The 71731-nt window shown below is 36.3% G+C and overlaps 4 protein-coding genes across 5 annotated transcripts; 3 read left to right on the top strand and 1 right to left on the bottom strand.

Annotated features, from left to right (window-relative positions):
• Positions 1-13076: 13076 nt before the first annotated feature.
• sgms1a (sphingomyelin synthase 1a) lies at positions 13077-30300 on the bottom strand. The gene is made up of 6 exons (XM_042742239.1): positions 30061-30300; positions 17996-18862; positions 17308-17425; positions 16765-16918; positions 16353-16519; positions 13077-15610 (listed from the first exon to the last, which is right to left on the bottom strand). Exons 2-6 carry the CDS (start codon positions 18634-18636, stop codon positions 15431-15433), a joined length of 1260 nt encoding a protein of 419 aa, XP_042598173.1. The 5' UTR covers positions 18637-18862; positions 30061-30300; the 3' UTR covers positions 13077-15430.
• Positions 30301-31319: 1019 nt separating this feature from the next.
• LOC109108028 (multiple inositol polyphosphate phosphatase 1-like) lies at positions 31320-40203 on the top strand. The gene is made up of 5 exons (XM_019121202.2): positions 31320-32029; positions 33319-33510; positions 35832-35929; positions 36590-36720; positions 39767-40203. The coding sequence occupies exons 1-5, from the start codon at positions 31438-31440 to the stop codon at positions 40125-40127; spliced, it is 1374 nt and encodes a 457-aa protein (XP_018976747.2). The 5' UTR covers positions 31320-31437; the 3' UTR covers positions 40128-40203.
• Positions 40204-41375: 1172 nt separating this feature from the next.
• On the top strand, positions 41376-54292 carry papss2a (3'-phosphoadenosine 5'-phosphosulfate synthase 2a). The gene is made up of 12 exons (XM_042742238.1): positions 41376-41632; positions 44807-44921; positions 45996-46231; positions 46585-46723; positions 48153-48271; positions 49346-49459; positions 49724-49835; positions 50411-50616; positions 50724-50859; positions 52341-52609; positions 53117-53346; positions 53598-54292. Exons 1-12 carry the CDS (start codon positions 41606-41608, stop codon positions 53737-53739), a joined length of 1845 nt encoding a protein of 614 aa, XP_042598172.1. The 5' UTR covers positions 41376-41605; the 3' UTR covers positions 53740-54292.
• A 2850-nt stretch (positions 54293-57142) lies between these two features.
• ptena (phosphatase and tensin homolog A) lies at positions 57143-69043 on the top strand. 2 transcript variants are annotated; one of them, XM_042742236.1, is made up of 10 exons: positions 57145-58074; positions 61450-61534; positions 61688-61732; positions 61821-61864; positions 62900-63138; positions 63263-63404; positions 64127-64195; positions 65592-65758; positions 66114-66437; positions 67984-69043. In XM_042742236.1, exons 1-10 carry the CDS (start codon positions 57990-57992, stop codon positions 68167-68169), a joined length of 1386 nt encoding a protein of 461 aa, XP_042598170.1. In that variant the 5' UTR covers positions 57145-57989; the 3' UTR covers positions 68170-69043. The 2 variants fall into 2 exon arrangements, with proteins under 2 accessions (XP_042598171.1, XP_042598170.1); XM_042742237.1 differs by lacking the exon at positions 64127-64195 and having other exon boundaries at positions 57143-58074.
• Positions 69044-71731: the final 2688 nt, after the last annotated feature.

Genomic DNA, 71731 nt, shown 5'->3' with positions numbered 1-71731 from the left:
ACTTGAGGAAGTGACGTCGGTCGCGTCTGCGCAGTGAGACACAGGAAACAGAAATACTGCAAAATAAAAATAATAACGACTAGAGACTAAATAACGTTAAAACATTTCGTTTCGTCTCGTTTTGGTCAACGAAAATGAAGAGACATTTTAGCATATTTTTTATTTTGTAAACCACATTTAGTCTCGTTTTTATTCGTCAACGATATTGCATTATACATTTAATTATAGTCATCGTCACATGCCCAGCATTTACGTTGTGTCTCGTCTGTTTTCGTCACATGATAAAGGTTCGTTGACGACGATATTTAGTCATAATTTTCGTTGCAACACTATTGTCAGGTCAGAAGAATCAGCGACCAGGGAGTAATCAGGAAGAAGGGCAGGAACCAACATTACAGACACACACAAAGACAAGAAAACAGGAGAGACAAGAGAGAGACACAGATCAAAATGAACAACTTTTGAAACTATTACTAGGGAGACAAAACAAGTAATACAACTGAAAAGGAAAAAACAAAAGTAATTAAATAAATACTAGAAATAATTAACTGGAACTTATGAAAACAAAAGGATAACAATAGGAAAAACCTAACAATAAATGACTAGAACTACAAACAAAAATAAAAGACAAGACAGCAACCTTGCTGAAAACTAGAAAGAAAATAAAAGGACAAAATCAAAAGGTTCAAAAACTTAAATAAAGAACAAAACCACAAAGACTGGAACTAGAATTAACAAGAGGGAAATCAGAATGCATGCAATAAACTGAATAGCAAGCTCTAACAAGACTAAAGACTAGTGATGTTAAGTTCAACACCGAAGCTTTGAAGCTTGTATATAAAAAACAACACATTTCATATTAAAGCACTGTATCGGAGCTTGATACGTTTTCAGAAAAGCATGTGATCTTTGCTTGAAAACCACGTGACTGCTTCAGTATTTGGGGCAAGTTCAAGCTCAAACTGGTGTGCAATGTTTTGCTACAGTTTCCGGTTTGAACGACATGTTTCCTTGAAATGGTGTGATATACGTTTTTCTCTAGTTTGGTGGGTGTGTCAAAAATGTCCGCCCAGTCAGCAGAAACATGTATATAAACCATGCTGTATTAAAGAGACAGCTTGCACAATGTAATTAACATCAAAATAAATTAACAAGAGCAGGTATATTTTTTGCACGTTTATTTACATTAAAGGCAAAAGAACTGAAATAATTAAAGCACATGTATAAATCTGGAACGTCTTTAAGTCTGTCTAAATATCATTTAGTAATTGCAATGTCTTCTGGTCCATATCCTTTCCTTAGGTTAATTCCTTACACTGATTAATAATGTAACAAAAATACTATACATATTTATATATTTTGCTATTGTACAGGTCCTTCTCAAAAAATGAGCATATTGTGAAAAAAGTTCATTATTTTCCATAATGTAATGATAAAAATTAAACTTTCATATATTTTAGATTCATTGCACACCAACTGAAATATTTCAGGTCTTTTATTGTTTTAATACTGATGATTTTGGTATACAGGTCATGAAAACCCAAAATTCCTATCTCAAAAAATTAGCATATTTCATCCGACCAATAAAAGAAAAGTGTTTTTAATACAAAAAAAGCCAACCTTCAAATAATTATGATCAGTTATGCACTTGGTCGGGAATCCTTTTGCAGAAATGACTGCTTCAGTGCGGCGTGGCATGGAGGCAATCAGCCTGTGGCACTGCTGAGGTGTTATGGGGCCCAGGATGCTTCGATAGCAGCCTTAAGCTCATCCAGAGTGTTGGGTCTTGCGTCTCTCAACTTTCTCTTCACAATATCCCCACAGATTCTCTATGGGGTTTAGGTCAGGAGAGTTGGCAGGCCAATTGAGCACAGTAATACCATGGTCAGTAAACCATTTACCAGTGGTTTTGGCACTGTGAGCAGGTGCCAGGTCGTGCTGAAAAACGAAATCTTCATCTCCATAAAGCTTTTCAGCAGATGGAAGCATGAAGTGCTCCAAAATCTCCTGATAGCTAGCTGCATTGACCCTGCCCTTGATAAAACACAGTGGACCAACACCAGCAGCTGACATGGCACCCAAGACCATCACTGACTGTGGGTACTTGACACTGGACTTCAGGCATTTTTGGCATTTCCTTCTCCCCAGTCTTCCTCCAGACTCTGGCACCTTGATTTCCGAATGACATGCAAAATTTGCTTTCATCCGAAAAAAGTACTTTGGACCACTGAGCAACAGTCCAGTGCTGCTTCTCTGTAGCCCAGGTCAGGCACTTCTGCCGCTGTTTCTGGTTCAAAAGCACACGCCTGTGCATGGTGGCTCTGGATGCTTCTACTCCAGACTCAGTCCACTGCTTCCGCAGGTCCCCCAAGGTCTGGAATCGGTCCTTCTCCACAATCTTCCTCAGGGTCCGGTCACCTCTTCTCGTTGTGCAGCGTTTTTTGCCACACTTTTTCCTTCCCACAGACTTCCCACTGAGGTGCCTTGATACAGCACTCTGGGAACAGCCTATTCGTTAGGAAATTTCTTTCTGTGTCTTACCCTCTCGCTTGAGGGTGTCAATGATGGCCTTCTGGACAGCAGTCAGGTCAGCAGTCTTACCCATGATTGCGGTTTTGAGTAATGAACCAGGCTGGGAGTTTTTTAAAAGCCTCAGGAATCTTTTGCAGGTGTTTAGAGTTAATAAGTTGATTCAGATGATTAGGTTAATAGCTTGTTTAGAGAACCTTTTCATGATATGCTAATTTTTTGAGATAGGAATTTTGGGTTTTCATGAGCTGTATGCCAAAATCATCAGTATTAAAACAATAAAAGACCTGAAATATTTCAGTTGGTGTGCAATGAATCTAAAATATATGAAAGTTTAATTTTTATCATTACATTATGGAAAATAATGAACTTTTATCACAATATGCTAATTTTTTGAGAAGGACCTGTATTGTGGGACAACACTTTCATAAACTTTTCTATACTCCTCTGATTATATAATGGTAAATATTACAATATTATAGCACAACAACAGTGATCAGGAATAATGATAAGCCTAATACAATAAAAATAATAAGGTCACATCATAACAGTCTTGGAGGTAAGAAGTGGATTATCCTTCACCTGAAATGTTTATCTTTTCATCCTGAAATACGAGGCAAATGTTGGCTCACAATAATTAGGAACCACAGTTTCCACAAATCCCTTCCCTCGATTGGGATGTTCTCTTTTATTCTGGACAGCAAGAGAAGTGACTTTAACATTGAGCGTATTTTGCAGTATTAAACACATAGGCTATTTATACCGATTTCATCAGGCTCCGAAATAGTGTTAATTTTGTCAGCTATTTTCATTTTAGTCTTAGTCTTAATCCTGGGATAAATGTCCTTGTTAGTTTATCATATTTAGTCAACCTTATCCTATTTAGTTTTAGTTGAGTTATAGTCGACTAAAACTCTCAACATTTTAGTCTAGTTTTAGTCCAAGAAAATCTAAAGTATTTTAGTCTAGTTTTAGTCAATGAAAACTTGACATTTTAGCAAAAAAGATATTTTAGCAAAAAGATTATTATTAATTAACCGTACAGCAGTATTCATTTTAGCAGCCCTTTTTAATTTAGTCTTAGTCTTACATTTAGTCTTAGTCGTACATTTTAGTTATCTTATTTCACTGTAAAAAATTATTCACTTTATTTACTCAATAAAATTGTGTCAACAGATTACAAGCAATATTATTAATTAAATTTAACGCATTAGAATTCATTAGAATTAATCAAAAGATATGCTTACAAGCAACCATTCAAAATTAGTAAAATAACATGAAAAAAATTAAGTAAAATTGACACAAAAATATTGGTTTTGTTGGACAAAAAACAAGAAGCACCCAGCTGCAGCCTGCAGATAGAGGTGGGGTTGCACGTGTCAGCCCACCACATACCTATAGTTGGCGATCAAAAAACACAGCGCAAAAACTAATACGCATGCACATGCCTTTTTCACAAATTCATGTTTTTGTTGATTACATGGAGATGATACAGGCATCGTGTTCAAAAGCTTATGTTTTCAAGCCCCAAAACAGAGTTATTGAAGACACCTGATGTTAACAAACAGAATCACTGAAGGAAAAAATCAATATTTTTGGTTACCATTATGGTGGTCAGTGTTTGCTTTAGTTGGGCTCTTGACCCTTAAACTTTTAAACAGATTTTTTTTTGGTTGCTGTAGTTGTGATACAGCAGCTAGACAAGCCAAGAAAGAATGAGATCATCATCATCATCATCATCATTTGACCTGGATTTCTGAGTTGGGTGTGTCTTACCGATAACAGGCGTCCTGTGGTTGTACAATATAAGGTCTGTTTTATTCCACATAATCAGAAAGATTCTTAGAAGTGCTTCTGAACAAAGCATTTTTTAAAAAGAAGAAACTCTTTCATTTAGGCACACAGACATCAAGAATCAGCCTGAGGACCTCAACAATGGTGACCATCAAAAAGCATGTTGCACTGCATTCTGGGTGCCACCAATCAAAACTCATTTATGGTTCCCATCATGCTTTGCGGCATGAATAAATTATGAGCTGAATTGTCTTATATTCATTCTTACTATTTTCTTTTATTTTTACTTTTTTAATGCAATTTTTTAGTTTTTAGTAAATGAGTTCAGATATTCAGGTCAAATGATGATTATGTAAAATCATAACCAACACCACCTGATCATCTTTACTCTTAGCTTGTCTAAAGCAAAACAGACCTGTTATAAACTGTTACAACAGCGATACAAAATGTAATATTAAAAAATCAAGGATCAAGAGCGGCTTTAACTAAAGCAAACACTGACCACTATAATGGTCAACCAATAATTTACCCTTTTCTCCTTCAGTGATTCTGTGTCATGGAACTTTAGGAGTAACTGTCTTCAATAACTCTGTTTTTGGGGGCCATAAGACACAAGCTTTTTGAACATGATGCCTGTATAATATCTATAAAAAAGTAAGCAACAAAAAATGTGAATTTGTAAAAAGGTTGACGTCATGCATGCATATAAAAGTTTTACTGTATGCAGGGTGATTTTCATGTCATCTGCCAACTACTGGAGCTGGCATTTTGTGTGTCTGCACAACATAAGTTTTTTGTTATTTGAAATATTTTTTTTTTCAATGAAATCAATATTTTTGTGTAAATTTTACTTGCATTTTTCATTTGTGTACATTCTGACTACAAAAATGTCGTTTTTAAAGAAAACAACAGAATAGCTTTGCATTGCATCTCTATTTTTTGATTAATTCTAATTTAATTCTAAATGTATTACACTTTAGTTAATATGGTATATTCCCCTGCTTGTAATCTGTTGACAATTTTATTGAGTAAATAAAGTGAATCATTTTTTACAGTAGACAAGCTTGTCCTGTTTTTGTTTATTCAATGAAATGCATGACATTTTAGTCAATGAAATATTAGTCAATGAAATATTAGTCACATTTTCGTCATTCTGTTTAATGGGTAAACGGATTTTTTTTTAAAAAATCTCAAAATTATAATCATAATGATTGTTTTGTCATTTTTGAGAATTTTATCTGTACAATTTTTTGCATTTTTTCAGGTACTGCAAACTTGTCCTTTCTCCATGAAAGCACATTTTAGTCAATCAATAGAATGTGGACACATACATGGTGTATTTTACCTCATCTAGTATACTGATTTATTATAGGCTTTTTATTATATAAATCAACACCAAAGACTTATGCAAGCTCTCTGTCTACATTATAAAAACAGCTAAAACAAACAAAAAATATTATAACAGTGAAATTCCTAGTAATTCCAATAATACCATAATTGCAATAGTCTATTTCTCTATTAAAACAATAGCGATTGAGTAAGTGTATTCAGCGATCACAGTCGCAAATAATATAGTGAGATCTCATGACAGAAAACAGAACGGCCGAATGACGCTTTCATTTAGATCGCTAAACTCCAGCTTGTTTGTTTTTCAGACCATCTGCGGCGGCGCATCCGCAATAATGAGGAGTGAGTGCGTGCGCATGGTTGCCAACTTGCTTAAAATAAGAAAAACACACCGGGCAGAAAGAAGAAGCTCTGATTCGGGGATTACAACTATTTCTATCTGGCAACCGCACTCATGAAAGCTCGCGTAGTTAGAGTCAGAGCAGTCTGCAATTACATTTTAGGCTTGTTTGAGATGCGCATCGACTCACCTAAAATGTAGGCGAGAGCAGGCGGCTGCAGTGAGGGGAGGAGTGAAATAAGCGCAGGCAAGACGGACAGTTCTGAGCTCTCGAAGTGGAACAGATACCAACGAGATCAAAGGCAGATATCGTGTTGCTAATAAACATTATAGGATTTCAGTTCTGTTGCTTTTATATGAAAATGAATATGATCAACAAGACACTACTTGCTATTTAATTCCATACGAAAGGTATATTTGTCATCCATTTTTACTTTAATAAAAACATGTATTTTAGATTTTTATAGAAATATGACAACAATCACATATCTCACACAGAGATCGCACTGTCATAGTGTTTGGGAACATCCATGCATATTTTAAATACATAATAAAATAAAATCAGAATGAAGAAAAATAAAAAAAAAAATAATATATATATATATATATATATATATATATATATATATATATATATATATATATATATATATATTTTTTTTTTTTAGAAGAGAACGCAACGTCACAGTTGTCTGAACCAATGAGCATTAAGCTATGTCGTCAGTCAGTCATTTCCCATCATGCTTTTGATCAGCGCAGTCGGTGGAGAGGAACTGCGCTCGACTGCACAATCCGACACAGCCGCCTCGCCATCGCGAGAATTTTTTGGCACACGTCAGCATGACATCAGAGCAAGTCGTCCATAACTTTTTTAACCGGCATGCATCTCACGGTGATAACTGGTGATCTGTTTCGACCTCACTCTGACCTTCACTTAAGGTCTAAATAGAATGATAACCTTCATTCCACCTTCTCTCGAGACCTTATGTAAACAAAGTCACGCCCATGACCCCGGGGGCGGAACTCCCGCACGTATAAAAGCGGGTTTTATTTCCAGCTTGTTCTCTTTACCTTTCTCACCTTGAGAGACCTAGTACTGGTAAGAACGATCTAATTTATATTTCACGATGTGGTGTTTTTTCTCTGCTGAATTGCTGTTGGTAGAATTTACTATCACTGCATTATTATTCATTAGGCTAGTTATATATACACTGCCAGTTCAATTAGGATTTTTCTGATTTGTTTTTCAGAGTATTCATCAGTGGATATTGAATATACTTCATTACAAAATTGGTGAGTATTGTATATTTTCTCATCCTATATCAGTGTTCGCAGTTGTTGAAATTGATAAAGGCCTGTTAAGTACGTTCGCGTACTGGTCCGGGTCTTTGGATTCGTGTCAGCTTGATATATTTCACTGCTGTTTGCAGCCAATGTGTTGTGTGTGGCTTACCTACTGCGCCAGGAGTATTATGGCTTCTCAGTGCTGCAGGTTTTGTCACACAGCAATGGACCCTCATGATGGGCATAGGGAATGTCCTTCGTGCTTGGGGGTTGCTCATTTGAAAGAGGATGTGGATAATCCCTGCACTGCAGTTTGTGATCTACCTAGAGATGAACAAATTCGTCATGCTAATAGGGTATGCAGCTCTGCACCTGAGTGTGGTAGGGTGAGGGAACATTCATGGGACAGGTATGGTCATAAGCGCCCACGCAAACACTCATGTGACCATCATGACTCCACACACAAATCAAGCCGGGAGTTTGTGGCTGAGGCAACTAAACGTCCAATACAAGCTCAGACAACAGAAGGTGGTAACACTGATACTCATCTGCAGATCCTAGCAGCTATTCAGAGTTTATCAAGGAGAACGGATCAGTTTGAAGCTAATCGGTCCTCCTCCTTATCCTAATCTCCCGGTAAGGAGGAGGTTCCATCAGATGGGAGGAACTTCCCTGGAGGAAGAGGAGTTTCCTTTGCAGGGGAGCCCCATTGGGCAATATTCCCCACAGGAGATCATTGATCACAACCGATGCATCACTGACAGGTTGGGGAGCCGTTTGGGAGTGCAGGTCAGTGAGCGGCAAGTGGGAACCCCCTTGGTCATCAGAGCACATAAATGTGCTAGAACTGAGGGCTGTTCATCTTGCTTTGGAAGCCCTATTACCGATTATTTGCTACAAACATGTGCTGATAAGAACAGACAGTACCTCTGTAGTTTACCACATAAATCACCAAGGAGGGACGAGATCGCTAAGATGCCTTCAGGTGGCAACAGATCTATTAACATGGGCATGTCCAAGGTTGTCCTCGCTAAGAGCAATCCACATTCCAGGTACAGCGAACAGTGCAGCCGACATTCTGTCCAGGATGGGGCCTCTCCCAGGGGAGTGGCTGCTACACACAGAGGAGATAGCCCAAATTTGGGCTTGATATGGGACAGCCCAGGTAGATCTTTTTGCATCTGCGAAAACGACCAATTGCCTGAGATGGTACTCTCTCAGTACAGGACGGCAGTTTGGGCCTGGATGCTCTGTCACAAGAAGGGCTGACAGACTTATTGTACGCTTTTCCCCCCTTTCTCCTAATACCTCAAGTTCTTCGGAGGATCAGGGAAGGTTGCTACATGATTTTGCTAGTTGCTCCACGTTGGCCAGGAAGACCATGGTTTTCAGAGATGATTCAGCAGATTTGGGGTTACCCATGGCAGCTACCATCACGGGCAGATCTCCTGTCACAAATGGGTGGCCAAATTTGGCATCAGAACCCAATGGGTCTGGGCTTGTTGGTGTGGCCCCTGCATAGCCCGTCCCTCAGCAGCTAGATGATGCTGTGTGGGAGACTCTAAACAATGCTAGAGCCCCATCTACTCGTCCTAACTATGCCATTAAATGGAGAATCTTTTCAGAATGGTGTTTGGGCACAAATGTTGATCCAATAACCTGTTCCGTGCCTCTTGTTCTTGGTCTTCGTTTTTTGCAAATTCAACTAGACCAAGGCAAAGCGGCTAGCATGACCAAGGTCTATGCCTCATCTATCTCTGCATTTCATGGAAGGGTTGATGGCCAGCCAGTATGCCGACATCCCTTGGTATGGCAGTTTTTGAAAGGGGTTCGTCGTCTCTGTCCAAATCGCACACTAAGGGCACCAAGTTGAGACTTGCCTCTCATATTAGACTCTCTCACTAAACCCCTGTATGAACCATTGGCTAAAACATATCTTGAAGCTTTTTCTCTTAATGCAGCTTTCCTCTTGGCCATTTGCTCTGAAAAAAGGGTAGAATTATGTGTTCTATCTGTTAGCGATGACTGTCTACATTGGAAACCAGAGGGCACAGGGGTGTCACTTTGGCCAAACCCTGCCTTTTTACCAAAAGTAATTAATCCACAGTTTAAGAAACAAATACTGGAGATGGCTCAGTTTCAACCTCCTTCACAGACAAAACAGGAAGGATTGCTTTCCCTATGTCCAGTAAGGGCATTATGTACTTGTGTGAATGTTACTCAGCCTTTGAGAAATTCTCATTCTCAGCTTTTTGTTTGTCATGGAAAGACCAGGCTAGGGTTGCCACTTTCGAAGCAATGTTTGTCACACTGGTTGGTTGATGTTATCTCCCATGATTATACAGTGAGAGGGTTGCCAGTTCCTGTAGGAGTCCGAGACAACTCAACCAGAGGTGTAGCTACTTCATGGGCTGCACTAAAGGGAGTTCAAGTAGAGGATATTTGTGCTGCAGCATCATGGTCTACGCCATGTACATTCACAAAATTTTACATAGTTGATGTGACTAATGCAACACCAGTGCAACACCAATTCAGCAGAGCACTGCTGTTTTAATGTCAACCCTTATTTTTAGAAAACATGCAGTTGTATATGTGAACTGCTGGATCCAAAAAGAAGATAATAAATTATAAAACTCTAAAGATATAGCCTACACTAAGATATATTTATGTTACTAAATGAATATAATTATTTGATAATAATTGTTTAAATTAATATAAAAATAATATAATATAAAAATTGTTACTTTGTCTCCGCCCCCAACCCCCCTTTCCCGTATTTTGGTGCCCAAATGTTGAGAGGTATGTTCTTTTACCTATTAATGAATAGTCAATTAGCATAGCACTGCCTGTATTACCTGCTCGATTCAGTGCATTCGCGAGTATTTCTGTGTTATTCCTTATTGTGAGATGCTTATGTTGTACATTGTGTTATTATTGAATATTAACCTTATTATTGTCTATGCACGGTTGTTGTTTGCACGTAAAGATCATCCACTTACTACATGTCCAGGCATGTTACCCTGGCCTCCTGCTACATTCACGTGTGGATAGCGCCCTCTTGTGGACATTTAGAGCATAAGCGCCCATGTTATATAGTGTAATATAGCGTTGTTATATTTATATTGTGTGCTGTTCATTGTTTTAATGTTTATTGTGGAACATCTGTAAATGCATATCATTAAGTTTATTTCTTTCATTTAATCCATTTCAGAAACCACACACATGTATACCCACAAAGTCTTCAATAAATCAGACATCAGCCAACTCCATTGAGTCCTTCTCTTCAATTAAAGGGGTCATATGATGCTGCTAAAAAGAACATTATGTTGTGTTTTTGGTGTAATGAAATGTGTTTATGCAGTTTAACCCCAAACCTTGCTTACTCGAGATATGTGGTTCCAAAAACACATCCGGGAGTAATTTCATTCAACTCAGACACTACCGTATAGACATTCAACCGTATAGACACTATGTCAGGGATAGGCAACTTCGGTCCTGGAGGGCCACTGTTCTGCAGAGTTTAGCTCCAACCCTAATTAAGCACACCTGAACAAGGCAATCAGTGTTTTCAGGTTTACTAGGTAGATACAGGCAGGTGAGTTTTTATGAGGGCTGAAGCTAAACTCTGCAGGATAGTGGGCCTCCAGGACCGGAGTTGCCTATCCCTGCACTATGTGTTTCACTGTGAAAGCGAAACTACTTTGTTTGGCCTTCCAAAAGAAGACGATTTCCGCTTCATCGTGCCTGGAGCTGATCCGTGCTGGTCGCTGCAGGAAATACATCAACTTTGCACCGTGGACGAAGCAGCGTCCAGCCTGGGGTCGTCACATGTGCTGCAAGACCAAGGTACGCTCCTTCGTAGAATCCGCCGGCCGCACCGTTCTCAAGCCACCCGCCTCTGCTCACTCAAGCTGGTCGCAGCTCACTCTAGGCCTCCGGCCTCTGCTCATTCAAGGCCGCGGTGTGTGACGCTGTTTTGTTAAGAAAGCAAAACTACTTTTTTTGCCTTCCAAAAGAAAACACGACTAAAAATCATGTTTTTATCACGTTTATAATGGGTTATATGTTTTTGTCTGGTGGATCTTGTAGTGGGTTGTATGTTTTTATGTTAAGAGACGTAAAATTTCCATCACACACTTGGGACATTCAGCCAATCACAACGCGCTGGATAGCTGGCCAATCACAGCACACCTCGCTTTTCAGCACAATGAGCTTTGAGAAAATCAACAAGTTTCAGAAGGCGGGGCATAGAGGAGAAACAATAATGTACAGTATGTGAAAAATATATATATATTTTTTAACCTTAATCAACGGCAAGTTCAGGGTATAGCGGTTGGTAAGTTAACCATGCTTTCTGGAATACACCCAGGTGAACAGAATCTTCTAACAACACAGGTACAAAATTGGGTTAAGACATGCTTCTTTGGGGCATTAAATAATGGCACAAATACCAATAAATTTACTACCGCAAACTAGAGGTGGGAGAAAAAAAAATTGATTTTCCGATGCATCACGATTCTCTCTTCAACGATTCTGAACATTTTAGAATCGATTCTGAGCTTGTTTATTTTTCCCCCATATGGCACGTACACACAGCCAGTTATGTTTTCAGAGCAGGGATAAAACCTCTGATATTGAAATAGATCTGTGCAGTAGCGTGAATGCAGCCTGTTAAAGCTGCCACCGTCTATGATCTCATCAGTAATAATCAAACGGCAATAATGCTGAGGAAAAAAATTAATTTACTATTGTCTGTAAACTTTCGGACACTTAAAGAACACTTATTTTAAATAAGTGATTGTTTTTAAAAAATTGCCTGCTGTGCTTATATAATAAAAAAAAATGTAGCCATGTGCAGTAATATTGAAAACTGAGAATGTGACGCATCATGATATTGAGTTGATAATGATAATTGAAATTAATTGCGAAACCAGTGAAGATTCACACCCCTGTTTTTAAGATGGAAGTACAGACAGACGTAGATTCCAACTATAAAAAAAAGCATATAACTGCAATTTTGTTTACGTTGTTAAGTTTTAAAGATGTATTTGTACAGCAGAAGAATTAATTGGGGAAAAAAATGTAGATCAAGAATCATTTTGGAATCGGATCGTGACTCCCAGAATCGGAATTGGATCGGATTGTAAAGTGCCTGAAGAGTCCCACCCCTAATAGATGTACAGGATGTATGACAACATTGTGATGCATCGATGCATCGTTAATCGTAATCGAATCAAATCGTGGGCCTCTGAATTGTAATCGAATCGAATCGTGAGATACCCATAGATTCCCACCCCTACCGCAAACCTTGGTAAATCACCATGCATGAACCATTTAAATCTCTCCCATCAATTTTGAACCTGAAATGGAAACCCCAACATATGCGATAAGGTCAGTCGCAAAAATAACTGTTTATGCTTTTTCATTGCGCGTCTTTAGTAAATCCTGATGGTAGTTTTAAATTCCCAAAAGAGCTTTGTGCTGGTGCAAGCTGTTAGTAAATCTGGCAGCAAAACAAGGCGACAAATATGATAAAAAAAAAAAAAGAAATAGAAAGAATCATTAAATGTATTTGACTATGGCTTACTTCATGAATATTTCAAAAACACTATATTTGCTATTGTGGAATATTCAACATCCATTCAATATACTCTCAGGATGAGTGATGCTATGACTAGATCTGAACCATGTTTGGCAGTAAGAGCTGATGAAGAACAACAGTCAACTAATTGACTCTTGGAATACAGTAATGGAAAAAATTAATGGAAATTTAGACAGTACAGAATATTAAATTTTTTATTCAATATCTGCCCCACTCCTTGTCATATATTAAGAGATTGTTTAGCACAGGTTTACACTTGACAAAGTAATTTGACACAGCTGGATTTATGATTGACAATGAAAAGGGAACAAAACAACAACAAAAACAACAACATACATTTAAAGTCATAAACCAACTCTTTGTTCACTTCTCAAGTCAATCAGTTGGCAGTGTAACACAAAGCTAAATGAACAGCTTAATCTGGATTTCCCAATTAAATAAACCAACACTTTATTATTTAGAACTTAAAATCTTCTATAACCCAACACTGGTTTTTATGACTTTTCCATGGTCTCCAAAAAAAATAAAAAATAATAATAATATTAGAATTATAATTCTGTGGCATATCGCAGCCATCCACATCCACACTAAATGTAACATTTCTGCTGCATATTGGTACATGTCACACATTCACAGGTCTGATTCCACTGTCGGTTTCATTTGAAAGAAAGCATTAAACCATCATCAATCAGGCTGTTACGTGGGGGAAAAATAAAACATTGTTTTTGCTCTCCGGGTTTATTAGCATGCAGGTCACTGAAGTGCAGTGTGTGGCTGGGCATCATTTTAAAGTGCTTATGATTATCCTTCCAGTACTAAACTTTGTACAGTCACTGATTGTACATTCACACTTCAGTCAGTCACTTTACAGGCCTGTCATTCAGTCTACCTGTCACAAATAAAACCAGTTTCTGTTTGGTTCTTGCTCCAGAACATTTACAACACTTCTGGCTATTTAGCAAGAGACTTGATGATTCCTTTGGCTGGCAGAAGCACATTTTGAGCAGACACACTTCACATTAAAGAAGAAGCCCTCGAATACCTTCTTGTACCAAACTTTTATAATTAAAAACTACACATATTAGTGTAATTGACTTTGTCAGATGAACATGTTATGTTGCACAGTATACAACAATATTACATGTTATTTAGTGTACAGATTACCCCATCTACACCCACTTACATCATTAGTGTAATATTGTAAACATTCAGTCTGTATAAATAAATCTTTTCTGAATTTTCTTAATATTAGAATGGTTTCCAAAGCCTGGCTTTGATTCTTTATGAAAACTATTTTGCAGTAAGAAACGGATTTAAACTTGTGATTAAAACTTTGGTGCATTAAATGAGTTAATGAAACACATGCTGAGGCCAGTTACACAAGATGCATTCTGGCACACATCTGCACCACTTTTAGTTGTTTTGCTATGTAAACATACCCTACACAGACATCTCTGACCACAATCGTTGTGTTTTGCATGCTAAAAACGGTTAAACTAATAAAATGTTCTGTTTCATTCCATTACATATATCTTTTTTGAAAGCAAAAACATATCCTGTATGAACAGCCCTTCAGTCGTGACAAAGTTTGAGTGGTGTTTTGTCAAATGAACACTATATCCTGATCGAAAAACGTCAAAACTAGTCCCTCCTATATTTCTTCTGTATTCTGTTTGCTAGACCGATGGATGATACCGAAAAGAAAAAGTAAATCTTCAGTAATGAATAATTGAACACAATCATCCAATTTTAAACACTAGGAAGTGTGTGTGCTCAGGGTTAGATTCGAAGGATTGTTGTAATGTGAAAGGCAGAACTGACCTCCCACATTCAAAGCTTCTATAAAAACATACTGCTTCTCTTAATGATCACAGGCCAAACAAAACATTTAGACATTCAGACAGACAACATTGCGGGTTAACATTATATAAATGTTTAAAGCATCTACAAGGTATTGATGTATGTGTGTATATATTATACGTGTATGTACTCTGTTGAAATATATACATTATCTGTGTATGGAAGAAAGGCACTAGAAAACACTGAAGCTGTACAGGTACAAATCTAAAAAAGATATTCTATTTGGACGACACTTTTTTGGAAAATAAACATGTGAAATATTTAGAAAAAGTTTTACTCCAGAATGAATAAAATTATTACAAAAAGATGCTTTTTAAAAAGAAAATCTGGTTCTATAAGGGTTCCAGTTTATTCAATACAGTTTTGGCAGGTAAATGAACTTTAATGACATATTCCACCAGACCAAGTCCATCTAGAAGACAGCAAAAAGGCTTAGTTCTCTATCAGATCAAGGCCTGGCCATTTTTAACTATTATAAAGAGCAGCAAATCAAATCCAGTTGTTAGACACTCTGCTCTACATATACATACCTGCTAGGGACATTGAAATGCTTCAAATGCTACAAAATGATCTGTGTATGTGTCACAGTGCTCAACCAGTTTTGCAGGGCCTGATGGGAAGAGTAGTTTCTCTTTTAGAGTCTCACAGAGCTCCAGCCAATCAGAAGCAATGGGTCATGACTCACGCGAGTCCAGCTTACTGTACTTAACCCGGGTGCACGTCATCGTTCGCAACAAGAATGGCAGCTGGTAGTTTCGAGGCACAATGCCACGTACGTTACTCTCAAAGTATTGGAATGGAACAAACCACCACACACGAGAGAACAGGTTGCCAGTGGAAATTTCCTTTAGAGCCTATAGAACAGCAGAAGAGATTAAGTTAGGAGAATTAATAGATGTAAAAAATGTAATGCCACAGTTTCCCAGAAATAGCTCAAATGCAGATGTTGCTGGGTAAAGACTGTTATCCATCAACTGTAGCAACATTTTGTTTTGGCTGCACATCCTCAGAAACCAACTACTGGCTTGATGAATACAATACAATCAAAGATCACCAATGTATACTATAGTAAGTATAAGTTTTTTCATAATATCTTCTTGATAATGGTCCATTTTATATACTTTATATATTACACTGTTCTTGATTTTTAAATCTTAATTACTTAGCACAAAAAATTGTTAGTTATATTGTTTTTCTTGTCACTACATGATTTATGTATAATTCTTTGTATAATGTATAATATGTATTATTGTTGTATTATATTTTATATAGACAATCATGGCAATAAAGAATTTAAAATTGAAAAACTGAATTGGATTGTTTGAAGAAGTGTAGTGTAATTTATATCACACACAAATAAATAAATAAATAAATAAATAAATATCTCAGAAAATTGTTAATTTATAACTGATTTAATTTAGTACATAATTTAATTTAGACTGCAATGAATATACCTTGGATACCTGAATATAGCTCATATTAGAGACACAGTTACAGCATGTTTTTTTATAAATCTGGTATGTAATTGTTATAAAATAAGCATGCTTAAATCCATTAAATAAGCAAAGATGTCCTAGTTTTAAACTACAAATGTACCTGCTGATTGGCCATTGTATGGTACCACCAGAAGAGGCGTGTGGTGATGAAGTAGGCCACCACCACGTCTATGGTGTAGTGATCATGAGCCAACAGGATGCAGAAGATACCGACGGCACTCAGGCACCAGCAGATCCAGCAATACCACCAGAACCTCCGTGGAGAATCTATAAAAAGTAAAAAAATACATTCTGTATAATAGTTTCAGAGTGGAGGCAGGCATATCAAACTCACAGATGTTATCATTGGTTTTAAGTATGTTTGTGTATTGTATAATGTTTTTTATTTATGTGTTATTGTCCATCATGTCCACTAGATGGCGATATCAACCAATCACAACAACATGTAGAGGGTAAAAATCACGTTATTAAAGCATATTTCGACATGATTGTTAATAAATATGAGTACTCACACTCTTTAATAAAGAGGTATGTTAGAGTCAGCATCACTGTGTGTCCACTGTACAAATAATCTCCACACAAAGAGTGAGAGCCAGTGATTGACAGGCCACCACCAGCCATCATTTTCATTACCCGCCGTGACTGAGCCTCCCAGTCACCGAAGATCTGGAAGACACACACAAACACACACGTATAAGCATTTACAAGCACAAAAACATTTAAAGATAAAAAAACAACATGTTATTTTAATTTCTTCATTGCATTATCTTTATTACTTTACTCCCTCTCTCTCACAACATCAGTTGTGCATGTGCAATTGTGCATACTCATATTTAGAAGCAAGAATGATATCTGAAACTATGGCAGAGTGCAAGATTGTTTGATGTCACATGTTTTTTCCTACCACCAAATGTGATTCAAGCACTTGACCCAGTTTACACCTGTATTTAGCACTATTCACTTCAGACAGTATCCCTATTCTAGACCAACATTAACTTGCATAAAGGTCTAGTTTCAGTGTCAAGCTACAAGTATTCTCATCCTTCAACAGTTACCTTTGGGGAACACTTGAAGTGCATGCCTGGCACAGGTAATGTCGTAAAGTACATGGTCATGCATCTGTACAAATACAGAGTTCCCACAATAAAAAAGAACCGACGACCAATTATGGACCTGCAAACGGAGAGAAATCAAAGTCAAAAAAATAGCCAGATCATAGGATAGGTCATAGTTTATGGATGGCTATGCTAAAAAAAAAAAAAAAAAAAAAAAAAAGAATTCTGCACTGTTTATGAGTCATGCCAGGAGATGATTCAGCTGTTTAAGGCATTATGTCATGAAATAAATTATTGTAGTTTCTTTTTCAAGGAACAGTTCACCCAAAAATGAAACTGTTGTTATCATTTACTCACCCTCATGTCATTCCAAACCTGTAAAAGTTTCTTTCTTATGTTAAACACATTAGAAGATATTTTGAAGAACCAAACATTTGATGGTCCCCACTGACTTTCATAACAGGGAAAGAAATACTATGGAAGTCAATGGGGACTTTTAACTGTTTGATTACCGGCATTCTTCAAAATATCTTCTTTTATGCTCAACATGAGAAAGAAACTCATACGGGTTTGGAACTACATGAGGGTGTGTAAAAAACAACATTCTGGGGTAAACGATCCCTTTATTGTACAGAAACTAAGAGAGTTCATAGATTAAAACCACTTGAAAAATGATTAAGGGACTGACCTGTGTTTAAGCAGAAGCCACTGCGTAAACCACAGACCCACAAGCAGCACGCCATTGATCTCACAGATGGAAAACGCCCACTCCACACGATCAAACAGATCAAAGAATTTATCCGGCAGGGGCGGAGACTCTTCCTTGGGTGGGACACGTTCGTGCACCACTGAGATCACAACTGTTGTGGTGAGAAAGCAGAACAGAGCGTAAAGGAAGGCCACACCTGTTTTGGACCACTCCGTGGGATACGGCGTGCGCTCCTGCTCAGGCAGCTGTGGAATCAAGATGCGAACCGGCTCCGAGTGCAAGCCATTCTTTGGAATGCCGTTGTGGATCTTGCCATTGCTCACACTGCCGTTGGCAAGAACGATGCCAGCGTGACCGTTGGCGTGGTGGTTGTTTTCGTGGTTGTTGTTCTGGTGTGCCTTCATGTGGCTGGTTAAGCGCAAAGTCTCTATGCGTTCCAAAAGCAGTCTACCACCGTCCCCTGTGACCAGAGACAAAGGTGAGGCATTAAAGTCTTCCTCAGACAGTCTCAAGAGCGCAGGGCCATCCACGTTCCGCAATGCATCCGTGTACTCCTGCAAGCCTTCGTTGGTCAGCCAAACAGAGACGTCACTGGCTGTCCATAGCTTCACCTCATTCATATCTGGGTAAGAGTGAGTCAGAGGGGCCGTTTCAAGGGGTTTCACTCAGCAGTTTGGTGCCCCGACAGCAGTCATAGTGTCTCTGGGACATTGGAGGAGAGTAGCTGAGAGGTCCAATTTTTCCTCCTGTCCTCGCTGTTGTTAAATTGAGTAATGGCTGATTTGACTCCAAAACTTTTTTTTTTTGTCTGAATCCCTTGGAGTCAGTGTGCACCAATGTATGGCCCTGAAAAAGAAAAGCACATACAAGTTAGCTAACAGATTGAGATTTGTTATTACAGAAAAAGTAAGTAATTATCTGCTCTAGCAGCTCTAGAATACAACAGATTTTTGCTGACAATTTCACGGACGTGTGTGTCACGAACATACATCCTGTTCAACAACAGTTACTATGAGCACAACATGCACTTTGTGCAAGTGTGTCAGAGGAACATATAGGTAATATTCAGTCTGTTTGTGAGTGTTTCATAACCATAGCAACTGTAGTTCAGCAGTCTGGGTAAAAATAAATAAATATCCAAACCACACTTGTCTGAATCACCATCTTAATCTACAGTGGTTCTATGGAAATTTTCTCAGCAGAGAGAGCATATTTACTTCTCCAGAAGTCAGTACTACTGCAAGTCAGAGTGAATAGAACTTAATTATAATGAATATAACAACATTAATTTAAAATGAAATGGAAAGAAAATTATATACACAGTTCAAAAGATTATAATTTTTTTTTTTTAAATAAGTTGCTTCAGTTAGGCTTCAGTTATTTGATACACTAAGAAATGTAATAGTGTAAATCGTTCTTAATTTAAAATAATGTTTATATTTTAATATCATTTAAAATCTACTGAATTTTCAGCAGTTACTACTCCAGTCTTCAGTGTCACATGATCCTTTAGAAATCATTCTAATATGCTGATTTGGTGCTCAAGAAACATTTCTTATTAATATCAATGCTGAAAAACATTTGTGTTGCTTAATATTATTGCATAAGCTCTTATTCACTTTTATTCCAGGATTCTTCAAGGAACAGAAAGTTCAAAAGAGCAGAAATCGAAATCTTTTGTAACATTTCAAATGTCTTTACGGTCACTGTTTACTTTGATGAAATAAAGTGTTAATTTCCTTTTTTTTTATTTATTTTTTAAAATCTTTTGTCTTTTGTATATATGAATATAAACTTTTTAAAATGCTTATAATCAATAGTTCATAATGATTCAAGGGATGAATCATAAAATATATGATTTCATAAAAGTACAGTAAGGAACATGAATGGGAAAAATACCTCCTGAAGCAACAGAGGGAGGTCACTGCTATGTTATATTCTCACATATTGTTAGGCTCATAAAGTGTTCACTGTAGAGCTGTACAAACTTGATTTAAAAGTCAATACTTCCAGCTTTGACTATGTATGTTGAATCATGAGATACATAGACATATAGACAATATTACTTGTTATGTAATAGTTACGCCACACACACCCTAAATGTTCTGAAATGTGGATTATGACTTCTACCTGCCAAGCTGTAACTTGTATGAGTGTGTAATTGAGCATACAGCAGAATACAAAGAGCAAAATTAGAGCGAGAGCGAGAGAAAGAGCGAGAGAGAGAGATTAAAAGACTCTGACTCAACACTATGTTTAGAAGACCTTCGGTTATTAAATCAGCTTAAGGGGGAAAATTCACTCACACACAAAGCAAAACCGGCAAGCCCAAGAAACCACAAGTACATAGCAACTTGGAAACGATGCCAAATAACCATAGGCCTTATGTCAGATGACCAGCCAACCATTAGCTTTCATCCTTTTAGCAGATCTGTGTTGCTCTTAGAAAAATTACCTATGGGTAAGAAGCCATTTAGTTTCCACAATATTTATTTTTGATTTATTTACTTTTTTTTGGTCAGGCCGTAACCCTATAACATCACTAAACCGGTTTTATTTTTGGCTCGCAGGAGGATCTGCCACATTCATCAGCTCATGCTGTTTCCTTATTTCTTGTTAGAAGTTATCCTGTTACATATTGTGTTTTTATGATCAACAGCAGTTCCTTGACATTTCTTTTTTTGCATTCTAAAAGTGTAAAAGTTGAATTTTAACTTACCAAGGCAGTTAAAATTCAACATGATTCTGTTAAACAGCAAGAGGTCAAGTTGCAAACCATGGCTTCTGAATCTTGGTAGACATTTTTGAAACAGTCAGAAGTTAGAAAACAAGGGTCACATGAGCAAGTTCAGTTCTGTTATATAAACATTCTTCAAAATCAGGACACAGCTCATTCTGTTTTTTCAACTCACTCTGCAATATATATTAGGCAACATTAATCTTGGAAATATCTTTAGAGCCTCTCTTCTTGACATTTTCAATTTAATAGTCCTAAAACAATGTATTTCCATTTAATACATGTAATCATTAACAATGAGTGTTCAGATGTTAATTATGTGTGCATCATTACAGCTTGTACCAGTTTTTCCAGTAAGTTATCTACATTCATGACAAACTGATAACGTGAATAAACAAATGTGACCCTGGACCACAAAACCAGTCTTAAGTGTCAAGATTTATAAATAAGCTTTCCACTGATGTATGGTTTGTTAGGATAGGACAATATTTGGCTGAGATACAACTATTTGTGTGTGCAAAAAAATCTAAATATTGAGAAAATCACCTTTAAAGTTGTCCAAATGAAGTTCTTAGCAATGCAAATTACTAATCAGAAATTAAGTTTTGATATATTTACAGTAGGAAATTTACAAAATATCTTCATGGAACATGATCTTTACTTAATATCCTAATGATTTTTGGCATTAATTCAAAATCTATCATTTTGACCCATACAATGTATTTTTGGCTATTGCTACAAATATCCCTGTGCAACTCAAGTTTTGTGGTCCAGGGTCGCAAATTTCATCTTAACCTACTCAATAAGATTTTCAATAAATCCTTATTTAACACTACTGCACTTTTTGTACACAAACCAAACACACAGTCTTTCTTCCCGAAAGTGTGAGGTCAAAAACAATCATGAATAAAATAAAAAAAAAAGTAACAGCATTTGATACAGAAAAAAAACCAAGCAGATGTTGTGCGAGAACACCCACGTGGATAAACACAGACGTCAGCATACACAGCTGACAGTACAATAAAAATCAGCATGACTGATGAACACAGCAACACAATATTAAATTAAAAACAACAAAAAAAATCTCTTTACAAACACAAGGCTTTTATTTCTCAACAGCTTAAACCCACAGTCTTTTATCAGACATCAGATATTTTACTTTGATTACTCTCATCAGAAAACTCCTTACATTCAGTTCAGACATATTGTAACACTGTTTTAACATTTTACAAATTTTTCCAAGGTTGGCAGTCATCTTTCACAGTTGTTCATAACATAATGGTGGAACCAATAAAAAGGTGTCCAGCACACCGTATTAAAAGTCTGGGTGGCAGACAAGCCCAAAATAGAGTGCATTTTAAAGGCACATCACAAAAGATTAAACTATTATACTTACCATTATCCTTTAAAATGTAGTATATTTAAAAGTAGGGCTGTGCAATAAATCAAAATACAATTTCTATTTCAATTTCAAAATCACTCGCTGCTCTTGACTGAACGACTTTTGTAACTTTAATAAGAAACATATAAAGTCGAATTCTTACAGTAAAGACTACTGTTTTATTTTACATTAGATTATTCAATTTCTGTAGTAGGCTGTTAACTGAATACTTTAGACTTGCATTAAAAAAAGCACAGTTTGTTTCATTTGTATCTTTTAAATCTTAATGTATTTGTCCTCTGCTTTTTTATGACAGTTTTAATTATTTTCAATAATTTTGAAGACTTTTTTTGTTTGTTTTTTTACTCATTTTAGTTACCCTAGTATTTTGCTGTGGTATTGAAGATTGTGACATTTCTCTGGTCTCTAAAATGTAAATGTCATAGCAGCTTTATTTACAGAAAATATAAGTATATATCATTCACTATCTTTAAATTAATAATTCATATAAAGTTTTGGTCACATGGCCAGCTCATAAATATTGTGCTAAATAATCATGGTTACAGTATTGACCAAAATATTTGTGATCATGTTTTTTTTTTTTTTTTGTGTGTGTCATAATTGAGTATTGCTGTTAAAAGTATTTAAACATTCCTTTCCTTTTAAATAATCTGGGACAATTTTTTTTTTCATTATTTGCAAAACCTTAAATAGTTAAACAATATGACAGCTGCAGATTAGATTACGGTGCATTGACCAAATAAACATTTTTGCATGACTCAAACTACAAGAAGATTGTATTTTATGAAATGTATGATATGAAATTGCTGAAATGCAAGAGCTATATTAATGTAGCCGCTCTCTGTGAGTTTTAATTACCTCTCATTTTACATTATCTTTAAACAAACAGCCTCTTTTGAACACACCTGGCTTAGTTCCCATTTACAAAAGGTGGCAAATATTTACAGAACACATATATACAAGGACGCAACTCCTAGACACATGTGCATGAAAAAAAAAGAGATCACTGCAAGCTAGCAATCTTAATAGAAGAGCCATTGAAGTTCACGTCAATAATACTGTCCATTCTTTAGCAGACAGTCCAACTGATGGAAAGGTGGAAACAGTCATGTGTCATTGGTGAAACTTTTGTTTAACAGATGACACGCATGAAATGTATGAAAAACACACCTGCTACCACAAAAGAAGACCAATATTACATAAAGACCAATGTATGGCCAAACAGCACACACTGATGTCTTCACTTAATGCAGTTAGTCATGCAACAGTACACACACACACACACACACACACTTGCAGGTCAATACACATATAGGACAGCTAAGCACTCTCTCTCAGTTTCTAATTATCACACTGTGTGTATGGCAAAGCCACAGTTCTCTTTAAAGTCACAGCAGAAATAAATATCTTATTTACCTTTACTCAGATAAAGCACACTATTGGATTTGCTTACAACTGGACACTCTGGTTAATATTTAAATTTTACAGGCAGTTAAATGCATCACGCACATTACAGTAAAAGCCATTTCACATCCCATCATTTCTAAATCACTGTCATTTCAGAATTATAGAATTGCAATATATAGTTTTACATTTGTGGCATCATACTTCTGGTTTTGGTTTAGTTCAAACTATATAATTTAAGTCAATAAAAACTGTTAGGCTAGTTGCTTAAGGTTTGCGTAAGTTGATGTCCCATTTCATAAAATTGCAGAAGTGGACATGCAGTTATAACCAAAATTACACCATAGTTGTTATCAATTGTGATGCGTTTTCACATTTTTACTTGTTATCTGAAAACTAAAATCAAAATGACAACATTTAAAAATTCTAATTTAACAGATGACATAAGCATTTTATGTCCTGTTTGTAACTTATCTTCTGATTTTGCAAGACAAAGCAGTAAAGCCCAATGGAACCACCATAATCACAAAGAGAGATCGTCCTTGAGAGCTGCAGTTTCTCTATTTTCCCAAGCTCTAGCAGCTGTTTTTTAGCAGGTTGTGGAAAAGCAAATGTTTCTTTAGAGGAGGAATTCAAACCATCTAGAATCTCCAAGTGTGTGTGTGGATTTTTCCATTAGGAGATGTTTTCAGTGTCCGTCTCTGTGATTCAGAGATGAAATAAATCATTTTTGCTCTACCAGCCCTGCATGAGGAAATTACAGACTTCAGAAGTAAGTTACGGCACAGATTTATTCATCAGTGCTTCCAAGACTAAGACATGAACACTGTTTTGGTGATCTCCTTGCTATCCTGCCCTACATCTACAGCCTATATCCTCCTCACAGTCGTGTACCTTTACAAAGCACTGTGAGACTCAATACACCACAGATGCTATTTTTGGTGTGTTTATTTTATCCAATGCGACTTACAGTATAGGTTTACAATATGCATGTTCCCTTGGGATCAAACCCATGGCCTTAGTTTTGCACTACCAGATTAAACAGCTGTTGCCAGTGGGATTTTTGTTTTCTTTACTGTATATATGAACAGAGAGAGAAAGTGACTTATTTAAAGTTCAATTCAGTTAAAGGAATAGTTCACCCAGAAATGGATATTTCCTCATTTACTCACCCTAAAGACATTCCAAACCTGTATGAATTTCTTTCCGTGGAAGAATGTTTCAACTGTCTTTGTCAATACAATGAAAGTCAATGCGGTCCAAAACAACACTGAACTCCATCGACTTACTGTATGGACAAATAAATAAAAAAATTATTTATAAATGAATGACTGAGACATTTCCATAGAAGAAAGAATATCCTACAACAAACTGATGTTTGGGAACCAATGGAATGGGGTTTCTTAAGAGAACTGCAGGGAGTTGATGAAAAGCTAATAATCAATTAAGTCACAAAAATATAAAATCATTTTTATTTGAAAAAATACAATTGAATAAAATACTTAGTAAAGATTACATATTTTCATTGTTAACTGCATGTCATGTGACATCTGACAATACAGAACCATGAATATTCAAATGTGTCATTAAATTATTTAAATATTACCTTCTCAGGAGTATTTGAAAGTAAATATTTTTGGTCAAAAGGCAGTTTGGAAGTTTGGAAATCCCTGTCCTACAGGTTTGAAAAGACACAAGGGTGAATAAAAATAAAATATAAATTATATACATAAAATATCAATTAATCTTGGGCCACTAGCTATTTAAGAATGAATTACTCCTGACCAGCAATATCTGTGGGCTATGCATACACACACATCTCTTTAAAGATACATTTTATTTTATGAAAGTTGTCCATTTGTTGCATAAGTCTGTTGAAGGTCTTGTGGTTCCCACACCAGGCCTGTGTATGTGGATAATAAAAAGTAACAGCTGATATCACTAAAATATTTTTTTTTTCCCTCCAGCCTTGAAATTAAATACAATTTAATGGTTGTTATGCAAAACATGTACTCCTCCTTCAGTGTGACCTTGACAAGGTCCTCTAAACACCTGCAATGCTAGGAACAAACTCCCATAACCTCGCCTCTGCCTGTTTTACCTTTGCCTGCACTTTAAACATTTTTATTAATTAAACTTATTAGTATGCATGTTCTCATAACTATCCCCTAAGCTGGAACTTTCTGACCTCTACATAACTTACTTTGTTCCAGAAAGCCAACTCCTCCCTGCAGGTCACACATTCACAAATTAATAACACAACCACAAGGCACTTCCTTGAATTTAAATTCATTGCCACACATTTCCAAATTTCTCTTCCTTATTCTCTTTTTTCCATTCCACTTTTTCCTCCAGCATTTGGTTTCTCTTAATTTAACTTGCAATACACAATTCATTTCAGTAAGCATACAACCAGTAATGGTAATACAGAGTAAACCCTTAACAGTTTTTTGTAAACATTTGCTTTGGCTTACACTATTTAATTTGCATTTTTTGCACAAAGCATACTGAACCACAGAACACAAAAAAACAGACACATCCATAAACACCAGCACATACCGAAACCAAGCTGTCATAAATGTGTGAAGAGTGAAACGTCTTTGTAATTCAAATGTAATCTTTGTAATTCAGAATACAAGAACACATAGCCGCAAACAGAGGGCTATTAAGGGCCATTGGGTGATTTATGAGATCTTTGAGGGCTGATCAGGTCTCCCAAAACATATACTTAAAAGCTGTTATTACCTCATTATACTCATTCAACCTGTGCTGGTACTTTAGTCTGCACATGTTGTTAATAAGATTAAATTCTGATATTTAACCTCCTTAATATGCATTGAGAACAGTAATCGTGTATTTTTATGCATGTGATGAAGTGAAGTGTGTAATCAGTGCATTAACTGGTTCAAAACACGGCTGGAATACTCCAGAGTCTTGCACTTAAAACCACATCAAAACACCACCTGCCATCTAAACGCACTAATAGAAGCATGACTAACATTCATACAAATGCGATTGCAAGGTATAGTTGCCATTTGTTTGCACTGCTTTAGAAGAGTCTATAACAAATGGAAAAGTGAAACAAACAGATTAATAGAAGAAAGAGAAGGGACTTCGTTGATTTTAAGTTCTTGAACTTTCCCCAAACAAATGCACTTTCACTTGTGGTCTTCCACAACAAGGGGGACCTACTAATGTCTTCTATGATATAGCATCTGCTCATTAAAAAAAAAAAAAAAATCCCAGGTTCCATGAATTTAAGGCCCTGCTTGTGAATGTTGTTATTAACCTCCCTGGAATATTGATGATAAAAATACAGACCTCTTCCTATAATTAGACCATATGACATTTCACTTTAAGTAGGACAAAATGTATGATAGGAAAAAAACAGGGACAAGAGGATGTGTGTCTGAGTAAAAAAAGAAAAACAGAGAGATAGAAAGAAAGAGAAACCACTAGAGACATTGACAGAGAAGGGTGGAGCATGAAAGAAACTGAACAGACATGTCACAAAGGCTCCACATCCTCATACATGCATTGCAAGTCACCGGTTTTAATCTTACATCACATCTAAAAAAAAAAAAAAAAAAAAAAAAAAAAAAAAAAAAAAAAAATTACCTGAATATTTAGGATTACATAGATATGTAGAGTAACATGTCTCACCGGACAATTCAAAGATTTAAAGGGGTCATATGATGTTTTTTTAAAAATCATTATCTTATGTATTTGGTGTAACAGAATATGTTGACATGCTTTAATGTTCAAAAAACACATTATTTTTCAAATACTGTACATTATTGTAGGTCGTCTATGCCCCACCTCTCTCAAATTTGTTGTTTTCTACAAAGTCCCTCCTTCCGACAAGCGCAGTCTGCTCTGATTGGCCAACTGACCCAGTGCATTGTGATTGGCTGAACACCGCAAGCACTCGTCAGAAATGTAACGCCCCTTTTTTATAATCGCAATCTTCATCTTTCAAAATAAATGTAAAAACAGTTAATAATGTTCTTAGTTTTACCATCAGTTCAAGCCCAAAATGGGAACAGAGCCTCGTGACAGACACAGTGATGAAGCTCGTATGTGTTTGCAGTACACAAGCACAGACGGTTAAGAGAGCTGACTCCACTGTGTGACCATCTCTCTCTCTCTCTCTCTCTCTCTCTCTCTCTCTCTCTCATACACACACACACACATTTGAACACATAGCACATACAACGTGCAAAACTCCACATTGTCATAGCAAAACACAGTCAATAGCTGTTGGACTTTGTCCTGGAAAACCGAACAGTAGTTGGTGATTAAGAAGAGTCAGTTTGTAGAAGATAAGTTCACGAAACAGTCATCCATAAAATGCATTGCTGTTCTGTTGTAAGTGATTTTATGTATTTGTAAATGTATGTAATTTTGGAGGTTCATATATGGTTCTTTTTTCTGGATACGCCAAATAAAGTGCTTTTGTGTATGTATAAAGAATATCTGTGGTTTGTGTGAACACGCCTTCTTTCTCTGCGTAAACATTTGGGCAGCATTACGCAAATATTTCCACATAGTGATGTAGAGATGTGGGGGCGTGTTTGAACGAGCCGTTTTAGGGGGCCATGGCAGAGCCTTAACTTTGATAAAGAATATCTCTTTGGTTTTGAGACTTTAGTCTTTGCAACTTCAGGGATCTTATCTATGCATCAGTTTCACTCCAAAGAGAAATGAAAACTTGAAATCGCATCATATGACCCCTTTAAATCTTCCTTCATTCTTAAGTCTATAGGTGAAATGTGAGTATGTTGTTATCTCCCTCTTTCCTGCTCTCCTTTCCAGTGATTAGAAACACATTTTTCTCTCTATGGCTTCCGTGATGTGGCCCAGTTTCAAGTCATTCCTAAGAAAAAAAGTGGTTTAGGCACTCTTGTGCTTCTTTAGACAGAAACAAACTGTAACCTTGGGTCTCAAGCTCAGATTTTGTTCTCTCCATGCATTAAAAAGATCAATCAAGTTAATATTTTGGCTTAACACCAACTGTTTTAACTCTCCTATCACAGCTATGTGGTTTGACAGCCTTGTGACGGGTCAATATTCTCTTCCAGATATCCTCCACGTAAAACAGAGAGCACAAGGTCAAAGTCCTCACAGCTGGCAGTAAATTAAGTATCAGCTGTGAAGACACAGTAATAGTTTTGCAGCTCCAGTGGAAAAATTGTAATCATTCAGAGACGGTCATGGGAGAGTGATAAGGACTTAACGGTTTCTGGATTCAGAGTGCAAAAAATTCGCTGGAAATCGGGTACAAATAATATTTAGCCTGCCACTGTTTCAACAGACCTGGAAGTTTAAAGGAACAGTTCACCTCAGAATGAACACCTTTGTCTTTTTTGTTGTTACAAACTCACAACTTTCTTTTAAAGCAAAACATGAGAGGTTAGTCAGATTAACAGACTCAATCACTGTTCATTTTCAGTTTATGGAACAAAGATGAAAAAGAAGTGAATGTGTTTCTAACATCTGCTTTTTTATTCCCCCCCCCAAAAAAACAGGAAGATGGAAAGTCATAAAGGTTTGGCACAACGTTGGAACTATGTTTGGCTTAATGAGTGTGTGTTGGTATAAAAAAAAAAAATCTCTGTATACATTTCAGCTACCAATTTTCCAACAACATTTTGGTAAACAGAAAAAATAGATAACAGTCCGAGTACTCTACAAGTGTACGCTCGCGAACAGAACTAGCATTTAGGAGGTAACCATGGCAACAGCTGCTAGTTGGCGTGCCATCGGCAAACAGTAAGTGCTGTTTTTATTTATCGCTTTATTGCACACTTACACCTCATAATATGTCACGAAAATTGTTAATGTTTAGTATAAAACGTCTTTACAATGGATAGCGATAACTGCACTAAAGACGCCAAACTAGAATTTGACCCGAGGCATGCGCAGAATATTACAAAAATAAATATTTTTAAGCGACCACTTGAAATTATCGACAATTTCCCACAGAGACTTTTAATTTTTAGGTAAACGATCCCTTTAATCGCTCGGTGGCATATTTGGCAACAATTTAAAATAGGACATGCTACGTAAACAACCCCATAAAGCAACATGTGGGCCACGCAGCCCCTAACAAACGTATCACCCACTTTTTCGCGCTAGATAAATTGTTATGGTTTTCGTCAACTGACGCGTCTGGCACGAGAAAACGGCCATCGTGCTCACGCGCTATTACGACAAATGCTTTACATTAATACGTGGCGAAAGCTGCCATTCTTTCCCGGTGCGTCGTGTCATAACGGCTCTTTACCTTCAGAAACCATAGTGCTGATGATTAGGCAAGCGATTAAAGAGAGATTACACAGCAAAGGATCACTCGATCCTTGTGGAAAATAAATCCCCCAGTCCACAGGGGGTGTTTAGAAGAGACCCACAGAGGACTAGTGGACGTCAAAACACAAGAAACGTGTTCTTAGAGAGGCCCCGGGGAAGGGAAGATCAACAGCTCCGTAGAGTTCAACTCACCGTGTTGTTATTTTCTCCAAAGAATACTTGTAGCTCGTCCGAACTGACGCGATCCCGATCCAGGCCAAATCAACACGCCTCTCCTTACAAGCCCGCTGTCGCGTAAAATATCCCCGTCAGAAGAGTGTAAATGTGTTGTGATGGGGTTGGTGGTTTTGGAGTCGTTTATCTATATATCAAGCTGGAGACGTGCGCGTCAGTGGGCGGATTTAAAGCAGCTCCTGCGTGAATCAGAAGATAGTGGTGGGAGGGGGGATCCTGTCCTGTCCCGCCGCCCGTGACGTAGTACCCAACGCCCCGCCCCCTCTTCGAGGTCCAACCAGAATGTACCACTGGATTTAAATTAAAAATTAAATTAAATTTATGCATTTAGCAGACGCTTTTATCCAAAGCAACTTACAGTGCATTAAGGCTATCAATTTTTACCTATCATTACCTATTTATCTGTGTATAAATATATTAAATGATATGTCTACATATTAAATATAGGGGTTTGGTTGCTCTGCAGACACCTGGAGATACATTACCTGTTTTCACATTCAAATTGAATTGTTAACATAATATGGTTAATTTAAACGCAAATAAAAGTGGTCTACTTGACCATGATGACATTGGAATGATGGATATTGAGGATGTATGTGGTTAAAACACCTAACTTAGTCACATACTATCCACAGTAATTTGTCTAGTGTGCTATTTCAGAGTGACATCTATAGTGTGCTAGTGGTTGTTAAACTTATAATTCATGTCAAACGTGTTTTCTTACTAAATAAACATAAAACCAATTAACTGGATATTATTTTGTTATGACGCAGTAATTAATCATACTTAACATACATTACTTATTTAGGCCTACACCTTAAAGCATACAGAGTACAGAGACACATTTTAGCATTTAATAACATTGTGAATAATTTATGGAATTTCTACTTGATTTTATGTTTTTCGATGTTTTATCTAGACTTTGTTCACCTGTGGTTGACTGAAAGAACACTGAAAGAATACATTTTAGTAGATTAAATTTTTCTTATGTATTCAGATAGAAAGGATATGGATTCCCATGACCCGTCTAGACCTAGAAAAAACCCACTTTAAATTCTGTTAAATCCGGCGGTTTCATTAACATTTATTTAATTTATTTGACCAAGTAGCCTATTTATCATAATTCATTTTACCAAGGTATTTTTAGTATTTGTCAGGACAAGCGTAACCAGTAGCTACAAATACAGAGACAGAGAAAGCAGACAACAGGGAAAGCTACTATTTGGCCAACATTTCGGTGTAAACATCCGCAAACATCAGCCTGCGAGTAAAGTCTCACTTTTCAGTTGCGCAAAAGGAGAAGAGACGCCGAGCAACCCAACCCGAAACACAAACATGGTCAAACAAGTGGTAACAACATGTTTTGTTCTTTTTCATTGCATTATAAGTTACTGGGCGTTTATGTCATCTTGTAGCATCCAGTCATCCACAAAAATCATAATTCCAGCCATCGCCAGGTATTTTGGCACCAGAAGTCGCTATGAAGATGTCAACACGTACTTAATCGACGACATTTTGGCCATAAACAACTCCCTCGTCACGCTGCCTTCCTCGAAATGCAGCGAAATTCATATGACAGTTATTATCCGGCACGGGACGAGGTACCCGACCACTAAAAACATTAAGAAGATGCGCAAGTTTTATGATCTCGTCGTGCGTGATGCGGCTGTCAACTGGAACTATTTGTCAGAGATAAAGTCGCAGTGGAAGATGTGGTACACGGATGATATGGACGGGCGACTGGTGGACAAGGGCCGTGAGGATCACAGGCACCTGGCGCAGAGACTCATCAAATGGTTCCCTTCTTTGCTGACCCAGGAAAATGTGCGTCAAAGACGCGTGAAACTGATCACCAGCTCCAAGCACAGGTGTGTGAACAGTACCATCGCTTTCAGAAAGGGACTAATGGAAGGACTCAACATAGAAGGTAATGCATGAGGACCCAGCCCTGCAGCTACCGCAAGCACCGAATCATCTGCATTAAATCATTGTTTTCCAACATGTGCTTAAGCCTTTGATGCACAAGCTATGCAAACCTCGTCCAATGCACGACATGGGTCTGAAAATGACCCGTATTTATTTCCTGTTATTTCATAATTCGCTGGGCATTTTTTGTTATATCATTTGAAATCGGTTTATTTCAGCATGTAATATTCCCTGATCTATGAATTCTGTGATCCATAATTATTCCAAATATCTTTTTTTCAATGACCACAAATTAAGTTTTTTTTTGTGTGTGTTACTACATCAAGTTTAGATCCATGGGTCAAAAATGACCCAACTATCCGAGCGTGATAAAACAAATAAGTACTTTTTAATAAGTACTTTAGCAATTATTTAGACCAACACATTTAACACCTGAAATATGTTTATTACCACTTTGGTACACATAACATACACATATCACTGACAATCGATAACACAGAAATTGAACTCTCTGTAGTGCAACTGTAGTGAACATGACTGAATAAAAGAAAAAGAAGTGAAGTTGTAGGCCAGGGGTGGTCCTGGAGAGCCACAGTCCTGTAGAGTTTTGCTCCAAACTTAATAAAAACCCACCCACCTGTAGCTTTCAAATAACCCTTAGTCCTCGATTAGCTTGTTCAGGTGTGTTTGATTAGGGTTGGAGATGAACTCTGCAGGAGGCTCTCTTGGACCAACGTTGGCCGCCCCTGTAGGCAATGAGGGTGGCAACATCCAGCACATTGTACCACAGCACTATGGGCCATTTCCCTGTTCTCAGCTTACATGAATAGATGCACACTATTTTTACTCAATCTATTGGACTGGGTCTGAGTTTCATCTTAGATGACTCATCAGACTTCATTTTTTTTTTAAGTAAGAAAGGAAAAATGAAAATAAAGATTTTTACTGAACAAATTAATTGAGGAATTCCTGGAATTCTGAATGGTGAAATTAATTTCTTGCAAAGATATAGAAAAAAATAAACTCAGTTGGGTCACTTTAGACCCATGTTGTGCGTCAAAGGGTTAATTTAGCTTTAGTCTATAATCTGGGGTCTACAAGATTTGCAATATGGCTCACTCGTTTCCTCTCAACAGCAGCGAGATTCATGGGAGAGAAAATGGAGACTTGCACTTTTCAGTTCAATCAAATGCCTGTTTCATTTCTACATTTAAAGTCATATATGGATGCCAACATTTTGAATTACCATCATTTTTTATGTTTTAATTGTATGTTTCTTTCATTCACTAGATGAGTTAGAAATTTCTGTGAACGACACTTTGATGCGTTACTTTGAACAGTGCAAACGGTTTGTGAAAGAAGTGGAGAACAACGATACCGCCTTGGAGGAATTACAACGTTTTAATGATGGCCCTGAGATGAAAAGAATAGTGGAGAAAATGGCTGACAGGCTGGAGGTCCCTTACACCAACATCACCGATGGTCAGTGATGGCATAATATGATCATGACCCTGTTAACACAAACACAAGTCACAAATACTGAAATAAAGGAGTGTCCAAAATGTTGCTGCGCAGTTTAGAAAAGTGTTCATGATTTGTTTAAAGGTGCTGTATGTAGGATTGACACAGAGTGGTGGAGCTAGGTATTGCAGTCCAAATTCAAAATATTGGAGAGGGTTTTTTTCACCAGGCCTCTCCTCCTCAGACTTGACACACACGCAGGTTGCCAGATTGACGACTCAAACAGGACCGAGCGCACTTGACGATGAATGAAATGAAATACGCTGTGTTTTTTTGCCATCTGGCAACCCGGGGTGCCAAAAAACAATTTGGTAAACTGGCAGTGGGTGGGTTTCACAAACCAAAACAAAGGCCGACATTCCTGCCCAGAATGCACATTTTCAAAGGAGAATTACTGACTAGCATTGTTTTTCAGATAAGCAAGTATGTTAATTTAGCATGTTTCTTAAATATCTGCAAACATATTATGGTATTTTAATGCTTAAATAGAGTCAAAATCTTACATACAGCACCTTTAATATGTATATATTAAAAATATATTTTTGTTTTGTTATTTGGAAAGAGCTGTTGTATCATCGGCAGTTTCAGAATATATGTGGCAAATTCACTTCCCTCTTGCAACCACAACCACAAAATTTTGCACATCGGTAAATTATTAAACACACTTCCTTCTCGAATTCATGTCAGACTGATATGCAAAATTAACATGTTTAGATGAGAACCTAAAGACAGAAACATAATTTGACAAACATTGTCTTTTCAAATATTTCTCTGCAGTGAGCGTGCATGTAGCATCATGCAAATTTGATTAGAAATGATTGAGATTATAAAAAAAAAAAAGAAAACTAAAAATGAAAATGGCTGATAATCTAGAAGATTAAGAGATTCCGAGTCCATAACTCAAATTGGTTGGCAGGGCTGGGCTTCCAAAGTTTAAAATTTTACGTAAAATTACGCACTAATGTCCCACAGGTTACCTAACTTAAAAAAACAATCTGCATACATAGTTTACATTTTAGTTTGCATGCAGACACAAATTCATTTGAACATTTTTAAAGAATTTGGAATTTGTGTTTGAGCCGTTGAAATAGTGGGGCAGTATACATACCATTTCAGTTTATTTTGGTGTAATAGATTGAAGCACTTGAGATTCCATATGAAATACTGTAGAAGAATTCTATAGCTGACAGCAGTGTTGGGTGTAACTAGTTACTAAGTAATTAGTTACTGCAATTTAATTAGTTTTCCCTTGAAAAAGTAAAGGGATTGCTCTTATTTTTTTTTATTAATTTAATTTAATTTATTTTAATTATTTAAATTAATTACAGTTACTACTTATGTAATTGAACTTAATATTGTGTATAGACTTTACATTTAATACAATAGTGGATTTAACATCAAAATTTAAAGTCTAACCTTAAAATGCATGCTTTTTATGTACGCTTCTCGCTTTAAATTCTTTGGTAAGTTAATAAGAATATTGGTAACACTTTAGTGTCCATTTCTTACTATTAACTAATTGGTTATTAGCATGAATATTACTGGGATATGGGCTGTTTTTTATTACTTAAAAAGCACATATTAATGTCTTAATCTGCAAGACCTTATTCTAAATCCTTAATCCTACCCAATTCTTAAACTTAACAACAACTTAACTATGTATTCATAAGCAGTAATTAGTGGTATATTGAGGCAAAAGTCATAGTTAATAATTAGTTAATAGTGAGAAATGGACCCTAATCTAAAGTGTGACCAGAATATAGTTATCTTTTATTTATTTGAAAGAATTAAAAGAACCGTTTCATGTATATCCTTGTATCATTAACTTGTCAAGGTTGATATAGGATTTAGAAAATAATTAGTAATAAGTAATTAAATACTTTTTGGAGAGAGTAATTTGTACAGAAATCTAATTACACTGTTGAAGATGTAAATAGTAACTAGTAATTAATTACTTTTAATTTAATTAATTCGTTTTTCAAACATAGATTAAGAGATTGTGAGGGAGGGAAAGAATTTAGCAAATTGTAGGTATGACCATTAGATGGCAGTGTTGTTGTTTTGTTTTTGGCCCCAATAGTAGAAATAAAGTACTAAAATATCAGATTGCCATGTACAATAACACATGCTTTTATCAAATATCCAGCTTTTACAAAGAAGTAATATATAGATATAATCTACAATTATACTATAAACCAATCTACAATTTACAGTGTAATTTGGTCTACTGTCTGATGGGTTAGCAAATGACACATTGTGTTAATATTTATTTTGCTTCACAGAATCAGTGGAAGCAGGTTTCTTCCTGTGTGCATATGAGTTTGCTATCCAGAACCTGAACTCACCCTGGTGCCAGTTGTATGACGAAGTAGATGCACAGGTACCGGAACAGAGCAGTTTTTCTGTTTTCCATGGAGGTTTTATTTAAGAAACAGAGAATTTTGCACTGGCACTCTTTTTTGAAATACTTTTATTTAGCAAGAATGCACGAATTGTTCAAAAGTGACAGTAAAGACTTTTACATGTACAGTATATTAAAAAAAAAATCTATTTCAAATGAATGCTTTTGAACTTTCTATTAATCACAGTTTGTACAAAAATGTTATGCAGCAAAATGGTTTTCAATATTAATAATAAGAAGAAAAGTTTCTTGTGCATCAAATCATCATATAAGAATGATTTAGGGATGATTTGACTCTGAATACTGGAGTAATGGATGCTGTCATCATCACAGGAATAAAATACATTTTCACAGTATGTTAAAATACAAAACAGCTTATTAAAATTGTAATAACATTTCATAGTATTACTGTTTTTGCATTAAGAGGTATTTTTTTTAGCAAATAAATAAACCCTGGTAAAAACATTTTATAAATCTTACCAATACCTTTGAACTTTTTTGGTAGTGCATGTTTAAGATGAGATTTTTAATTCACAATGCTAGTCTAATGACACCAAATATATCTGAATGTTATTGCACACTGGTGAGATGTGATATGTACCTGTAAATGTTTGAAGGCACTGTGTGTTGTGTCTCTTGGTGCTGGAGTATGCTGGTGACCTGAAACAGTACTGGAAGCGAAGCTATGGGTATGAAATCAACAGCAAGTCAAGCTGCATCCTCTTCCATGATCTTTTCCATCGTCTTGACCAAGTTGTAGCCCAGATCAAGTAAGATCACTGTGCGCTCTCTCTTATCTTTATAAAGTGCATATAAGGAAAATGTTATACAATTGTCATTTTATTGCCATTGTGCCATTGTTTCTTGAGTTAAAACCTTTTATTTTTGTATCACTATGGGCTTTCATTTTTGAGAAAAAATTGTGTCTGGTTTCTGCTTTCACCACAGTATCAGTTATTATGGCTGAGAAGTAAATGAATAAGATCAGCAGGTACAGCAGACAACACTGGAAAAAGCCTAGTTTTTTTTTTACATAGTAGAGTCTTAGTTTAGCTGTGAGGGTGTCTAGGGAACATCCTTTGTTTGTCTTTGTTTAGTCTTTCAACAAAGAAACCAATTCACAGGAGCGAAAGCACGTGAGAGAGAGAGAATTGGTTGCAAATTTCTTTATTAACTACATTACAAGGGAATTTTTAAATAAATTCAACTGATATGAGTTGTATGAACAAAATCACAGTAGAAAACAGTTGTGCTGCTATACATGGGAAAATTTTTTGTGTTTTTCAAGATTTTTTGATGAATAGAAAGTTCAAAAGAACAGTATTTGTTTGAAATAGAAATCTTTACTAACCCCAGTTTTTTGAATGGTATTGTAGGCTATAACATCAGACACATGCTTTGGTTATTTGTTGTTGTCAGTCACTTATTATTTTACGACTGTCAACCTCTTTTAGAATATAAATAATTGCAGAAAATTTTGACATTTTGGGATCGAAAAACTTGTTTAAGAAGAGAAGAAAGAAGAAATACATCTAATACAACCAAAGAAAGCTAAGATTATAATATTTGCTATCATTATTTGTCACTCTAATTTCAGGCATTACTCAAGGCCATCGAAGGGCATTGACTTTGACACTGGTTTACCTGCCCATTGTTTTATCCACTTCTGTCTGCTACTGAGTGTTAAACCTTACAGCAAACATTGTTGTCGATCCCAAATTCTATATGCGAACGTAGCCAGAAAGATAGAATGTTTGTCTAACCAGTAATATCTCTTTTTAAGAGCAGTCAAGCATGCATAAAAACTGTTTCTTGTTAAGTTTATAGCCTGATTAGCGTCATACCACATATACAGCCTCATACACACTGCCCACTTCACACACAGAGCCCCAACACGCCACATTACACAGAATACACAGCATCTGAACCGGAACTAGAGTGATATAATTCTCTTGTGTAATAATCAGCAGTCCTTCTATTGATCATTTCCTTGCGTCTGTTAAACATCCTTTTCTGTTTTTGAATGTCATTCTGAAAGTTAAGCAAATTTGGGTGTGGGTAAGATGTGTGTCATAAAACTAGATGGTTGAGGGTATGCACAAATAAGTATACGTGTCCTTATATTTACATGTGTATATATTTGGCCAGTCATTGGGAGTCAAACCTGTGTTCTTTGTCATTGATGACACTATTATCTTTTGTTTAAGAAAAATAATTTACTCATTTAATTTATAAATGTAATTTTATTTGCCGAGATACTTTTGCCATAATTCTGAATGTTTGGAATCTGTTTGGTTTCTCAGTATGGAAAAGAGCAGCATGAACATTGCACTAAATATCTCCTTGTGTGTTCGACGGTGGTAAGATGGCCATACTGGTTTAGAACAGCATGACGATAAGTAAATGATGGAATTTTTAAATGAAGTAATTTAGTAGACAATTCCTCTAGCCATTTCCATAAATCCAACCAAACTGGTTTTGCATTCATTTCTTGATGCTTATCTGACTTTTTTTCTTTTGTTTTTTACTTTTTCCTTTCCTTTCATTATAACTAAGCAAATCTTAAAGTGGCTACTAGCATCAGACAAGAAGCAAATAAAACATTTATAATCCATTAGTTGGTAAAATACTGTAGACTGATTTGATATGAACGTCCCTGACCAGCTATGAAATTTGGACGGGTGCTGTTAAGTGATTTCAATTATGGTCACAGTCATTGCAATGTTGTCAATGATGTTGTTGCAATATTAGATCAAGTGAGTATATTCTACAACTGTTCATTTTTCACCAAACATGCCCTTTTGAGACATCCTATCTGTGAAAACTGAGCAAGCTTATAGCCTAGGCATCTCCCTGTGTTGAAGAATTTGATTTACAGATGTTTTTGTAAAAAGAAAACATTAAAACAGTCATATGTTATATTTTATTGGACACATTAAAAATGATCCTCAATTGTTAAAGTACATTAAGGTGTGATCATGTTTGGGAGGTGGAATGGACATAAATGCAGAAAGAATGTTCTAATTTTAAAATGCTGTGTCATGCCCAGGTTGTAAGATGCGAGCACAACAGTCAAACACGTCTGTCTAGTGTATATTTAAATGTTGCTTGTTAAAACTTCCTGAAACTAAACACTTCCTGTTGCCTAATTGGTCAACATATTTGCAGTGAAATTTTTGATTATTTAGCATTCATCAGCTTTTAACTGGCTCTGCCAAATGTTTATGAGGTGATAACTTTGTCTTACACATTCAGAAAATGCTGCACAGGCCCATATATGATCAATGTGTTTTATGAATGATTGCACAGCAGGTAGTGTTTATTGCTGGTACTCTTTGTTATTATGTTCTCCCCGTTCACATTCCCTTTGTGTTTGTTTCATTGTTCTCAGTACAAGGACATTGATGTGCATATGTGTGTATATATTTCTTCTTTTCAAAGATCACCTTTGTTCCTGTTCAAAGGTTATGGAGCACTGCTCTACAATCAGTGGTTGCAAACAGTAGGGAGGGAGAAGCCCACAGTGACGTAGCAATACCTTATCACACTAGATAAATGCAAACAGTGATTTGTAATTCAAGTCTCCTGGGCTTTGTAATGAAAGGCCAAGTGCAATGTGAGATAACTCTGAATTAAACTTCAAGGACATGCATTTAGAACTATTTATTTTTCATAGAGTGATTTTTGCTGAATTGTATCGAATCCAGTTACGGTTCATTTATCCCCATTTTTGAACCCAATACAGGGGTTCAAGGTGTTCTCTCTTTTCTCTGTTCAGTTCTGTATTATAGTTTGTCTTCTCTCTCTTTCTATCAGCTCAGATGATATTGTATCGGAGGCTGTGACAGTGCAGGTCGGCCATGGTGAGACGCTGTTACCCCTTGTCACCCTGCTGGATCTGTTCAAGGATGACACCCACCTCAGCTCAACTGACTTTGCAACCCAGCACAACAGAATATTTAAAAGTGGGAAGATTGTGCCATACGCTGCCAACCTGCTGGTAGTGCTGTATAAATGCCCAGAGGGGATTAGGATGGGTGTGCGAATGAATGAGAAATCTTTGACCTTGCCTGGACTCACTGACCCCGTCCCAATGTATGAGGATGTGAAGAAACGCTACCGTGCTCTGCTAGAGGGTTGTGACCAAGAGACAGTGTGTAAAATTAACAATTCATGAATATAAAAGTGCAACACATCACAAAGGCTAGCAGACTGTCATTTTCATTGAAGCAACAACCAGCAAAAAAGATGAATGTCAGTTATACAACATTTCACTGTATTTCAAAAGTAAAATATTTTAGATATTAATTTTATATAAATATAACCAAATGTAACCCCACAGTATTACTTACGAATGTTATGGACCAGTAAAGAGAGCAAAAATTTAAAAGCTGACAAATCAGCTCTGACCAACCATCCAATCAAAAGTAATGACATTTTTGCACAGTATTTATGTGTCATTTAGAAAAGGTCTTTAGTTTTTTATTTTTATTTTCCAGAGGCCTCAATGAATGACTGATTTGTTGGCCTGTGTTGCTTGCTTACAAAGTATTTTTGTTAATGCTTTAGTATATTTAATCTATTCAGACCAAAGATTATTTTAAATACCCAGTATATATCTTATCTAACTTAATTTATTCAAGTTTGATTCTAATTTTATATATATATATATATATATATATATATATATATATATATATATATATATATATATATATATAAAACATTTCTAATTCAGCAGATTGAATTTCCATGCAATTGTGTTCTTACGAAATGAGTGACAGTTAAAAAAATGTAGGCTACCATATACATTTTATTTGAAACATCACAGCACATATTTTTCTTAAAATAATATGGAAATTAATCAAATCAAGCCATAGAAATGTCTGTAGTGAATATAATTTTTGTAGTTGTGCTCAACTCCCTTATATCTTGACTAGAATTACTCCGTGAATGCAGTTACTTATTGTTACTTGTCAAAAATTATTATTATTATTATTATTATTATTTTTTTTTTTTTGTCCTTTAATCAGGAAGGGCTGGAAATAAAATAAAATAAAAACTCAATGGACAAAGGGTGTGGGAACCATGAAGTAATTTTATATGTTGAATGATTTGTCAGTTTGTTATGCATGTTCAATAAACTGGACATTGGGAGCAAACTTGTGTCCAAGTTTAAAGTTTTATTATTATGATGATAGATAGATAGATAGATAGATAGATAGATAGATAGATAGATAGATAAGAGAAAGTCATATACAGAAATTCCTTTAAAAAGTCGACTCCTTAAATGTCATTAAATCATTTGCACTCTGCCCAAAAATCATTTTAATTTTACACATGAACGCAGAACAAGGGGTTCTTTTTCTCCTACACCCTTCTCCCCGCCCCCACTGTCCCGTAGCTCATGATCCCTCCTCCTCAGTGCTTACAGTCTCATACCGGTACACTGCTCTCCATTCAGCCGTATGCAGATTGTGAGTCCCGGGAGGTGGGACGAGGGCAGGGCCGTTGAAATGCGACGTGTCCCGCGACACTCTTAAAAACACTTCTCTTCCGCGTCTCCACAAACCACCTTCAAGAAGTTCACCTGCGAGTTTAGTCCGCCCCGCCTCCGAGCGAAGTTCCAAACCGAGCGCACTTCACCGGAGCGAGATGCCTGGAAACGCAACACCAAAACCGGTGAGATTAGACAGAAAGTCCGTAGCAAAACTTCTCTGTAGTGGATTGTTTATTTTTTCAGGGTTGTGTTTTCTTCTTTGGCGTTCCTCGGGCATTCGGTGTGTTTTGCAGTGGTTGTATGAGATGCATGGAACTGGGGTTCTTCGAAATGTCATATAAAAATTTTTTTTTCATGTGTTATATAACTGACTGCGATGATTTGGGGGGAGATACTGGGCAAGCGCTCTGCTGCAAGTCAGTGTAAGGCTAGACATAGGCTACTGGCTTAAAAAAAAAGCATAAAAAACTACAAGGCATAACACTGAAATACTAGTATAAATCCAAATACTAGTATTTAAAAAGATTAATACAAAATTATGAATACTAAACAAAAATATGACTATAGCTTTCTCACGTTTTGACTACAGAAGTTCTACTGAACTTAATTGAGTTAGCTACAGTTCATTGAACACATGCTGTCCTTGTTGAACAATTGTCACAATGGAAACTTGCCATTAAACTAGGTCTTGTTTTAAAAAATTTTCATGAATTGTTCTTTGCATTCCTTCATAATTGTTTTAATTAATGAATGAAAAATGAAATAATGGTTTTATATTTCTGCATTAGTACTGAAATTCATAAATTTAGCTATACATTTTATACAGTTTAAAAGTTGTGACAATTTGTGAAGTTGTGACTTGTGACATTTATAAAAATTGACTTTTATCTTTTGTTAACTTTCAACTTTTAGTTAAATCTGCCTTTATCATATAGTTGATTTGTGTCTTAATGTATGCAGGTATGGTTTGGTTGTTCACTTTTTATTCTTTATAGACCAAATTCACAATAAAAAGTTTAAGAAAGTTATGAAATAGATTTGAAGCCAACAAAATCTTAGCTACAGTAGGTGAAAAAGCAAACAAACAAAAAAAGATAACTTTTGTATATATACACACATACAATAAATATGGCAACCAGCAGTCCACATATCATAAGAATAATTTATTGTAATATTTAGAAATATAGCACAGTTACATCTGTAAAATATAAAAGACTTTATGCTTGCAGTAGTACTGTTGTTTTAAAGTTCATGCCAGTTAATCCAAGTCAGGGATCAGAGTTCAGTTGAGGCACACTGCAACTGAAAAAAGTAGCCACCTGGTTGTTTGGGTGTTTTCGTGTATGTATGCTGTATACTTTTATACAGAGTCTATAAACACTCAGATAAATGTTTAACTTTATATTAAACTTTATAGAAAAAGTCATTTTCAAATATAAGAATAAAACACCAGGGAGGGGGTTTTCCAATACACCTTCAATACATTTTTAAAATATCATTTAAAATTTTTAAAAATAATTTCAAATGATGATTAAATTAATAACACTAACCTGAAGCATTGTGAGTTTAGTGATAAAATCCAGCTTCTAAAATGGTTGACCTCTGCACTTATTACTCAACAGGACAAAGAAGGCCCTCCGCATTCCTTTTGGTTATGGATAGCCAGATGTCAGATTAAAAAAAAAAGTCTTCTGATTAGACAAACCTGCAAAGACATTACCAGACTTCTCTATGCAGGTCTGTTGTCTTAGAAAACAGAAATATGACACCTGCAGCCATTAAGACAGGCAGACAAAGATTCAGAGTCTGTTAGACCCTGTTTAGAGGTCAGAGTTTATTTAGTGCCACTCATTCATATATTCAGGCTGTTATCTTTGATTTTTACAGTTTTCATTCATAAAAGGATATACTAGCACTGCATGCCTGCTTTAACAGAGAAAATGAAATGGAAAAAGCACATATTTAAGAAAGTGGGTCTGTCAGTGGGATTCACTGGAAGGCAGTAGGGTGTGTAATGAATGAATCTATTTGTATTTCAAGCACTCCACAAGTAAATTCGAGAGGGGGGTATGAAAAAAAGGCTGTGTGTGAGTGTATAGCTAAATTACGTCATCGACTGAGTTGTAAATGCATGATTTATCAATTTTTTTTTATCTGACTTGTAACAGTCAGCAGGAATATCATATCTGACCTTGTGTGAGGGTGTGTGTCCTGTTCAAAGTTAATGCATTCCTAGTTAATGAACATAATGGTCTGTTTATAAAGCAGCAATGGTTTTCCTGCAGCTGGTCCCGCACAAACCCAGTATTTTTCCACCTTGGTTCTCAGTGAAGAGGTCTTCAGGGAACTGAGGCTGAGGCAATACAGTGTATGAGTGTGTGTGTGTGTGTGTGTGTGTGAGAGAGAGAGAGAGAGAGAGAGATGTGAATAAGCCACATCATTACAGCTACAACGGCTGCACACTGACCACATTGTATTAATGACACCCAATCTGAGACCAATAGCTGAAACACACACTGATATATTAAGGACTTATTCTTTCATACACCAAATCCTTTGTAAATTACATTGGGTGACTTAATGAGTTCATTCTTAAAAGCATAGTATGAATTTTCCAAATCAGGAAAAGAGAAGCTCTGATAAAGAGATAGTAAAATGTGTCCATTGCTTTGATTTCTTCGCCCCACACAAATACCATTCAAAACATTCCGGTAAGATGCTTTTGAAAGAAGTCTCTGATGTTCACCAAGGCCGGATTTATTTGATCAAAAAAGCAATAAAACAGCAGTGTTTTGAAATACTATTACAATTCTAAAATAGCTGTTTTTTTTAATGTTTCTGAAACAGTTCTTTGTATGCACACCAAGGCTGCATTCATTTGATATTAATCAAGTTTTTAGTGTTATTTTTATTATATTTGATCATTCTAATATGCTGATTTGGCGTTGGAGAAACATGTCTTACTATTATCAATATTGAAAACAGTTGCTTAATATTTTTGTGGAAACCTTGATAAATTTTCAATATTCTTTGATGAATAGAGAGATGAAAAGAACAGCATTTATTTGAAAAAAACTTACTAAACTTACCAAAATAAATGTACTGTCACTTTTGATTGATTGCAATCTTGATATATATATATAATATATGATATATATATATATATATATATATATATATATATATATTATATAATATATATATATATATATATATGGAAGTGTACAAAAGTGTATACCAAATGCATAAATATAATGGAGTTTCAAAGCCCATTGTGTATTCTGTGCTCAGATATATAAAATTCTAATTCACTACTAAAATTTGCTCAAAATGTTGGTATGTATGTGTGTTTGTAGGATCTGCAAAAATCCACTAATGTGGTTTACCAGGCCCATCATGTCAGCCGCAGCAAGAGAGGGCAGGTCGTGGGAACCAGAGGAGGTTTCAGAGGATGTACAGTCTGGCTCACAGGTAATACATGGACACACACACACACACACACACACACACACACACACACAGTTATACACAAACACACATAATGCAACACAGTTATAACAAATACATAATGCAAAATTGAAACAAGTTTCAATAATGGAATCCAAAACATGCTTCTGTTTAAAGGAACACTTTTTTTTGAAAATAGGCTAATTTTCCAACTCCCCTAGAGTTAAACACTTCAGTTTTACCGTTTTCGAATCCATTCAGCCAATCTCCGGGTCAGGCGGTAGCACTTTTGGTAGTTATATTGTGTATGTGGGTATTTTTTGGGGCTGTGTGTTTTTTTTTTGGGGGTGTGAGTGTATTTCTTATAGATATATGCCTAGAAAAAAGCAACTTTTCATTTTCAGTCGGTCTTAGTACACGATGTAACTACAGAAGAGTCAAGTTTTAAATAGGAAAAATATAGAACCTCTTTGGTCATTTTTGACCAAGATGCTAATGGTCTAATCAGATTTAATGATCTATGCTAAGCTAAGCTAAAAGTGCCCGAAATCAGCTAAATGGTTTCGAAAATGGAAAATGAGCCTATTTTCAAAGAAAATGGCACAATATGTCAGGCTAAGCAGATTGTAATGGGGAAATAATTTTACCAACCTGTGACACCTGTAAAGCAAGTTGATGCTGACTATAAGGTTTTTCAACTCACTAGATTTTTACCTCCACTACGCCCTTATTGTGGCTCAAGTTTCATTTCATGAATATGAACCAGAAACACATTCCTTGTTCCTGATAACTTGACAACTTGACAAAAAAATCTTGTTTGTCATGATCATGAATGAATCACAATTTGTAATTATACCTAATTAAAAAAATAAAAAAATAAATGGTGTCTGCATTTATTTGATGATAAATACTTCTTCAGTGTCACATGATCTTTCAGAAATCATTCTAATATGCTAAATTGGTGTACAAGAAACATTTCTTATAATTATCAATGTTGAATATTGTCTTGCTTAGTATTTTTGTGGTCGCCATGAAACATTTCTTTCAAGATTCTTTAATGAAAAGATTTTATTGGAATTACTTTGTGTGTGTACACAGGTCTGTCAGGGGCTGGTAAGACAACAGTGGGATTCGCTTTAGAGGAGTATCTGGTCTCTCACGGCATTCCCTGCTACTCCTTGGATGGGGATAACATCCGTCACGGTCTGAATAAGAACCTGGGCTTTACTTCTAAGGATCGAGAGGAGAATATTCGGCGTATTGCTGAAGTGGCCAAACTGTTTGCAGATGCTGGGCTGGTTTGCATTACAAGTTTCATCTCGCCGTTTACCAAAGTAAGCTATCTAACCTACATGTGGGATTACTTTATCATTTATACTGTGAAATTGGTTAAATAAGGGTTTAAAAATCAAAGAATCAAATCAAAATCACAACACTAAGATCACAACATTATCAATATGTTTTAAGAGGTTTTAAATGCACTACAGTATAAACGGCCCTAATATTTGTTCATTTTAGCAGATACTATTATTCAAATTGACTTACAAATGAAAATAACCAAAGCACACAAATGATCATGTAAACACAAGGAGCGATAAACACTTTGTACTGTGTTTTCATTTTCTTCAACCATCTTTAATAAAAATGTTCTATAAAATGCATAATGTCAACCATCTTGCCTCTGCAGGACCGTACAGAGGCCCGGAGGATCCATGAGAAAGCAGGTTTGCCATTTTTTGAGGTGTTTGTGAACGCTCCTCTAGATGTGTGCGAGAGCAGAGACGTTAAAGGACTCTACAAAAAAGCAAGAGCTGGACAGATTAAAGGTGATATAAAAAACATAGGAACTTTAAAACTGTGCATTTCCCAGAAGTATGTTAACCTTGTGCGCGCCCCATTTTTTGGAGTCACACTCATGGTCTTCACTGTCAAAAGTGACCTGACACCTTTTACTGATTTTTTCGTCAGTAAAATCAATCTAATATATTTTTTCTTTTGTATTTTGAGAGAATTTTATGGTACTAATTAATATATGTGCAATAATTATAATACAATTATCCCAATGAAAATAGTAAAAAAAAAATCCCACATTTTTTACAATTCTTTTTTAATTTATGCAGTATTTCAGATTGAATTATTTAATGTTGATTTAGAGTCTGTTTTTTTAAGGTAGGGTTTTTACTCCTGGTGAGAGCAAAAAAAAACAACAACTGTAATTTCATGGTGTAACCACTAGATTACTTTTTTTTTCTAATTTTTTACAATTATTTTTCAATTAATGCAGTTTATACTACATAATTGTTTACTTTTATTTGGTTGTGGATTTAAATGTGTATTAAGGCATTCTCAAAGACTACTTTTTGTCAAGATTTATATTTTTTGTTGTTTTAAATGTTGATTTGAAGTGTAGGTTTTTGCATTATTATTACTACATTCAAACCTGAACCCAGAAAGCATTTTGTTACACAAAATATTAAAATTCTACAAAAATGTAACAAAAATGACCAGGAATGCTTTATCAGAGCTTAATCCTTCTGGGTCTGATCTGATTTTAACCTCTTATTTCAGTCTTCTGACTCATTCTGGCTACATGGTTATAGCCATACCTATTCATATGAGTATGTATAATTCTGTATGTGAGTGTCTGTGAGTGTGTGTGAGTGGATGTATCTGTTTTACACTCTTGATGTTTTAGAGTGTAACCCCTTCCTTGCTGTCCACTTTTTTACTGCATTGTGGTTGGATTATTGATTATATTTTACATAGTTGCAGTGTTACAGTCACACCAGTTCATAGGTGTGTGTGTGTGTGTGTACAAGTGTGTGTCCGTGCGTGTGTGAGTCGGTGTGTTGATTTTGCACTCTAGATGTTTTAGAGTTTTACCCCTTCATAGCTGTGCAATTTTTTCTGCATTGTGGGGGATTTGTAGAATGTAAATTCTGTGTTTTCGATTTTTTTTTCCCATTTCCCATTCATTTCCTATGGTCGGTCATTTTTGACCGAAGACCATGAGTGTGACTATTTTTTTTTACATCCACTTAGCTTTTTCGAATCATGCCCTCAATGTGTGTGTGTTCACATATCAAGTGCCATAAAAGTCACCAAGTTTTGTACCATTCTTGTGAAGCTACGATTTTTAAAAATTAAAAATGTAAAATTCTCCGGCCAGAAGTGACAGAAGGCCGCACAAGGGTTAAAAAAAAATGTTTTTTTAAAAACCAAACATTTATTTGCCTTCCTTCATTTCTCACTCAGGCTTCACTGGTATAGATTCTGAATATGAGTGTCCAGAGGCTCCTGAGCTGGTTCTGAAGACCGGAGAGCTCACAGAGAATGAATGCATTCAGCAGCTGGTGGAACTTTTGAAGGAGCAGGTTAGTCAGGAGCTGAACCCAACAGGACACATCAGAGACAGCCAAAGTATACAGTACTTTGGGCTTTAAGAATACCTTTCATTTGCCATTTCCCAATTGGTGCACTTAACTTTATCTTTGGTCACAAGTCCAAGGTTGAAACCAAAGCAAAAGCCTCTGTCAACATGTCTGAAGGGCACAACCTTAGTAGAAAGGGCAAGATACTTTACTCCAGTTTACTCGTAGTAAAAAATTAAAGGAAAGAGGATAGTTCACCTGAAGTTTGAGGTCAGCATATTTTTCTTTTTAAGGAATGAATACTTGTATTCAGGAAAGATGTATTAAGCTTATCAGAATTGACAGATGTAAGAAAATTGACAGACATACTGTAATAAAAAAAGTTACAGATGCAAATTCATAAAAAAAAGTACGCAGCAAAATTAAAAAAATATTAAGCAGCACTGTGTTCAACACTAATTAATATTAATAACTTAATATAAAGAAATGCTTTTTGATCACCAAATTAGCATATTAGAATGATTTCTGAAGGATCATGTGACACTGAAGACTAATGTAATAATGTTAGAAATTCACCTTTGCCATCACAGGAATAAACTACATTTTAAAAATATATGAAAATAGAAATATATTTTATTTTAAACTGTTATTATAGACAATTTTATTTCAAAATATTACTGTTTTTACTGTATTTTTTATAAAGAAAAAGCCTTGTTGAGTCAAAATCATTACAAAATCATACCAACTTTTGAACACTAGCGTAATTTTTTTAAAGAATCTTCACATAGATTTTTTTCATCCAATAACTGCATAATTTACTGTGAGCTGCCAAGCTTCAAAAACTCTATAAAAGTGTTGTTCACCATAAAATAGTGTCTGTTATAAGCCATGTTGATAACTTATTAACATCAGGGAATGCACATCTACTCTAACTGAACAAACTTGACAACATTACAATTAAAACAATGAAAGTCATTTTTGAGGGTCAGATCAGATACAAATAGCACCTCAGGGTAACAGATGCACATGCCATTATGGAAAATTTCATTCAAAACTTTGATGATTTCTCTTTCTCAGAGCATCATTCCCAGTGGAGTTATAGAGGAGATTAATGAACTCTTTGTGCCTGAGAACAGACTGAAGCTGGCACAGACAGACGCCAGCACCCTGCCCTCTATCAGCATCACCAAGGTAACCAGCAGCAATCGTCCTCAAGGCCAGGGACCACTCAGGTTCATAAATATGAGTGAATTATTGACAAGATGACACACAACTGCTTTATCAACCCGTGAACAGTGTGCTGTTCCCTAATTCTCAATGCAAAGTTATTCCAGAAACTACAACAATATGATGTTATATAATCCCACAGACAATCAATCAGAAAAGACATTTGGATGAATATGATATTAGCTAACTGTTCCGTCTGTAAACACAGCTCTCTGTATTTGTGTGTAGCTGGACTTACAGTGGGTGCAGGTGTTGGCTGAAGGATGGGCTAGTCCTCTGAAGGGTTTCATGAGGGAAAGAGAATACCTACAAGTCATTCACTTCAACACCCTACTTGATGGTAACATACAAGCACACTCTTGTTGCCGTACCAGACACCTCCCTTCTTTATAGTGCTACTCGTTTTTTATTCTGCAGTACTCACAGCAGTCAGACTTAGTCAGGTTTATCGTCTTTATGTTGGCAGTGGTGCTTATACCAGCAGCAGAAGGCTGATCTAAGCTCTGCACTGTTATTTAGAAGATGTTTCATGCATAAAATAACAGTTGCCAGAGCTGAAGCTGCTTTCGGGAGACAGGATGATGCAATGATCTGGCTTCCTGTGAAACTCGCATGCTTTGTTTGGTTTAATTGGGTTGGTCAGGCAACATCGATCAGGGGAGGAGGCTGTAGTTGCAATTGCATACAAGCAAATAACATTCAGTGTGTACTGATGTACATTGTTAGTGCCATTTAATGTAGCAGACATGTAATGATCCATATTGACTTTAGATGTCATGTGTTAAGGGGTACTTGGGCAGTTTTTTCCTATAGTTAAAAAAATTATAATAATTATAAAGAAATAGTTTCTGTGATTCCAGTCATCTCTCTAAAATTATTTCTAATATATGCAGATTAACCTATTTCTAAATACAGGTGGTACCATCAATCTCTCAATACCCATTGTCCTTCCTGTTGCAACGGAGGTTAAAGAACGTCTACAAGGCAGTTTGGCTGTGGCTCTGGAGTACCAGGGAAAATGTGTCGCCATCTTACGGAACCCAGAGTTCTATGAGCATCGAAAGGAAGAGCGAAGTGCACACCAGTGGGGGACAACATGCCCCAAACACCCTTATATAAAGGTATTAATCTCTTTCAGCCTTGATAATTAATGTATAACAAATCACCAAAGTATTATAACTTACAAATGCACAAAAAGAACATGCTTTAACTGTTTACTTGTGAATAGATGGTTTTGGAAAGCGGTGATTGGCTGGTAGGAGGTGAGCTAGAGGTATTGGAGCGAATCAGATGGAACGATGGGCTGGATCAGTACCGTCTCACTCCACGGGAGCTAAAGGAGAGATTTAAAGAGATGAAAGCAGGTAAAAGCAAATGTGTTAAAAAGGACAATTAAGAGTTAACAAATAACTACGTTTACAGAGTAATCTTCTGGAGACAATTTAAAGGATTAGTGCACTTCCTGAATATAAAAAATCCTGATAATTTACTCCCCCATGTCATCCAAGATGTTCATGTCTTTCTTTCTTCAGCTGCAAAGAAATTAAGTTTTTTTCAGGAAAACATTACAGGATTTTTTTTACATTAGGACTTTAATGGTGGCCAATGGGTTGAAGGTCCAAATTACAGTTTCAATGCAGCTTCAAAGGGCTCTAGTCTACACAATCCCAGCTGAGGAATAAGGGTTTTATCTAGTGAAACGATTGGTCATTTTCTCAATTTTTTTAAGTTTATATGCTTTTAAACCACAGATGCTCATTTTGCACTAGCTCTCTGCGATAATCATGTTGGAAAGGTCACACGAGGTTAGTTCTTTGTCTGTGTGCTACGGTTCAAAAGTTATGGTAGGGCGAAAAACTCGAACTTCAAAATCGTCCAACATCGTTGTTTTACCTTTTTTTGTAAAGGCCATTTGACTTTCTTTGCACGTTCGCTTTGTAAACACTTGGTTGGTATTTCCACCTACGTCACACGTGCCCTTTCCAATGTGATTACGTAATGTGTGAGGTCAAGCTAGTGCAAGATAAAAATTTGTGGTGCATTTGTGGTAAAAAAAAGTAAAAATTGTTTTATTTATTTATTTTTTTTAGAAAATTATAGATTGTTTCACTAGATAAGACATTAATACCTCGGCTGGGATCGTGTAGAGCCCTTTGAAGGTGTATTGAAACTGCAATTTGGACCTACAACCCATTGGCTGCCATTGAAGCCCATTATTTAGAGAAAAATCCTGGAATGTTTTCCTCAAATTTTCAATTTCTTTGCAAATGAAGAAAGAAAGGCATGAACATCTTGGATGACATGGGGTGAGTAAATTATCAGGACATTATTATTCTAGAAGTGAACTAATCCTTTTTCAGTAACCATCTCCAATGAAAATCACTGTCATTTTGGATCTAGGATGTGATTTTGTAAAATCATGTTGCCAAACATGTTCTTGGTGGGCAAAAATATGGCAGCAAGATATTGCATTAGGGGTGTTGGCTGTATATGAAGTAAGGAATCCAAAGTGCTTATGTAGGGCACAATGTTAAAAATGTAATAAACAATGAAATTGGGCTTTATAACCCACATTTAAACCACAGCTGACACTTTTTTGGGTGTGCCTAAAATAAGTCACATGTTTAACACATGTCAAGTATTCATTGGCTGGTGTCAATTCGATAAAGTTAAATAAGAAATTGAGGTTGTTAATTTGATACACATGAGTGTCTGTGATTTCTGGCTTTGTAGGTTCTTAGCGCTCCCTTGAGAAACTTTATATTCTTAAAATATTCTAGACTTCACCATGGTTATGTGACAACTATGTAAACCACTGGACTTGATCATTCAATTGTTTTCCCAGATGCAGTGTTTGCTTTTCAACTCAGGAACCCGGTGCACAATGGCCATGCCCTGCTTATGACCGACACACGTCGACGACTGGAGGAACGTGGGTATCGAAGGCCAGTGCTGCTTTTGCATCCTTTGGGTGGCTGGACCAAAGATGATGATGTGCCTCTGGACTGGAGGATGAAACAGCATGCGGCCGTGCTGGAGGATGGCATTCTAGACCCACAATCCACCATTGTGGCCATCTTTCCCTCCCCTATGATGTACGCTGGGCCTACAGAGGTATGTAGATGGTTGTCTTTCATAAACACATATGAAAATTAAATGCTAAATGCTAATCATTTTTAAGCACGTCAATATATATATATATATATATATATATATATTTGAAATAAATTAATAATTTCATTGATCAAAAGTGATAGTAAAGACATTTATAATGTACAAAAGTTTTTTATTTAAAATAAATGCTGTTCTTTTGAACCTTCTATTTATCAAAGAATCTGAAAAAACTGCATCACAGTTTTCACAAAAACAATAGGCATCACAACTGTTTTCAACATTGGTAATCATAATAAATGTTTCTTGAGCACCAAATCAGCATATTAGAGTGATTTCTGAAGGATCATGTGAAACAAAGCCTGGAGTGATGGCTGCTGAAAATCACAGGAATAAATTACAATATAATATATATTTAAATAGAAAAAGTTTTTTTTTTTTTTTTAATTGGAATAATATATCACAGTGTTACTGTTTGTAAATAGCTAACATTGTTCCTGTGTCTGTTAGGTCCAGTGGCACTGTCGTGCAAGGATGGTAGCAGGTTCTAATTTCTACATTGTGGGTCGTGATCCTGCTGGGATGCCCCATCCAGAGTCAGGACAGGACCTGTATGATCCATCTCATGGAGGTAAAGTTCTATCCATGGCCCCTGGACTCACCTCTGTGGAAATTATCCCCTTCAGAGTGGCTGCATACAATAAGACCAAGAAGGCTATGGACTTCTATGACAAAGACAGGTGAGACTGAATTGCAGAGCAATCCCAGTATTTCACAAGTAATTAACATGAAGAGGTGTATGTGTATCTCTTAGACTATTTAAAATATGCTGATTCAGAAGAATTCCAATAGCGGTGATGTATGTAAATGTATTTTTTTTCCAATAACCGGAAACTTAAGCAAACCTTTTTTGCATGTACAAGTGGTTGCTTAGTGATTCTGAAGCATGAAAAGCAGGCTGCTTTTACCCCTTGTTTTTCAAACAATGCAGACATGCTGATTTTGAGTTCATCTCCGGCACCAAGATGCGCAAGCTGGCCCGCAGTGGAGAGAACCCTCCTGAAGGCTTCATGGCCCCTAAAGCCTGGAAGGTCCTCACAGAGTATTACACTTCTCTACAGAAAGACCAGTGATGACACTTACAAGACGTTCCAACACAGAAAACCTCAGATCACAGCACATGTGGTCCACACTGAGAATGACTCGCTACACTAAACTACTTCAAGGCATTGAAAAATGAAGGCGCATACTTACAACGAGCTGGTAGCAAAGGTGGTCAAGATTTCCTGTGAGGAATTGTTTTACTACAGCATTGTTTTTAAACTGAATTATGAACATGCTTTTTCAACTGTGAAATTTAAACTGATGTGCCTTGATTAACAGATTGTCAGTCCCAAAGAGATTTTGAGTTCTTAAATTGTATTTAGAAATGCGCTTTGTATTTTAGTCTGCATTTAAAAGAAAAATATATCAATTGTAATCTAAATGAAGCAATTACTCTACTGTTCAAAAGTCTGGGGTTGGTAAGAATGATCAACAAACTGCATTAATTTGAATTACTTTACAATTTAAAGTAACTGTTTAAATATATATTTTAAAAATGTATTTTTTTTGCTGTGATCACAAAGCTGAATTTAAGCAGCCATTACTCCAGTCTTCAATGTCACATGATCCTTCAGAAATCATTTTAATATGCTGATTTGGTGCTCAGGAAGCATGACTTATTATTATTGATGATGAAAGCGGTGCTGATTATTTTTTTTGTGGATGATGACTTTTTTTAGAGTTTTTTTTTGTGATTTTTTGTGTAACAATATAAACATATTTTCTGTCAGTTCTGATGAATGTATCTTGCTTAACATTTAGTATTATTTTCTTAAAAAAAAAAAAAAAAAAACTTTCTGACCCCAGACTTTTTGTTGATCAAAGCAGTGTTCATGCAGCTGCTAATGCAGTCAGATTTTCAGAGTAATTTTGTTTACATATGACAATTTTTTTTTTTACCCCCAACAAAAGGGGCCGTTATCTGGGGACCATACTGGGGAAAGCATACTAGGGAAAATATTTATTTTAAAGACAATAACAAATAACACTGTTTTATTAAAGGTTTAACAGCGAATGCAATATAATGTCATCTCTTTTAATTAAATCTTTTTACTGTGATTGCATAATTGGGACCACGTGGCTGCTTTTAGATGTTCACAGTGTGTGACTATATGTACAGCTTGCATTCTGTTATCTGAAACAAGGGCAAAAGTTACATTTAACAGATGGATGGCATAACTGAGGTATGCTGCGCGCATCCACAGAAATATTGACCCTCTACTGCCATCTGGTGGTCGGTCACCAGTGTACAGAAACCACATAGCACCATGGGGAAAAATAGCTGACTATGCAAATATTATGCAAATATTACTTCAGCTAACAGTTACAGTACATAAGCAAACTGTTTTGTGGAACTTTTCATTCCTGTATGAAGCAAAAGACTGTTTATAATCGGTTTATATGAGGTTGTGGCCCGAGCGTAAGCATAATGCGCCCTAGAACATAGTCCCAAAATCTGTTACGGGTGAATAACTCCTGAGATGATGGATGAGTGGATTTAGGGAGAAGGGCTGTGACTGTGCTCCGGTAGACCATAGGCATTCCCAAATGGATTTAGGGGATTCCCAATTAGACTTAGTGTGGATGAGAGCATTAGATCCAATATGTTCTAGGTAACCCTATTTAAATCTGCTGACTGCAGTTGCAGTGCTGTGCAATTCTGAAAAGGTTACATTGAGTATATAAAGGATGTGTGGCATGGATTTTCCCAGGGAACAAGCATCTATAAAATAAGCCGCTGGAGGCACAGAGACCTACTTTGGGTTAAGGACAGGACATACAGTACTCACCCATTTCCCCAAATCTTGCCTTGTGTTAATACAGTGTTTCCCAACCCTTGTCCCCCCAACATATTTTGGATGTCTTCCTTCCCTATTTTAAGTCATGAATTACTAACAAGTTGAATCGGGTGTGTTTAATTAAGGAGACTGTGTAGACAGCCTAGGTGTTCTAGAAAAAAAGATTGTGAACAATGGGTTTTTAGCATCTTACTGAACGCTGAATGGATTTAAAGACCCCAAGAAATTGTATATCACTTATTTCATGTTGAAACTGCCACATCTTTATATCAGTGTTATTTTAGTATTATTTGTATACGTTAGTAATCTCTATTACTAATTTAATTCGCTTTTATTTCTTTTTTAGGTTATAAATTTAATAAGTGTTTCAATTTTAACTTATTTCAGTTCCAGTGCAACATTTTTATTTTTTGTTTAAAGTTTTTCATCTAATATTTATATTCAGATTTTATTTTATTTAAACTTTATTTCCATTTTTCCTTTTAAAAATAAAAATTCAGTTAATGTGCTAAAGCTGAATTTTGTCACCATTTAGCAGTAATGCAGTAATACATGACATTAATACTAACACACAGACAAAACTGTGATTTTAATTTAATTTAACATGTCAAATGACCTTTTTAATTCTTCACAGTGCTCAGATTTTGCTTAGCTTCTTTTCATAATACACTCTTACAAATAAAGTAACTCCCATTAGTACACTTCTTTTTTTCATTACATGTTGCCCCAAAAACACATTAATATACAAATTAGATTTAGTTTATAGATACATTATATATAATGAGAAAACCTGTTTATGGCCATTTTACATACATTTTGCAGAAAGAAAAACGGTGTATCAAATTATTCTGTTATAACAGTTGAGAATCATCTTTATACAAAGTTTGGTATAAAAAATAAATAAATAAAAAAAATAAAATATATATATAAAATCTTGAAAATAAATTTTTATGTGTTTTTTAAAAATATCACAAAAAATTTTTTTTTGCCTATGCAAGTTTTTTTTTTTTTTTTTATTTTTTTTATAATTATATTAATAATAATAATAATAATAATAATAATTATTATTATTATTATTATTATTATTATTATTATTATTTTAAAATATCGAGTATGTCCTCCTTTAAAATGCGGATATGTCCTCTACCAAGGACGTAGAATAAATTATTAATTAAATATCATTTTTTTTATTTTTATTGATTTTTTCATTTTATATATATATATATATATATATATATATAATGCTCTAAACAATGTAATGGCATGAAAAAATACTATTTTTTTCCTAAAATGTTTTACCGGGTCTCAAGAGGTTAGTTATAAAGTTAGAATTGAGTTCATAGTTATAAATCCAATCAGAATGCAAGAAAATGATATGTTTTAAATATCTTCTCCGTAGACCCCCAGAGTACAATCACAGGGGCCCGTGAGGCCCATAGACTCCGCGGTAAAATCATCTACGAAAATATAGGTTACTCACTCTATTGGATGTATGTGGGGGAGAGAACAGCGCTCTCCACGGAACGAAACAATGTACCAACACCGTGCGCGCACGTGACCGCTCTGACAGGGAGAAGCAGTGCGCACGTCCTCACATTCATATCCTTCCGCCCTTCAGCGCGAATGTCGCTTTATTACCATCGCGCTTGGGAACTCGCCTCGTTTCCTTTCTACACAGCGTGTTGTAGAGGTTGTCCTCGGCTGATATTTTTAAAAGCGACTGCTTTTTTAAACACTAAACGGCACGCGTCCGCGCACTATTTCTGTTCGTAGCGGCAAGATATGTTTTTTTCTCTCCGGGTAAAGGTGCCGGATTTACGTTCTTTTTTCCTCCGTGGGAAGCCATGATGGCAGTTTGAGAGCGGAGCAGCGGAGCGCCTTGAGGAGAGATGAGTCCCGCCGATAAACCGCACACCGTCACGCTTCTCCAAAGGCTATCGTCGCATATCTAACACAGTTCAGGTGGAGACTGTCAGGTGTCATTTTTCACGGAACCAAATTGGCCATCCAGCGACGACGATGATCATTCGTTAGGAGGGTTTTGAGGGGGGTTTTAGCAGCGGTGGCTAGCGGGCGATGCTAGTCGGGAAAGGCTCGCCTGTGTGTTTTCTTCTTCGCGCGGAGATGGAGAGGATTCGCTCCTCTCTCTGGACCTGATCACGGCGCGCGCGCCGGACACACAGACTTCTGCCATACTATTGTTGTTGTTATATCGGATGCGTTCCGGTTTGACCGGGCCGCGGGATCGGAGGACCTTTTCAGCAGCTCGGAGGACTGAGCGATCGGGACCGAGAGAGTCGGGCCTGCTGCGCCGGAACGGATAGAGGCCCGTCTGCGAGAAGCTGTAATCCGGCCCGCTGCGCGATACCCACCGGGCCACACACACACTCAAGGGTGAGAGACGCAGAGCCATTCCGATCAAACACAACCCCCTTTCTAACAAAAAACGGAATAAAACTGAAGTGTTTTGAACTGCTGTCATGGCAATGACTGCAAAAATTAAAGAAATAGTCAGTCGGAATAAGAGGCGATATCAAGAGGATGGGTTCGATTTGGACTTAACTTGTATCCTTACTCAATTTTACTGTCTGAGATACTTTCTACTCTATTTTATATATATATATATATATATATATGTATGTATGTATGTATATGTGTGTGTGTGTGTGTGTCATATCTTGTAAACGACAGGGCTTTGTGAGAATGATGTATGCTTTCCCAACATGGCTCTCTTCTTTTAATGTCTTTTGTATATGTTAGGCAAAACCTTTTTAAAATGCTTAGTCATGATGCTCTTACGGTCTTATTAATGAAATATCTTTTTTAACCTCTCTTGTAGGATGCAGACATCTGGTTTGACAGCTAACTTACATGGTTGTAATGGCAGACAGTCTCTTTCCAGACTGCCAGTTTTACATAAAGTATGAGATGACCTGTCAATTTGTTGAACATCAATGTGGGCTTGACAGCTTCTATATAAGCTTAGCACAACAATGACAGCAGTTTACTGAAGAGATTGAACAAATCGGTTTGTATTGACTCATCCGTGATATCTTCTTCTAGTTAATGAGAGTACTATTGATCATGTACATACATGAGAGAGGTCTATTCAGTGAACTTAATGGACAATGCAGTGTGGAGTGTGTTCTAATCTGGCTATTTTTAGAAATCTTCGAATCAATTGATTTCCTGACATGCATTTGAAGAGAAGTTGAGTTGGCCAGGATGCCCTGTGACTCCACAGAAGGTCCAAGAATATATCAGACATCTTTAGCCTATTAAAAAGGTAATTAATCAGTCATGTGTCCAGGTCAGCATGTAACCTGCTTTGTCATCAAGTCCAAATGCTGTGGGCAAGTGATAAATTATTGTAATGACTCTGATGTCCAAAACATTGTATTTATTATATCTATAATAGTGGTTGACCGATATCAGGCATTGAACTCATGAACTCACAAATCATTTCAGTTTTAATGAATTTTAATAACAATTGCCAAAGCTGTCAGTTGAATTAGAATCTGACATAACTAAACTGACTCTCAAAATGTCCAGATGTCGGCTGATTAATCAACTTGGACCATGTATTGATTTATTATTAATCCATAAAACAAAAGGAATATTTTATTGTTTGTACGCATTTACATGCACAGAAAAACAGAAGTTTGGTGGAAATTCCCTTTTGATTGTGAACTCATCGTGACTATTGAAGGAATTATAGATCTTCTTTTGCGCTCAGCATTTAGACATCTTCCTCATTTTCTTCTGGCCTTTTGTTTTAATAGTCTGGCTCTTGTGTGCAAACACCATTAGTGCATGGGGATGTTGGTAGGGAGTGAGGTCTTTCTAACTTTCACGATTCTGAGAATGAAACAGATGTGATTGTTCTTGTGCAGTTTTTGCACCAGCAAGCGGTTCGACATTACTGCTGCTAAGCCTTGTAGATTTGAGGAAGTGTGGCAGGTCAGGTGTTTGACATTTAATGGCCTGCTGTTGTTTAAATAGGAGGAGATGACAAGTGTAAGAGTCATCTGTCCAATTCGTAAGTGAGGTCGGTAAATCCTAACTTCTGGGGGTTTTCGAAATAGTCGAAACTCCTGCTGACCATTGTTAAGCTCTGTGATGATCATGGTTGTCCACCATTGCCTTTTCCCCCGCTGCAGTACATCTCACCTCTGGTTTTGCAAAGCTGCACCACTGGAGTACTGAGCATGCTGGGAAAGGTCAAATGTCATACAAGCTGTCAGAGCTGCAGATTTTTAATGCTTCAGTCTTCATCAGACATATTTATTTAAATGACCTTATTCTCTGTTACTCATGTTACATTTGTGTTTTCAAAAGTCACAGCTTTGCTTTGCTTTCACCTTGATTTCTAAGATTTTTTTTTTTAGTTTATGTGTTTGTGGTTTAAGTGTCATTTCAGTATACTGTCTTGCAGCTATGTTCAGTAGGGTGGAGGGTGTTTTAGTATTCTGGGTGGAAATGGTTTACATGTTAAAACCGCTGGCTCCATCGATGTGACTGTGTGTACATTGCTCGGCTGACATTGAGATATTGCTTAGCAGCTGATGAAAGCGAGGGATGCAATACAGATGCCTTGTTCTCTTGTCTGTGGTGCATGTTACTTACATGTGAAGAACTTGCCTTGATTGATTGTATATTTTATTTACATTGGCATTCCGTCTTTATATACATAAAATGTGCACAAGAAAATTGTCATGGAATGTCAATGAATGCTTGGTTTTAAATGAATGAATGAGTGGTTTTAAAATGTATTCAGAGAAAATGGTATAGAATTTTGATCTGTTATCTGCCATAACACACACACAAAAAATATATTAGCTTATCAGTGCATCTCTGCTTTTGTCCTGCCTGTGAGCACTGATCATTCTTCTCTGACATGGATTTCGCCATTTATAAAAGTACAATCCACTTCCATGTACAATTCCATGTACAATCCACTCACCTTGTACATGTACAATACAATTCACCCACCTTTTCCTTTCTTTTTTCTGGCCTATTGTGGTTTGTTGAGGGTATGTTAGTTTTGAACACCGGCAATTTTAGTGCTTTAGATTTCTTTAACAGTACTTATGATGTATGAGTCGCTAACCGTTTTAAAGGAATTGGGCTAAAAATAAGCATGACTCATCCAGTTAAAAAGCTTCTGGCTTTCTATTCTGACAGTGTACGACAGGAAGCAAACAGAACCGAGAAGCCCTGCTTCTCTCCCTCTTTCTTTACCGTGTTGTGGTCGAGGTGGGAACCTCCCTTCTCTGCACACATCATGGTAGCGAGAGCGTACAGTAGAAGTGCCTGCAGATGCACAGCGAGCAAGGGAAGTGAGAAGCGATAGAATGGACGAGAATGAGGCTCTGTAAGGAGACTGCATTGTCTTGCCTTGTCAAAAAGCTGCATGATTAAGTGTGAGCTGCATTTGAGCGCAGTGGCTGCTTGGTGACCTTTGACCTGGTTGGTGTAGGTAAGGGTTGTAAAGCAGTTTGGCCTGGTTTGCGTAGGTAGAAATTGCAGACAGTCCTGTGCCTACAGTCTGATGCTTTGCTAAAAGGTCAATGCGTAATGATGATGATGAGAGTGTGACATTTATACTTTACAGATAGCTAAGCTTCTGTATCACAAGTTTTGCCTTTGTTTTCTCCTTGTTAATTTTGAAGTCTTGGGTAGGTTACAAGCTATCTAAACTACTGACTGTATTATTTCAGCATTTTTTGTCCTGACCTGTAAAGACATTCTGGGAATCTCTGTCCAAATATCCTATATTGTTTCTTGTTTGTTTCTGTGTGTTTGTCTTTTTGATTCTCATCTTGTTTTTTTTTTTTTCTTGTCACTTTTGGGTGAACTACTCCTTGTGAGTATAAGTTTAACTTGTAAGTCTTGTAAAGGGTTGTACAGTCACCTTATTTTCCTTAACAAGCATATCAGACATATACCCCAACATAATTGCCATGGGCTTCCCTGCCGAAAGGTTGGAAGGAGTCTACAGAAACAATATAGATGATGTGGTTCGGTAAGTTCAGTTTTGAAAAACGTCCTATATCTTTTAGTTCACCCCACTGTATATTTAACAATAAATTGTTTTTATAAGTTAGATTTAATCACAGGCTCCAAAAGAAAATACTGTCATTTCAGTCTTTCTCATATGTTGTTGTTTTCTTTCCAGATTTTTAGATTCGAAGCATAAAAATCATTATAAAATTTATAATCTGTAAGTATTCGTTATATTTGAGTACGTACACAATATAAGTGATTATTGTAAGAATTTTGGGTGCTCAGAGCTGTGCTTTTCCTTCCAGATGTGCTGAAAGACACTACGATGCATCCAAATTCAATTGTAGGGGTGAGTACATCTAGTTTCATTTTACAGTATTACATTTTAATTTTTAACTTGGAGCTTTTAGGGTTTTTGTTTTTTGTCTGGAAAGTATGGAAGATATAAGTTCTTTTCTTTTAGCCGACATGAAACAGTTTGATTTGATTTTTAAAGCTGAAATACAATTCACAAGTTTTGCCCAGATTAGCAGTCTTGCAGTTGAGATCACACATTATATATAACTGATCATATACAACTGATTTCAGTGTCTGCTTCAGTTGTTCAGTGAGAATGTTGATATTTTCTTGGTATTGATGGGAAGTTGTTAAGTAAAGATTTTTGTGCTAATCACATGCAGTGACAAGCAATAACACTTGGTGTCAAGTATTTCCTAACATGAAACTGCTACAAATGAGTTCTGCTGTTTATTAAAAACACAAAAAGCAACTGGTTTGATGTCCGTTTTAGTTCGTGACCATTCACAGTAGCAGATTTTTATTACATGATTATTGTGGTCATAAGAATTCACAATAATGGTGTTAAATATTTAACTTTTTTTCTTTTCTTGCCTATGGTTTGCCCTCAAAGTATGCCTGAAGCGAGGCTACAAAAAGCATACAAAATAACTGCTTATTAACACTTCCTTCAGAACAAGCTGTCTAACATCTCGTTTTTATACAAGATCCAAAAAACTCCCTCATCGGAGAGCAAAATTTTTTCAGATGCCGGTAGTGTGTCTTGCTTTCGTCATCTCTTCCGACATGATTTTGTGTGTCAGTAGTAGCTACGTGCTGCATCATTGTCTTTTTTCTGTTTCATGACAGGTGGCAACTTGCATTATAGTCCAGTTTTGCCACCTACTTTGTTTGAGTGTCAACCAGATTATTTAGCATGATATTATATTTGTAGTATTAACTTATCAATATTTCATGATATCAGTACCAGTGTAATCTTGATCATAACGTACTCATTCTCAGACCTATTCTGAAGGACTATAAAGGTGATTCTAAAGATTGTTTTAGTACAGAGTACTGAATATTAACTTTTTTTTTTTGTCTTCAGTGGCTCAATATCCCTTCGAGGACCATAACCCACCACAGTTGGAATTAATAAAGCCCTTTTGCGAGGATCTCGACCAGTGGCTGTCTGAAGATGAGAACCACGTGGCGGCTATCCACTGCAAGGCAGGTAAAGGCCGCACAGGGGTCATGATATGCGCCTACCTGTTGCATCGCAGGAAGTTTTCAGAGGCACAAGAGGCACTGGACTTTTATGGGGAAGTCAGGACCAGAGATAAAAAGGTACAGTGGTTTGGTTCTGCATTCTATTTATGATTTTGCGTTGATGTTGAGGTATTACAGCTAGATTGCATTGCCAAGTATTTCTGTGTAAGTTTCTAAGCCATTTTCCTTTTTCTTTTTTCAGGGGGTCACCATTCCCAGTCAGCGCAGGTATGTGTATTACTACAGCCACCTGCTGAAGAACAAGCTGGAATATAAACCCGTTGCTCTCCTGTTCCATAAAATGGTTTTCCAGACTCTGCCCATGTTCAGTGGGGGCAACTGCAGTAAGTAATGTCCTTTAACCTAGTCTTAAACATGACAATGTGTCGCAATTCAGCTTTTTGGAGTGATGGTGTGTAAAGAAAGCATGTTTGTATATATGTTGTACATACAAAAGCCTGAGATGTTTTGAAAGTGTGTTATTTGATAAAATGAACTTGAATATGCTGTCATGTGGGGATGTGGTGACACTCACAAGGAGCTGCCGTTGTGCTTGTCATTTTAACCCTGTACCACATCTGTCGGCTATATCCCTAACACGCTAACACTCATGGGTCTTTCTTTGTTCCTGTTTTCTTTTCTGTAAAAATTTCCCTTGAGGACTCTGTTCTGACATATCAGCTCCTGCAGCCCACAACACAGTCTCGTGTATAATGACATCACAGATCGTGCCCTCTGTCCTCCCCTCCCCCTATTCGTACATAGTGTGCTAGTTCATGTTTTCCTTCACGTTCATGGATCTGTACGCAACAGCCAGGCTGAACGCCAACCCGAACTGCACCCTACATCACTCCCATTTTTGGGAAGTTCTTCATGTATCGAAATTGGAACTAAAAGTGCAGAGTCAGTCTCAGAACTCGCATGATTCAAAGGTAGACTCCAAAGTTCCGGACCGTGTGTGTGTGTGTGTGTGTGTGATGGCTGTCATGCTAGGGCCAGTGCGGTGCAGCCGAGCTCTTGGTCAGGCTGATGGTGGTGGTGTTTAACTTCCTTCTCTCTCTCTAAGGGGACAGTACTGTTAAAAACAGGAGTGAGGTGAATCCCCAGGGCTTCAAGAAAGGCAACTGGCACTGGGGTAAAACGGCATTACTTTACTACTACTCTTAAGGAAAACGTCTTCAAATGTCAGAGAGGCCCTGCCCTGTACTGCATTCAGTACAGTTCAGTACAGCATTTGATGCTTTTGTCTCTTCCAGGCAGGAGCCCAGAAACATGAAGTAGAAAGAAGTCTTAAATATTTAATCTGCTCTTAAACCCTTAGAGATGTTCTGCTTTCATTGAGAACAAAAATAGCAGTTTAATAATTATAATGATAGAATTCTAAATTAATCAAGGTAATCTGAATAAATTTGGTGTGCATTAAGTGGGCGGTATGACCTAAATTTCATATTATGGTATGAATTACATGTTTAAAGTGTTAAATATACTATTTTACTGTTACATTATTGTTATTGTTACTAATTATGTTTAATTTTTTACAATACATGTTATATGTACTATATATTATTAATATATGTACTATATATATACTGTATATATTATGTGTGATTGGTTAGTTGCCTAGTTAAAAGTTTGTGGGTGGTAAAACATGTTTTTAAAAGAAGACACTCACCAAGGCTGCATTTATTTGATCAACAATACAGTAAAAAATAAGTAATATTGTGAAATATTACAACTTTTCAAGTAACTTTTTTTCTATTTGTAAAATATTTTAAATAGTAATTTATTCCGGTAATGGCAAAGCTGAATTTTCAGCAACCATTACTCCAGTGTCACATGATCCTTCAGAAATCATTCTAAAATGCTTATCTTGTTAATGTTGAAAACAGTTGTTCTGCTTAATATCTTTTTGGAAACCAAGATAATGAATAGTTCAAATTAAATATTTATTTGAAATAGTTTTTTTTTTTTTTTTTTTTGACTGTGAAAGTCTTTAACTAATCAATGTAATCCATATTTGCATACTTGCATACTTTCTCTTTTTTTAATTTTTGAATATTAGTTTGTGTATATATATATATATATATATATATATATATACATATACATCAACCTTTAGATTTATTCCATATATATATATATATATATATATGGAATAAATCTATAGGTTGACAACGTACTGTCATACCGCACACCTAGTGTTTTTGTGTAAAAGAAGAACCTCCCGGTGTTACTTGCTGACTGTGCTGGGTGCATGCAGGTGTTGGGCAGCTGGGTGCTTGTTCTTGGATGCATCTCTTCCTTTGCATCAGGCCCGTTTCTGATCACTGACATTGCCTTGACTGATGATGTCAGAGCCAGGGGTGGAGTTATTTCACTCAGTGTGGGCTCCTTGATAATTAACAGCATTCTTTATTTCCTCTATGCTCAATACAATGCTTTTGCTTACCTTTTGTTTTCTTTTTCTCTTTTTAAATTTATTCCCACCATTCTCCTCTTTCTCCTCTCACCATCTCTCTTCTGTCAAACAGACCCTCAGTTCGTCGTGTATCAGTTGAAGGTAAAGATCCACACGTCAAACCCAGCCCACACACGGAGGGAAGAAAAGCACATGATCTTTGAGTTCCCTCAGCCTCTTCCGGTTTGTGGTGACATCAAAGTGGAATTCTTCCACAAACAGAGCAAGATGATGAAGAAGGTAAGTTATTGTGTAAACTTTGACCTATGTGGTACACAGGATCTTGACCCCATTACCAAGGCTATAGGAAGGTGTTGCCTTTTGGTAGTTTGTGTTTTTCCTATAGTTTTACGTCTTTGCTTTAGCAGCTACTACGTCTTTTTGCGTGTGTTCTGAATATGTTTGCTTCCTCCATTTTTTCTTCTCCCAAAAGAGCATGCCTGTCCTGCTTGCCACTGTTTGTGTTTCTGCTTTATGTAAATGTGTTTATAAGTGCAGTTGTTGGAATGTGTATTTGTGTTTGTAAACACTTGCTATTTATGGCCATCCGATGCCCAAATGTAAACCTTTGCTGTGTGCTCATGCACGCTCGCAGGATAAAATGTTCCATTTCTGGATAAACACGTTCTTCATCCCGGGTCCCGAGGAAGCTGGGGAGAAAGTGGAGAATGGGTCGGTGGTCAACGACGTGGACAGCCTCTCCTCTCAGAGCCAGAGCTCCCCGGCAGAGAGCGAGAGAGTGAAGGAGAGAGGGATCGCAGCGGGAGGACTTGAAAGAGAAAAGGGTGCAGAAAGGGGAGGAGAGCGAGCGGGAGTAGCAGATGGAGATAAAGACTACTTGATTCTGACCTTAACGAAGAACGACTTGGATAAGGCCAATAAGGACAAAGCTAACCGATACTTCTCACCCAACTTTAAGGTGAGGGCACACCATTCAACACTGAACAATGGCAAATATGCAAAAAACTTCAGGTTCGCTGTATTTATTATTTCGACATTTGCATAATTTCAAACATATTTGGTGGCTACAGGTTATACAAATTTAATAATGTGAAACCAAGTCTCCAAAAAGGAAGTGACAGCAGTTTTTAAATGAAGAACATATTAAAATGTTGTCAGTTGCACACTGAAACTCAAAGTTGTTCCTTTAGTTTTCTGCCAAAGTAAGGGTTCAGAGATTTTAACTGCTTAAGGGTTGTGTGGAAGTGAATACATTACGACAGAAATGTATTACTATTGTATTGTACTCTTAGAATATTCTGTATATTTATGAATAAGTTAATAACTTGTTGTATTGGCAGCAAAACATGATTTAATTTGGAGACAGGAGACAAGATTGCTTGAATATTGGAGCAATATGAGACCTCAGCAGTATGGGTTTTTAAATGTTTTTATCACAATTCAAATCGCAGTGTTTGTCAAAATGTAATTGAATATGTTTTTGATTTAAATCGTGCAGCTTCAGTACTTTTGTTTTAACTGATGTACCCTTACAGTCTTGTTTTATTTAGCCTCTTGGGTTTAGGGTGTTGATCATGTGACTGGCCAAATATTACTCCTAATATCACAGTATTTTTCTCTAAATGACTCATATGGTTGACTGTGGTATATGTATATACACACTACTAAGGTTTGATGGTATCAAAGGTTTGGGGTCAATAACACTCTTTATAAAAAAAGCTCATATTTTAGTAGCAAGGCTGCATTAAATTGATGAAAAGTAACAGTTAAGACATTTACATTCACTTTTTTTTACTTTCTATTCATCCAAGGATCCTGAAAATATGTAATTATGGTTTCCAAGAAAATATTAAGCAGCATAACAGTTTTCAGCATAGATACAAATAAAAAACAAATTCTGGCACTAGATCTGCATATTAGAAAAAATTTAGGAATTAATTTACATTTTTGAATATTTAAATCGAAAACATATTTAAAAGTTTAATATTTTACAAAATTATTGATTTCCCCAATTGTGTTCCCATTTTACTGAGGGAACAATTTACTGAATTGGATCAAACAAATGCATCTGTCTGTCTGTCTATCTGTAAGTAAAATATTAAGCAGCACAACTGTTTCCAACATTGATAATAAATCAGCATATTAGAATGATTTCTGAAGGATCTTGTGACACTTTAAGACTGGAGTAATGATGCTGGAAATTCAGCTCTGCTTCACAGGAATAAATTATAAAGTATATTAAAATAGATAATGATAAATGTTCATTTAAATTGCAATAATATTTCACAAAATAACTTCTTTTTTTCCCCTGCATTTTTGATCAAACAGATATTGCCTTAATGAACAGAAGAAACTTCTTTAAAAAAACAATCTTACTGATCCCAAACTTTTGAACGGCAGTGTATTTAAAAAGATTAGCTGACTCGTACATTAAGAATCGGTTTAATTTTGTGCTCTGCAAAGCACTTATATTTATGCTACCCTCTGTCTTTTGTCTCTGTCAGGTGAACCTGTACTTCACCAAGACTGTGGAGGAGCCCTCAAACTCAGAAGCGAGCACTTCAACTTCTGTCACTCCGGATGTGAGTGATAATGAACCTGATCACTACCGCTATTCAGACACCACTGATTCTGACCCAGAAAACGAACCTTTTGATGAGGAACAGCACGCACAGATTACAAAAGTCTGAACAGTTTTTGGCATCTATACACACATACACAAACACATGCCGGACAAAAACAAGAAAAACCAACCAACACCAGTGAAATAAAAAAAGGAGAAAACTTGAAAATAAACTGAAGAGAAAAGGACCCTTCTTCCCCTACCCCTTCAACAGCTCGAGGACAGTCGTGTCGAACGCCATTGATCACGGACGAAGAAAATATCCTGACCAATATGTTATTTTACTTCATTTTGATCGATGAATTTCCTGTGTGGATAACATCACCGTTGGCTGAGGTGGGAGGGAGGGTCCTGTAGCTATTCTGTATATATAAAATCCCTTTTTTTGTCAAAGACATTAAAAATCTAGGCAATCAGGCGAGGAGAGGGGAGGGGAGGGGAGGAGAGGTAGAGCAGACCACACATCTCTCCTTCTCCCTGTCTTCACCCAGGCCAGTGCTGCAATCACCCTCTCCCCCTCTCCCTCGATCTTCCCCTCCTTACTGTGAATGCTTCTCGTGCTGTCCGCAGACGCTAAGACCTTTGACCCCTTCCTGCGCGGTGTGTGCTGGTGTACGTAGTCTTTGAGGCTGTTGTACAAAGGCTACGGCATGCCAGCGTTCCTTTTCCTAGCCTCACAACCTACCCCACCCCCATCCCACTGTGTATAACGATAAATTATGCAGAAAAACACGACATCCCATGTAATTGTCGATGTTTTTTTCTTTATTTTTTTTATTTTTTATCCTAAGATAATAAAAAATATAATACATGAAAGCGCAGGGAACCAGTGTTTGCAATAATGTTAACACTCAACATTTAAAGGACAAATTGGTGTGCATGATGTCATTGGAGTCAGTGTCCATGTTTAATAAATGCTATATGATGTGTTTTTATTAAAACAAGTGTCAGAACTCTCTTAAACAGTCTTCTGAGATCAAATCGGTACCAAGACTTCAAGCTGTGATTTTATCGCACTATATATTTTATAGTTATATATATATATACACATATATATACACATATGTACATACAGTATAGACAAGACACCACATTGGCTGATATTAATTTTAATTTAACATTTAGTTAATGCTCACTTCCCTTATTTTACACTGTTAGCTGAGCCTTTAACAAGTTGACCCTTAAAACTCTTAATACATAAATGTTCATTTTATTTACTGAAGATTACATTTGTTTTCATATTGTACATTTATAATGTTATGCCTAAGATGCCGAATTTAAAATAATAGGTTTTTTTTTTTCAGTGATTGAAAAAGTGCACTATAATTTGGGGTTGGTAAGATGTTTTTAATGTTTTTGAACATTACTCTCACCAAGACAGTAAAACATAAATACTGTGAAATATTAGTTTAAAATAACTATTTTCTATGTTAATATATTTTTATGTAGTAGTTTGATCCTGTTATGGCAAAGCTAAATTTTCTGCAGCCATTATTCCAGTCTTCCATTTCCTTCAGAAATCATTCTAACATTTTTATGATTATGTTGAAAACAATTGTGTTGCTTAATATTATGTAAACTGATTTTTTCCATATTTTTTTTTTTTATGAACAAGGTTCAAAAGGACAACCTTTATTTGAAATGTAATTTTGTAGTAATGTAGAAGTCTTTACTGTCACTTTTGATCAATTTAATGCATCCTTGTTGAATAAAAGTATTAATTTCTTAAAAAAAAAAAAATCTTACTGACCCCAAATATTTGAACTATATAAAATATAGATTTTAAATATTGGTTATTTGTTAGTTAACATTAAATATTTTTGCTTTTGTGGATTTGGGCAGAATTTTAAACCGTGATCAATTTTTTGCTCAAATATTTATTCATCATTTAATGAGTCTTTTCTTAAATCGAAGCTTTCTTTTCAAACAAGGTCATTGCTGGATGCTCGCACTCTCTCCTGGCTTCCTGTTTGTGCTGTTAAACTTTCTTGAGTTGGGAATGTAGAACACATTTCACTATATGCAGTCTATTATACATGTATGAAATTGGGGGGCTTCTATCGGATTTCCAGGTTGATGAGGATATATTTAGATTGACATAAATGATGCAAATCCCTCTGATGGGTTTAGGCACAGCACTTCAGTAGTCTGAAGCAGATGTTGGTTCAGGCAGCTATTTATGGCTTAGTGCTTCATAGTAAGTAGTGAAAATTGAGTCTTATAATTACGATGATAAAAAATCTTGATAGTTACTGTGGGAATCAGTAATCTGACTAGTCTATCCATATAATTGTCCAGTCTTAATGCAGTCTCTGCATATAGCTTTCTGCAGTCATTAGATTAGAGCGCATAGACATGGAGGAAAATATTAATCTCATAACAAAGAGGAGAGGACATGGATATATAATCTGTCCTTCTCCTCATCTCTTTGTCTTCCCTTTTGCTTTTGAGTTGCCTCTCGGTCAGTTTTACCCTCCCCTTTGTCCGTTCACGCCATCCTGTCTTATCTCTTCTGATGTTGATAAAAACATCAAACTAGACTCAGCCACACCAGCTAATGAGAGACGGGAACTGTTCTGCTACACTGTAATTGGTTGCCCAACGGGGAGTCATATAGAAACCAGCCCTGAATGACCAATGAGGTGCTTGCCCTCCTCTGTCGGCAAGCACCGCTTCTTTCATCAGAAAGAGGTTCAGTCACCAAGAACGGCTGCGCCTCCAGTTTACATCTTAGAACCTGTCGCTGATGCAATGCCACGACAATCTGGCAACCGCTATGCCCTCTTATGCACAGTTTTGGGGATTTTAAGAGCAGCTTTATACATCAGTGTGATTTGATTAGAGTTTGGAAATCCCTTAGTTTTGATTCCATTAAGTTATTCAGTATTTCATCTAATTGCAGCATTAGCATGTCCACTTTTTTCTAATTTTCTTTCTCTTTTTGGAAAATATTTGCTCAACCTGGCAACCCTTCATCTACACTGTGGGACAGTATGAAACTAATCTGGCAAAAACTTGCTGTAAGAGCACAGCTGTGCTATGTTTGGATTAGGCCCAGAATGAAACAGGAAGTGGGGATTAAATGGCCAGGGTGGCAGGTTCTGCATTTCTTTAAAAGAGCTAAACAGCCCCGAGAAAAGTAAAGGGGCTGCACTATATATTTTTTTTAATAAGCAAATATAGCTGTGGTCTCAGATAAAATCATAAAGTGTAGGCTAGTTTCAGAATTAACCTAATAACTTCTGTTGACCTAAAAGTAATATTCTGTATTTAATAAATGTAGCCCAATTAACAGCATTTGTGGCGTAATGTTTATTACTAAACAAATATTGAGTTTACAGTGAAGTAATTTTAATGTAAGTAAATGGGGCCAATGTTCAAAGATTCAAAAGCTGAAATGAGATAGCACTTGAATAATTCTGTTAGAACTTAATGCATTATTTGAGCTTTAAAATTCACATTAGTTGAATGATAAGCCCATTTTATAAAAGCATCTTAATGATCTTATGAATGATTTATCCATATATTTATTTATTATTATTTTTAAATAACTTCTGATCTTCTGTTGAAAACATTTTTCTCCTGTGAGTTTTTTTTTTTTTCCAATTTCAATTTTTTTTTTGGTCCAT

Source organism: Cyprinus carpio, chromosome B17 (genome assembly GCF_018340385.1).
Source record: "Cyprinus carpio isolate SPL01 chromosome B17, ASM1834038v1, whole genome shotgun sequence".
Classification (NCBI taxonomy): Eukaryota; Metazoa; Chordata; class Actinopteri; order Cypriniformes; family Cyprinidae; genus Cyprinus; species Cyprinus carpio.
This window is presented reverse-complemented; position numbering and strand designations above follow the sequence as displayed.

What these genes read in the sequence shown, in the direction of transcription:
- sgms1a (XM_042742239.1), bottom strand. Translation starts at nt 18,636, where the DNA reads ATGAATGAGGTGAAGCTATGGACAGCCAGTGACGTCTCTGTTTGGCTG. An exon ending in TGGCTTCTGCTTAAACACAG is followed by an intron (nt 17,426 to 17,995) that starts GTCAGTCCCTTA and finishes CTCCGTTTGCAG; the next exon opens with GTCCATAATTGGTCGTCGGT. An exon ending in ATACCTCTTTATTAAAGAGT is followed by an intron (nt 16,520 to 16,764) that starts GTGAGTACTCAT and finishes TACTTTTTATAG; the next exon opens with ATTCTCCACGGAGGTTCTGG.
- LOC109108028 (XM_019121202.2), top strand. Translation starts at nt 31,438, where the DNA reads ATGGTCAAACAAGTGGTAACAACATGTTTTGTTCTTTTTCATTGCATT. An exon ending in GGAAGGACTCAACATAGAAG is followed by an intron (nt 32,030 to 33,318) that starts GTAATGCATGAG and finishes TTCATTCACTAG; the next exon opens with ATGAGTTAGAAATTTCTGTG. An exon ending in CAAGTTGTAGCCCAGATCAA is followed by an intron (nt 36,721 to 39,766) that starts GTAAGATCACTG and finishes TCTTTCTATCAG; the next exon opens with CTCAGATGATATTGTATCGG.
- papss2a (XM_042742238.1), top strand. Translation starts at nt 41,606, where the DNA reads ATGCCTGGAAACGCAACACCAAAACCG. An exon ending in ATGTACAGTCTGGCTCACAG is followed by an intron (nt 44,922 to 45,995) that starts GTAATACATGGA and finishes GTGTGTACACAG; the next exon opens with GTCTGTCAGGGGCTGGTAAG. An exon ending in CTTCAACACCCTACTTGATG is followed by an intron (nt 49,836 to 50,410) that starts GTAACATACAAG and finishes TTCTAAATACAG; the next exon opens with GTGGTACCATCAATCTCTCA.
- ptena (XM_042742236.1), top strand. Translation starts at nt 57,990, where the DNA reads ATGGCAATGACTGCAAAAATTAAAGAAATAGTCAGTCGGAATAAGAGG. An exon ending in GTTCGATTTGGACTTAACTT is followed by an intron (nt 58,075 to 61,449) that starts GTATCCTTACTC and finishes CAAGCATATCAG; the next exon opens with ACATATACCCCAACATAATT. An exon ending in GTTCAGTGGGGGCAACTGCA is followed by an intron (nt 63,405 to 64,126) that starts GTAAGTAATGTC and finishes TCTCTCTCTAAG; the next exon opens with GGGACAGTACTGTTAAAAAC.